The sequence below is a fragment of the Pteropus medius genome, unplaced genomic scaffold, assembly GCF_902729225.1.
Source record: "Pteropus medius unplaced genomic scaffold, Ma_sr-lr_union100, whole genome shotgun sequence".
Classification (NCBI taxonomy): domain Eukaryota; kingdom Metazoa; phylum Chordata; class Mammalia; order Chiroptera; family Pteropodidae; genus Pteropus; species Pteropus medius.
Genome location: NW_024345600.1, coordinates 1,104,173 through 1,170,827, shown reverse-complemented (window position 1 = coordinate 1,170,827; position 66,655 = coordinate 1,104,173). Strand labels below are relative to the sequence as shown.

The 66,655-nt window shown below is 39.9% G+C and overlaps 1 long non-coding RNA gene across 1 annotated transcript; it reads right to left on the bottom strand.

Annotated features, from left to right (window-relative positions):
- Positions 1-7,848: 7,848 nt before the first annotated feature.
- On the bottom strand, positions 7,849-30,031 carry LOC120611604 (uncharacterized). Its single transcript, XR_005655239.1, has 3 exons — positions 29,843-30,031; positions 18,949-18,987; positions 7,849-7,969 (listed from the first exon to the last, which is right to left on the bottom strand). It is a non-coding gene; the product is annotated as an uncharacterized LOC120611604 (long non-coding RNA).
- Positions 30,032-66,655: the final 36,624 nt, after the last annotated feature.

Genomic DNA, 66,655 nt, shown 5'->3' with positions numbered 1-66,655 from the left:
TGAGGTGTACAAGTGACCTACTTTATTAAACCTATTCTCACCTGCTATTGTCATTCAGAAGGTGCTATTTTCTTTTTGCAAGGTCGGTGTCATAGTAGAAAGTGTTTTATATGTCCATGTCATGTCATGTTTATGCTTCATTTGCAAAATTTCTAGCATGATTTAGGTCATTTCACTTTTTGTGTCTAGTTATAGAGAGAGAGAAAGGGACAGAGAGAAAGTTATTGGTAGGATACTAAAATGTTTATGGTTTTCATTTCTGTGTCTTCAATGAAAACTCGATGTTATATATATAACAAAACTTACAAAATCCTTCATGCAAAGCCTACATATTGTGGGTTGTTGGGTTTCCTTTGTCATTGAAGTAATTTTATTTTCATCATTTGAGTCTCACCTAAATCTTTTAGAAACAGAGCTTATAAGTGGTGTTTCTGTAATTGTTTTGCTTGGGACATAAGCATTTGAAGGTTATTTTCACTATGTTGTTAAAATCATGACAGTGGATGAAATTGTATATATGGCGTAGAGAGCATGTACTTGCATGTTGAATATAAGTTTGAAAATGTAAATTCTCTATGGGACTCCTAGTTCAAGATTTTTTTTAACTCGTCAGATTTGTTGATACCAAGAGAGAACAGCCCTGTCACATAGAAAACTGAACTTAGTAAATGATAGCTCTCATCATCATTATTTATTGAGCATCTTCTATGTGTGAAGTGGTGGGAATGCAACAGGGAGCAAAGGAACTAGATACAACAACACTGGTTTAGGTCTGAGAACAACACGGAAATGTCGTTCCCTCAAAAGCACATATACTAGCTTCTTACTCACCTTTAAAATGCTGAATTTCAAATCAGCTAACTGCCCCCAGGACCTAAGGTTGATTCTGCAGTGCTATGTCTAGTCATGATAAAAGTTCCTTAATTTTTAATCACCAAAAGGACTAAGGTACTTGATCCATTTCTTGTTTATCTGAGCTGCCCTTTCCTCTCCCAATTCCTCATGACTGTTGTTGAGCTAAGTAGCAGTTAGTTACCCATTAATATTATTCAATTTAAGGTTTCCTTGTGGTTTCCTTGTGCATCCAATCCCTAGATTTTTAGAACGAATGAAAATGCACCTTAACTTTACATTTTTAAATTTATTTAGTTAAATTCTGTCATCTTATGAGGCTACCTCTATAAAACCTCTAACCTCCCTCACATTCATCCCAGAGGGAGCCAGCCAATCTCTCTGCTATTCTCTGCCTCTATATACTCCTATCACATGAATGGCATTTAATTATTTAGATGTCGAACTCACAGAGCACAGGAGCTATATATTAATCATCTCTGTGTTGCTATCACATAGGACACAGTCTGAATCATAAATATTAGTTGAATTGGACTGAACAGGCACAAAAAATAACACTGCCAGGAATCACAGATAGGAACATATTTCTGGTTAGCCTTTATTTTGTCTCTGAGCCACCATATACCAAGCTGGGAAGGGAACCAGGTAAATGAAAAGTCATTTGGGAAGCGCTGGTGAGCACAGCCATAGCTATTAGAAGAGAGGAGACCCTTTTCTTTTTTTGATAAACACTTACCAGAAAACCTTAACAGGGAGCAGTTTCCAAGGGTTCACACCAAAGTAGGAAATTTCCAATATATTTAGTGGCTTGTAAATATTTATTTTTTAAGCATATGAAGACAGAAGTTGTTGAATCTGAAGTGTATGCTGCGGAGATTCAGAATTTGCCGTGCTGACAACCTGCTATGAATTTTAACAGTATTTGAAATTTTTTTTTTTTTAAATTGCTAATTAGCCAATTTGATATTTGGCTGCTGCCTTGGAGAATTTACAATGACCTATTAACAATTTAACACTAGGCCAATTAGGTAAAACTCAGCTTCCTGGAAATGCCTAGGTATGTGACAGAAGAAAACAGTGATCACACTTGGGTGACTAGATGTTAAATGGCGCTCCCCTCACTCCCACCTAGGAGATCTGGATATGCTTTCCGAGAACCACAATTCTGTGACTCAGTGAGCATTTCTATCCCTGCCCATATGGCTGGTGGTCGTTATGGTGGCAGCGGTGGGGAAGGGAGCAGAGGTGGGGGCTGGAGCGGGTGGGCTTACTTCCTCCTGCCTCCTCTTTCTCTTTTTCTTTCTCTCTCTCTCTCTCTCCTTTCTCCTTCTTTCCCCTTTCATGCCCTTCCCTTTTCCTTCCCTCTGCTGAGCTACCATGCTACTGTGTCAGTGTGCACGAAGCCCCAGCTCCTTCCTTGGCTTCTGAAAAAAATTCACTTGAATCTGAGTTTAGTAACTTTCTTAAAGAGTCAGAGAAGAAGGTAGGGAACAAATACAGGGTTTGGTCATAGAGGATAGGAAGGTTGGCTTTGCTCCCTTCCCCCTGCAACTCATCTTCCTCCATTATATTCTCCAGTATAACCGAGTTTTTTCATTTTCCTCAGACAGAAAAGTTCTATCTACATTGAGATCTACTCACAAGTGGCTTATCAAAGTGTTTTCCCAATAAAGATAAGGCTTTTCTTGAAATGAGTTCTAGAGCCAGCAGCTACATCCCCCGCTCCTCCCCCGTGCCCGCCCCATATTGTTATTCCTGTTATATTTTAAAAACCAGTTTGTGTTAAAGTTATATTAACGTGATTTCTTGGATTTTGCTGTAACTGTGCTTGGTTTGGGGTGAGACAGAGGTATGGAGTGACCTGGACATAAAAGTTCGGCAATCAGAAATGCTTTTAGCTCTATCCTATCCATTTTAGTATCCGCTTATTTTTTTCTCAATACTCTTGACACAACTGTTGTGTCATAAATATGCATTTATTACAAAGAACTGTATTACATGAATGTGGAGGCTGGTTAACAAGTCCAAAACCTAGGATAGGACGTGAAAGTCATGAGCAGGCTGGAACTCACAGGCAAGCGCTGAAGCTGGTTCACAGACAGAATTTCTTCTCTTTTGAGGAGAAGCCTCAGCCCTCAATAAAATAAATTATTGTGGCAAAATACACAGAGCACTTCTACCCATATTATTCAGGCCTAAATCCTAGATATTTTTAGACTTTAAATAAAGTTAGATGGGTAGGCGCTTTACATCTGCAGAATACCTTCACAGAAATATTTAGATTACTGTTTGATGGAATAATGGGGGGACTGTAGCCTACCCAAGTTGAATATCGAAAAACAAGTCTTTGCAGATGGGCAAACTGAAGAATGAAATGTTTACCAAAGGATGAGGTTAGAATGCATTTCAACAAAATTTTTAAGTTAAATAACAAAAGGAAATATACATATCTAAGAACGCTTCTTCTATTATATTAAACTCTTCATCAAAGTGTTTTTCCTAAGGAAGTATTTAAAAGTACTGATGGCAGTGCAAAGATTAAAGAGTTATTCTGATTTGAAGTGAGAGAAATAACACTTATTTGAATTGTGACATTTTTGAAGTTCTACCTAACTTTGTGATTATGGACTGAAAGAAAAAAAATTGAGATTAGTATTTTTAAGTGGTCCACTAAGATTCTCCCATAATATGGGACTCATTAAGCCAATAAATTCATTCAATTCAACAAATATATAATGTGAATGTCATGTAAAGCAGACACTATTCTAAATTCTGTGGATAAAATGGTGAGTAAAACAAATAATGGCCTTGCCTTCAGGAACTCTATAGTCTAGTCAGGGAAAAATATATTAATCAAACACTGACACAAAATATCAGTAAAACATTGACACAAATAATTCTTACAAACTGCGATAGTTTCTATGAGTCTACAGTAAATGGTTCCTGACCTTCTCTGGGATGTTAGAAAGTTTACCTGGTATCTAAAGAATGGGCAGAAGTTATTTGGGTAAAAAAAACCTACTTGAAAAAGCTGTACAAGGCCAGGAAGGCTGCAACCCAGAAAGATGGGGAACATGGCAAAGACAATCCTGGAGAAGCTGGCAGGAGCTGATATCTTGAAACCGTATTAAGAGCTCTATTTGGTCTTTATCCTAATAGCAATGCAAGGCATTAAGGAAGTTTAAGATTTTACACAAGGGAGAGACACAATCAATAGATAACTTCTTGTAGGACTTTGCAAGATAGAGGTTCTACTTTAGCCTCTAAAGAGAGAAAGCAGAAATTCAGCTTCTATATCAGCTAATCCTTGTGCCTTATCCATGGCAGCCATCACTAATCAATCATGGCAATATTTTTTCCTGACTGAGCTGAGACAACAATCTCAGAACATTCCAGACAACCAATATCAATCAGCGGGTTTCAGCAATTAAGACAAACCCTAGTTTACTAAATTCTTTGGTTTTCTTAATAAAAATACAAGATTGTTTGGGATAAGGCTGCCAGATAAAATACAAGACACCTAATTAAACTTGAATTTCAAATAAATAATCTTTTAGTGTAACTATGTCCCATGCACTATTTGGGACATAGTTACACTAAAAAATTATTTCTTGTCTAGGTGAAATTTATATTTAACTGGCTATTTTCTAAATCTGGCAACCCTCGTTTAAGGGAATTAATTGAAATAACATAGGTGGCAAAAGCCCACAACACAGTACCATCCATAATAAATGCTTAATAAGTGTTTATTAATTCAATCAGCTCGTTTGTCCAACTTTAGAACAGTGTAGAAAGTATTGGTTTATGACTTACCTTAATTTTTCTTCATGTGTTAGTTATAAGAGATAGTCAAAAAATGATCTGAAGTTATAGTTAACTGCTTTCCCACTGTTCTTTGCCTAGACGAATGGATCTCCATCATTTTTCACTGTACCCTATAAAACAATGCAAAAAAACCTCACAGTCCATTTACTCTACCCGTTTCTACTCTCTAATGAAAAGAAAGATAACATGTCAGTGCTTAGGAAGTAAGCTATAAGGTTAACCAAACAACCCACAACAAACTACCTTGATAAGGATTAAATTCAAAAGGAATCATTCAAATCATGACCAACTCAAGAAAATTCTTGATGCAATGAAAACAAATCACCCTTTTTGAATTTTGTGGGATTTCCGGTAATCTGCAAGTGATAATACACAATAGGAGTTTTTCATCCCTGTCAAATGCTGTGTGGCAGTCAGGTGTCTTAGAAGAGTATTGAATTATATTCCTCAATAAACTCTGGGAGCTACCTGGTTTTAGTTTATGGATCTCAAGTTTTAGTGACTATTAACTGATAAGGAATGTACTAGAAAATAAACCTTGGTTGTTTATATAAATGAAAGCCTATGGAATTGTGAGTATTTCACCCAAAAGGACTAAAACAGAGACTTGCAATTGTAGATTAGTCTGAGAGTTATTAGGTAGCCCCATGAGGCTCATACTTTGAGAATTACTGATCCAGGTAGAAGTACTGTCTTTTTCTGGCATTTGAGCTCTAAAGTAGATGGTGGATATTAGAGTGTCTCAATCTGTAAATTCAGGTAAACTTTATGAAATGGAAATGATAATTTAAGGCTTCTAATTTTGTCACCAGGAATTGGGGAAAATGCGAGTTAATAAAATATATTAAAGCACTTGGACCTCTTGGGTCCAAAATGTATTATAGAAGCATATTATCTATTGTATCTCTAAGTGATTCTAATATCTCAGTGTCTCTAAGCTCACTGGAATCAGATCACCTTTCTTCTAAAAGAGTTTATATTACAAGCTTAACTGCCATCTTTCCTTATGGAATTTGTCCTTGGTTGACCATATTCGTATTATATTCAAGACTGATGCATTTGGAGCTCCTTTGTGGGCTCGCCCAGATTCTTTTCAATATAAGGGTCCTGTAATTAAGTTTGGGAGGCGTGGTTTTGACTGAGTGCCCTGCAGATTGCTGATTACCCTGCCATCTGAACAATTTAATAACCTTTTTAATTAATCCAAAATTGGCATGTCCCCCTTCAGGGCTACAGTGCAGCTTTTGCAAGAGTGGGTCTCTTGGTAGTTCTCAATTTAGCTTATTATTTGAAACCTAAATCTGCCCAGGCTAATGAGCGTGACCAATTCCTCTTACCAAGACCACATAGGAGTCTCCATCTGTACTTCACTAAAGGGTGAGAGGACCAGATGGCTTGGGGTGATGTTCTGGTTCTTGACTTTTTAAAGAAGTTCCCATCAGTCTAGAGATGAAAGAAAATAATTTATAGAGTAGTCGAAAATCACTTTTTACTTTCACTTTCTTGTTCTTTTATTATTATTTTTTAGCTTTCAGGTTTGACTTTTAGAACCGTTAGTCTCAATCAGTCCTTCATACTTTGGTGTTAAATATGATTTGAAATATTTACCAACGGTTTTTGGTAATTTGATATTCTGAAGCTTTAGTATTCCTGTAGAAACTGGCTATCCTAATGGATTTAAAATATATTTTTGGCAAGGTCGAACTTGTACTTAGATTTTTTTTTTTTTTAACTTGGAAAGATAGGACTGAGAGACATTCACTCTTTAAAGCCTGAAAAAGTTGTTTGTATATATGTGTGTGTATTTTACCTGGCCATAGTCTCTACTGTTTGAGCTTCTTTTCCACAATCAAACAGAAGATTACTGACCTTAAAATGTACCCCAGATGTTTATGGAGGCTCATAAAAGAATGCCTCATGCCGTCCTACTTTCTCTGGCTGTTCGGTTGCATTCACCATGGTCTTTCCTCTATCTTCTCCATTTTCCAACTTACTAGCTTCTGCCTGGGACCAATGCTCCCAGCTGCCCTTGCTGAGAATTTCAGTCATTCATTCTTACAGTAAACGTTTAGTTGGGTTTTTACATGCGCCAAGTGCTATGCTAGAAATTCTTTAAAACAGTGTCATTGCCTAGCTGTTATCTTCACACACTCGCCCAAAGTCTCTTCTGGAGATACAACAGTGGGGCTGCAGTCCGTACGAAGAATAGAACGTCTTCTCCCCATCGACACCTATGGACATCAGCCCTTTAAAGCAGCTTGTGTCACGCCCTTAATTTCATAAACATCTCTTATAAATAGGCCCTCTTACAAAACAAAGGAAGGTTTGAAATGTAGGTTTTCCTGGTTGTACTTGCTCCATCAAAGACGCTAAGATTTGAGGATGAAATTTTCCTGACTTTGAGCTCTGAGCACTCTCCTGGGCAATTACGGATGTGAGAAGAGAACTTGTCTAAGAGCGTTGCCTGGGAATGGAAGTTCAGCCGTGCGATATGGCAGTGGGAGGTCTACTTCCCTGTCCCACATCGATTCGCTTGAAGAAAAAATATTTTGCATCTGGCAGTGTAAAGTCCCATCAGAGATTAGCACAGGCCCAGTACCAGGCACTGTCATCTCCCACTAGACAGGATCAGCGATCAAGAAAGCCTCCCCCGTTGTCCGTAGCAACATCCTCCACCAAAGTGGTGCATTGGTTACAGTTGATGTACAGGTGGGGAGGCTATGCATGTTGGAGGGTGGGTTACATATGGGAAATCTCTATACCTTCTTCACAGTCTTCATTTCATTATCTCCCACAATCCTTGTAAAGCAGGCCAGATGATACCCCAATACAAGTCTCCAGCCTGTGGCTGTTAGTCTCAGCCACAATGATGCCCCGGGTTCCTGCTCCGAAGTACAAATTCAGATGCACTTCACAGAAGAAGGTAGATAAGACAAAGCGTGGCTGTTGGCGAAATGGGCAGTGGTGCTTACCGCTGCTCATAAACAAGAAGGAGCCTGATTCCACCTGAACCTCACTGAAGCTTGCAGGATCCAGTTTTTATTCCGTCGGATTATTTTGTTGGTACTTGAGAACCCTAGAGAACAAACGGCCATTCTTCAAAACATATCAGATGTACTCACACTGCCTGTATTTCACATGCGGCTCCAAGTTAAGAAGCCACACTCCAGAGGCTCGTGCCACTTCCCTGCGCACCTCCTAAATATGGATGAAGTGCTCAGTTCCACCATAGGGCTCCTCTGAAGTCGCTGTGTGGAGTGGTTCTCCTTTCTGGTGAATTCCTCCATTCTGTCTGTGAATGGAGAGTGAGCAATATAACTGACAGGAGAAAGTGCTAGAGCCTGTGTTATATAAAAACAATAAACAAAAGAAGTCCTTTTGGCATATCTTTTGAATTGGAAGAAAATGTATGCTTTTGAGTGACAATATTTGCTACATTTCCCTACATACGGCACCTTGAAAATGCTAGAGGGCCAACAGGTGTAAGGAAAAGCATATGGGTGTTGAATCTCAGGTGTTCACAGGTGAGATTGTTAACCTCTGATGCACACAGCCCAGTCTATAACAGGAGAACTTCGAGATGTTGAAGAATTAACTGAGATAAAGTACACATTTCATAAGATATACATTTATTTCCCTCCTTCTCCCTTTAAAGGCTAGAAAAAAGAGGAAAGAGAACTTGCAACTGAGGTCCTACCACGATTTCTGTGGGGGAGGAAAGGTTTTTCTCAACCCTCTTAAGGTCTAAAGCCTGAGTCTAAAAATTAACCTGACAGATTAACAGGAGAAAAGCATACAAACTTATTTAAGCTTTACATGACCTGGGAGCCTTCATAAGGAAATTAAGACCCAAAGAAACAGTTAGACCTGTGTATTTTTATGCTAGGTTTGATGAATGCACAGTCATGGAGGAATATGATAGCTTTAGGAATATGAGGTAATTGTAGTAAACTGGGGAAAATTTAGCAAGGCCTGTTTGTTTGGGTTCTTCTCAGCATCCCTTTGTCTTCTCTGAGATAAGGATGTTCCTTTTCTCTGGGTACAGGGAGGGCACCTCTCATCTGAGGGTTTTATGACCTGTTTCAGGGAAGAGGGGTGGGGAGAGGTCAGAGTGACCTTCAGCTCACAAGATTCAATACGCCAAGGTGCCATATTCTGGGGTAGTGTGTTCTGAACCCCATCAACTCCAGTGACTCATGTACGAGAATTTATGCACAACAATGTTTACCAAATTATATACAATGAAAAAAAAAAAAACCTGTGCCTTTTCTCCTTTGGTCCCTTCCTCGCTCCCTACTTAGAACCTTATTTATTAAAGCCTACTTTTCGGTCTGTGCGAGGGGCTGGGAGGGGTCGCACTTGGCTAAATGTCAAGTTGACTTCTGAGCTTCTGTTTCTGTGGGCAGAAGCCCCGCTCGGGCAGGCTCCCCTCTGCTGAGTGTTTTTCTGTCATTTTAAAAAGGAGAACAGCAAAGATGCAAATTGCCAAGCCTGCTCCGGGAGAAGGCACACAAAGAGGCAATTCAGGCGACAAGTGCACAGGGAGCGTTGGAGGCTGATGAGGGGGCCAAGGCAGGGTGCATTCTTCAGGTTCTTTCTTCTGCCTTTTGTTAGCGGATTTATTGGGCTTGTTAAGCACTAAGGAAACACTGTGAGTCTTGGTGGCCTCCGGGCCCGGGAGGCCCTTCAGAATTCTAAACTGCAGGCATCTTGGGGCTCTCCGCCTCCTCAGGTCCCCTGAGAACCTTGGGAATGGGCTCCTTAGAAATTGCAGAGATGAATCACATTTTTGTTCAAGGCAGCAGGAATAGGACACAGTACACGACACAGGCAGGTTAAAGTCACAGCCTCTTGGTGTCCGACGCAGCCTCCAGTTCACCCCTACCCACTACTCTGCCCTTCTCCACCCGACCTGGGCTTCTTTTTCAGCTATAGACCTCCTCTTGAACATGACCCGCACTCCCTGAAGCAAACTCCCACCACACGGCTCAGAGCGAACATGCTCTGACAGCCGCGAGCATGTTTCTCCTCCACCAGACCTCGAATGCAGTCCCGCAACAGGTGGGGTTTTGAAGGCCGCAGAGGCGGAGCGTTTGTGGCGTCTGGAGAGACCTGGGTTCCGGTGGCAGCCCTAATTGGCACTGTGACTCTGGGCAAGTCACTCTCCCCCTCTGGGCCTGTTACTTCTTCTGTAAAATGAGGGGGTTGGGCTGGGGTCTTCAGAGCCCTGTCCTGCTCTGACAGTCCGGCTCTAATTGCCTCATTAGAACACCAGGGAATGCCTTTCTAGTAATTGTCTCCCCGGCTCCTGTCTTTACCCACTCCCCACTGGGCTCTGCCTCCCAGGAAACAAAAGCAGCTGCTCTCTCCTCTGGGGCTTCTCAGAATCTGGCGAGCCCTTCTTGACAGCATATGCACACAGGCATTCTCTGTCTGTCTTTCTCTCTATGTCTGAGGCCTCATTCTGAAGGCCGTCTGAGTGTCCCCTTTGAGCCGCTCCTTCTCTTTTCTGCTCCTCTGGCTAGCGTAGCTGGCCTCCATCCCAGGTGAGATTAAAGTTTCCTTTATTACTCTCCATCCTGCACACGGATTTGGCGGCGGGTGCTTCACAAAGAACTACGCGCGTTGTAGCTGCGATCAAATCGTGCTCAGAAGGTGAAATGGCTCAGATGCAAATGGCAGAGAATGGAGAAGGTTAATCTCATAGGGCTGTCCCCGAAGAAATACACATTCAGAGGTTCGACAGCTGCCCTTAAGAGATGGTCTCTTTGCTAAACACAAGATATTTCATTTTCTGTGTTTTAAGAACCAGGTACAAACTGAGCAGATAATGTGGTTTTAAAATTCGCCAGAAGAGCCTGCCCTGTGAGTCTCTTACAAAACTCTTGATATGTTTAGGAGTGTGGGCATATCTGAGAGGTCAGGAGACAATTTCTGTATGTTCATCTGGCACATGCAGGGCAAGAGAGCAGAGACATAGGAGGGGCTGGGGCTGGGTGGGAAACTCGGTCTAATTAGAGCCCGAAGAAACACGCAAGTCTGGTAGAATCCAGAACATCAGAGTCTAGACACAGACAGAGCGAGTCTAGGGACTCAGTTGAGGCAGGAAAGGTCAGGTAAACTGGGAGATCATGGCAGGTGGGGTCTAGCGTCCAGCGAGGCCGCGATTGAGGCCCCAGCGGACATGAGATGCTACAGTGATTTGTGCCCCTAGAGAAAAGCTACTGCTCTCTGCCTTTCGTAAGTCCCTCGGGAGGGTAAGTGCTCATGCATGGCAGGTTTGTGCCCAAAGCCAGAGTTCTGTGGGTAATAGCCATTCCTAATTTATTCAGCAGCTTTCCTTCAGTCCTGTGAGGTTGAAGCATGTGGATTCTGGCATTAGAATGGGTTCAAATACCAGATCAGCCAGTTTATTCGCTGTTACTCTATGCCTCGATATTCTCATCTGCAAATTGGGAGTAATAATAGCAATTGCCTCATGGGGTGATTGGGACGATTAAAAGTGCCTGACGTAGTTCCTAATACATTGGAAGGTTCCATAAACGTCAAGTACCATTCCTTTTTAAAAAATATTTATTTATTGAGAACTTTAATGAGAGCCAGAGGATAGAAAGATTCTGCGGATTCTTTAGCATCCATCAAAATCAGTTGAGGACTCCTTTAAACACAGACTGCTCAGAGACATCTCCATAGTTTCTAACTCACTTGGTGTGGGGTGTGGTCCGTGGAACATACTTTGAGAACCACCACTCTATATCTTACACACAGGACATAACGAGATCATTATTTATTTAACAAACACCTGATTAGCACTTATCATGTACCAGACTTTGTACATATGTACAATACATAGTATTACAAATGTTGACTCATTTACTCCTTATAGAGACCCTACGAGGCAGATTCTGTTACACCTACTTTACAGATGAGAAAACTGAGGCACAGAGAAATTAAGTACCTTGCCCAGGAACTGTCAGCTAGTACGTGACCGGGTCATAAAACCGGATAAACGCCACAAGGATGCAATATCTTCAACAGGAGGCATAAAGATTTTAGGGTTTAGGAAGTGTTTGGCATCTCCTGGGTTTCCGGTTTGGGCAGCATGCTTGGTAGGTCCTAACTGGAACCCCAGGTTAAGGCAGTATAGGTGCAGGAAGGAGCAGAGACTGGAGTCCAGCTGGAAGTAGGATCCCAGCGCTGCCGCGTGTGAGCTGTGTGACCTCAAGCAAGAGAACTCATATCATTGTGCCATTTTCTTCATCTAAAAGAAGAAGGGAAAAGGATGAGAATCATAACATGTCACTAGCAGGGGTTTTGTCAGGAACAAACGGAGGAAGCTTACAGGAAGTCCTTGAAGGAGAACAGATGCTCACTGAAGGACAGTGTCTTTCCTATTTCCTTCAGCTCACTGTCTCCCTCATCCCGTCATGCCATCAGTAATGGCTTTTGCTTGATGGTGATAATTAATCACTTTTCTTCCCCCCCAGATTTTTTCCTCAAACCAATTTCAGTTTCTCTTTATCAATTTGTTGCATCTTAGGATGAAACTAGAAAATATCTTAGATCATTTATTCCTGGCTATATATCCAAGTCACCTGGGGATTGAAAATACACCTTTACACACACACACAGTTTTTTGGCATCCTATGTTAGATTGGATTATTCTTCAAATATATTCATTCCTTTCTCCTAATTCTCATGAGAAGAATATATTTTCCCCTCCGGTGTTAGCCTAAGCATTGTTTTAGTCAATTGAATATTAAACAGATGTGATGTAGCGGAGCCTTGAAATGAGTTTATGAAGTTAAGCTGGCTCATTTGCACCTCTGCCGTTGCTGTGAGGTGTCCCCAACCTAAAAAGCTGGTCCCTTGAGTAGAGTAAGATACAGGTGGATCAAAGAGAAGCTGCCCCAGCGGAGCCCAGCTCTCACCAGGCAACCCCCAGCTGACCCTCAGATGTGACCGAGCCAGCTGGGATCAGCAGAGCCACCCAGTCAAGCCCATCAGCTGATGTCCAGCCAGCCCACAGACCTGTGACCTACATATTTATTGACATATGCCATTGAGATGTTGTGGTTCTTCATTAAGGGTCTGATTTTGGGTTTATTTCCAGAGATTTTGAGTAACATGCTTGGGGGCCCAGGAATCTGTGTTTCTGGAAGCCAGCCCCACCCCCCACCCCCATTCCCATGAGATTATAATATTCACTTAGATTTGGAAACCGCTGATCTCTAATCTTTTCTCTTAGAGAAAGATGCTGGGACCCAGAAAGGTAAAATGACTTGCCCAAAGTCTCAATACTTGCCAAGGTTAGTATGAGAATCCTTGATATTTTATATTAATACTCTTTCTAGTCTAGTGTTCACATAAAAAAAAAATAACATGGAAGAAGAAATTCTTTATGTTCCTATAACTTAGATGCTTTGAGCTAGAGTATTTCAACCCCATACTGACGTCTACCCTTTGATACCCAATGATGAAAGGATATACACAACGGAAAGAGTATATTGACTTTGGTTGTAATTATATTTACTGTGCCAAACGACTCAGCTCAGGGTAAAAATGTGGTCACTGAATCACGTGCTTTAGAGAGAATTTAAAGTACAGTATTCTTTTTCAACTTGGGAAAGCTTATGCAATTTCTAGGCAATTATTTCTTGTAGGAATAAAAATGTGTTACTCTTTCATCCTGTTCCTCTTGCCACAGTTTCTCCTCATTAGTAGCTTCCTTCCTCTTGAGCTACAGTGATGCCCTCAAAGGGCTGAATCCATTACAGCTGAAGCTGGCATTTGCAGACCTGACAGAAATACAGATTGGCAAGCTGAAATGTCTATCTCAATTCTGACTAATGTTTATTGAGTACCTGCTAAGTGCCCAGCTCCATGCCAGCTGCTTTCACAGACACTATTTTTATTAAATGTACAGGAATTTACAAGGAGTGTGTGTAGAAGGTAAAGAAGAGAGACACTCATGGCTTAAGGCTGTTATTAGACTCCTTTCGTGACATTTCTCTATTTGCCAACATTCTCCTATTTAATCTCTCCCATCTGTTAAGTAGTGAAGAATCATCTCTCTCCCACATCAGCCCTCTAGCCCAAATACTACCTTTCTCCACTCCTTTACCTTGCCAAGGTTGACTTAAGTAAATAAAGCCAGACTGGGTGCTAAATACTTCTCAGCTGAACCACGGAGGAACAGGGGCTCCTCTTCGTAGAGGGTTCTTATTGCTTCCCATGTGGATCATTGTAATGTCTTCTCTCATCTTCTTCCCATCCAATTCTCTCCTGTGTAATCTGTCCTGTCCAGCTCAAACTTCAAAATGCTACACCCCCAGGACTGCTGCTCTGAGAGGGATCATTCATATACATCTCCCTGGTGAAATCCTTCACTGTCCTTTCTTTATTACATTGCTCAACTCCCAAAGAATCTCTCTATTCTGATCTAGACACAGCCATCGCTCACTTCTTAGTCCTCTACTTTTTCTAGCTCGGACTATACATACATGTATGTGCACACACACGCCCACACATGGCATTATAATCTCTGCTTTCATGCCTTTCCACATGCTTTCTCCCCAGCCTGAGAATCTCTACCTCTATATTCAGTCTCAGTTTCCCGCTGGGGCCATTCAGTGTGAATGAGAGAAGCAGATGGCTGAGAGACAATAGGGAGTGGTGGGGAGCATAGCAAGCTGGAGAGGACACACCAGGTCTAAAGGGCACATTCACTACTAGGTCCTAGAGAATGGATGCCATGTCACATTGTGACAAATGTTGACATATGTTCTACATTTCTAGAAGCTAGAAATCCAGATTTTGTGTGAAAATCTCTCAATTTTCAACGGTGAGGAAGTACATTAAAATGAAACAAACAAACAAAAAATCTTTGCGTGCCAAACAAGCAGACCTGTTCTGTACCTTTTGTTTGTTCCAGTTTCATCCAATCTTAAAGCCCAGCTTAGGCCCCATCTCTCTCCTGAAGCCTGCTTCGATGATTCTGTTTGCTACATTCTTTCTTCTCTAATGCTTTCTACAAAGAGAGACCTGAATAATTATGTGCATAAGGAAGCAAAACCACCAACTAGACATACAGCCTTGGGCACAGTAATTAACCTCTCAAAGCTCTTTTTCCTTGTCTCCAAAAAGGAGGGGATAGCCATGGTCTTTATTTCATAGTCATGTGATGAAGACTAAGAGAGAATAGGGATATAAAGAACTCAACACAATGTCGGACATACAGTAAGTTCTCAGTGAATGTTAGCTATTGCTTATTGTTCCACAATCACAAGCATCATCACATAGTGGTTAAGAAGAGAGGATTCTAGAGCCTGATTTCCAGGATTAAAATCTCAGCTCCACTACTTTCCAGCTCTGTGGCTTTGTGCAAGTGACTTAACTCTGTGCCTTAGTTTTCTCATCTATAAAATGGGGATAGTAGACCTATTAAATTATTATGAAGGAATGCCTCTTGAAATATTTTCCCTCAGCTCCAGGGGTGATATTTTTCTTTTTAACTGCACTGGTTATCAATGTATAGGCTCTCAGCTCCAAATTTAGCCTTGAATTTCTGGTCAGCAATAGCAAAAGGCTAGGCACTAAGCATTTCCCTTTACGGAGAGCATTCTGTTAACCATTTCCAGTAGAGGGCGCTGGAGGAACACTGGGAGGAGGAGGGGGTCTTCGCTTCCTGGTTGCCTTGTGATCAATGCCTTTAACTTCTTGTTCCTGCAGTGTGTGTGTGAGATCTGGTGCTGCTGTTTCAGTCATGTGCCTGGAGTGTACAGTCTCTATGCCAACTTGCAGCACTGACCAGGGCTTGGGGACACCTTGCTGTGGCCCTCTGGATGCATACACTGCGCATTTTAGGACTCGTGCTTACAGGGGTGCCCAACTCCCTCTCTCTGTGTGCCTGCCCTCAGCACTGACTCACCTGCATCTGGAAGACTGGTCCCTGCTTGCTCTGCAGCTGTGGGCTAGCTCTGGCTCAGGGATCCCAGCAAAATTCTCAGCCATCCTTTTCCTCCAGTAAGATCTGAGCCCTCAGCCTTAGAGCATTCTTTAGTGTTCTTGACATCTTCGTATTTACTTTCCTCTCACAGGTTAATAATTCTTTGTATTAAACTGCCCCTGTTTAAATTGCTGTGTGATTTCTGTCTTCTGATTGACCCCCAACTGATACATACCTTGAGTCTAAACTTGCTCCTCGATAACTCAGACATTCTGGTTATAGTCTTTTCTCTGGATCTACTTACACTGCATTTGCTTCCTTTCCTACCGACATGCTACTTAGTGCTTAACAGATACTCATTGAGATCATATGCAGCCTGAATGTACGTATGTTTGCGAAGCCCTTAAACCTAGAGAGACTAGTATGGGCTATGGACCAGACTGTTGCTTCTCAACACGCTATCTGTGGTAAAGGACTATTTTTTAAAATTTAATTTTCAAATCTGTTATAAACCAATACTTCTATGAAGCATAATAAAAATGAATTACTGCTAACATAAACATTTTTTAAAGACATATAAAATACAAGTCCAATATTTTAGTATTAGATTCAGTAGACATAATTACTCTATGAAACTGCTATTAAAGTTTGTGTACTTGTGTTGCCATGGGTGGTGACAACTTGTAGACCATACCTTAAAAAACTCTGATCTACAATTTGGTGACGGACAGAGGTGAGGAGGTTGGGGGGCTGGGAGAATGGAGTGAAGGTTTAAGGAAGTATGAATTAGTAGTTGAGCATGGCCGAGGGAATGCAGTTAGCATTAGTATGTTGGCTAGGTGGAGGTCCAGGAGAGGGAGGAAGCAATTGGGGGGATTGTTTTATGAACTATATAGATGTTTAACCAATGTACTGAATACTTGAAACTGATTAAAATAAATTAATTAATTTAAAAAAAAGAAAAGAAAAACTCTGATCTTGGCTATTCACCAATAATAGAATCATATCTCATTCTACTCCCTGATTTTGAAATATAATCCTCTCATTGCACCTCACCTGTATTTTGGGGTTTGTCTTACTATTTCAGAGAGACAGTGACAGGTTTCTCTCATCCATCCTCTGATTCTGTCCATGTGCCTTCTCCAGCACGTGCTCCTATCAGCATCACTTCCATGAGACATCTTAGCCTAGTGCAGTAACTTTGATCTCTTTTTCATAGGCACAGTCCCTCTTCCATTTATCAGGAGGCAGTAGCAGTGGCAATAAAGTGTCCCCATATTTCCCTGGGCTCTAGGCCACTGAATTCATAAAGAGACATCCCACCATTCTTCCTCCCGCCCTCCACTGTTTGCAGCTGATAAGAGCCAGAAGCTGAGGGTTATTTGCATATGTGACTTGTCTTAATAGCACGGGTTGCACCTATTATTAGAGCCAAAAAGCCATGTGTCAAAGCTTGGGTTCAGCCAATCAGACAGGAAAATACAAATGAACTAGCCATGATGTCCAGCAAAAGCATCATAATTGCAGCTTTAAATGTTAAAATGGAGGCTAGCTATAGTACCCAGTCTCCCCATTCTTCTATTATAATGTGGGCACAGCATCCTCCTGTTTCTTAATTATTGTCATTATACGAGTCTATCTAAAACGATATTTATAAAATTCTTTATAATTCATGGTAATTCCACTGAGTTTATTTTCTCATCTTTCCTCTGGGTTTATGTCCTGCCTTCCCTGCTCAGGTTGTCAGCCAAAGACTTATTCTGTATTCAGTAGAGCTTCCATCCCATTGTTGGTGCTCAGTAGATTGTAATAGAAATGCCATGCCACCGCGCTGTGAGTTGAAGCTGTATTACAATGATACCGCCCCAATTTTACAGATGCTGCCCAGTGCCAAAGAGCTTTAATAAAATGCTCAAGGTCACAGAGCAAATCCAATGTAGAATCAGGGGTGGGACCAGCCGTTGTGAATTTTCAGCCCAAATCTCTTTTCACTGTATCAGACTGCCTCTCAAAACCACAAGAGAGACTCTTATCAATGTTGTTTGGTAGATGTTTAGTTCACTGCAGTCGATACCGTCAAATGAAATCTTCAAATACCAGAAGTATGCTTTCATACAGTCTTCACCTTTATGAACCCCAGAGTTATAAGCTGCAGCAGCACAGACACAACCAGGAAATCTATAGCCACAGTTAAATCTGGTTGTTAAAAGTATGTCTGCTTGGAAGTTATTCTAGAGTGATAATGATCGATGCTGGTATTCATTAAAACAACAGTGACAAAAAAAAAAATCGAAACCTACAACCTACCTGAAACAAAATCTAAACTACCAGAGGGATGGCCCATGGCTCCTATAGAGGACATAGAAATATATCCCTAATAATCCAAATAATCCAATTCGAAATAATGTAATGTCAAATACGCGTTTTTCAAACACTACCCACTTCTTCCCTCGTCTCTCCTTTCTCTTTCCCAGGATATTCTGAACACTTCTCCTCCCTCCTCCCTGACACCCCATCCCCCCAATCATTGGTATTGGGTCAAGGCCAGCTGAAATAGAAGTAAGGAAACCTGGATTAAAGATAATTTAACATAAATTGCCAACATGCTTTCTAGGTGGTTAACATTTATTGTGTTAACTACTCAGAGCAAATACTATGATGGATGTTTTTTATATATTCACTCTAATTCTTACATCAGTCTCATAAATTTTATAGATGAGAAAACTGAGTCTTTCTCTGTGGTCTAGAATGGTAAGTAACCAGGTTTCAAATTGGGTCGCTCTGGTTCTAAGTCTTATCTTTCTTCTGTTCCATTCTGTACCTTCCCTTTAACACATGGAAAGTTACATTAATTAATGGCAGTGGTTTATTGATTTATCTTTAACTCCCACTATAGTGCATGGTTAGAATTGCAGCAGTAGTCGACACGAACTGTTCAAAATGTAGACAAACTCTGAGTACTGAAAAGCAGAAAACTTAAAAAAATTAAAAGTCGGTGTTCTGACTCTGATTTATAGGTTCTATTTTAGATTACCAACTGGTGGTCATAAAACCAAAGGAAAACGATGAGAAAGGGATCATAATTTTTGCAGCATTCAAAGTTAGTTATTCTTTCTCACTTTCAAGCTTGACTATGAGAAGGCATGAGAAGGAATTTGGACTGAGGAAATGAGGCTTTCTGTGTGAGATTTAGAAGCTTCTTTGTTCTACCAGCATTTCCTACCCTCTCCCCAATTTCATGTGTAGTCCCCACTACTCCAAAACCATTTCACTTTTTCTGACTAAATTAGATTAAGTAAAACAGATGTAGGAATTCACCTTACCTGTGGAGTTGATGGATCTCTGTGATGATGTATCTGCGGCTAATTTCGGGTAAGGTAGAAACAGCAATAATTATAAAAATATCTTGAATATATTTGACTCTTTTTTTTAGCTTTATTGAGGTATAATTGACAAATAAGAATTGTATATATTTAAGGTGTACAACGTGATGTTTTGGTATATGTATACATTGTGAAGTGATCACCACGATCAATCTGATTAATGTATCCATCACTTCACATACTCACCTTGTGTGTGTGTGTGTGTGTGTATTGTGTGTGTGTGTGTGTGTGTGTGTGTGTGTGGTAAAACATACTAAGAGACTATCCTCTTAGTATATTTAAAGTATACAAAACCATATCATTAACAAGTTAACAATTTAGCAGTCACATTGCTGTACCTTAGATCCCAAGAACTTACTCATCTTGTATAACTGAAACTTTGTACCCTTTGATCAACATCTTTCCATTTCCCATTTTCCCCAATGCCAGTAAGCAACATTCTATTTCGTTACTATGAGTTCAACTATTTGATATCCTGCATATAAGTGAGATCATACAGTGTCTATCTTTCTGTATCTGGTTTATTTCCCTTAGTATATTGTCCTCCAGGTTCTATGTTGTCTTCAAATGGCAGAATTTCCTTCTTTTTTCAGGCCGAATAACATTTCTGTGTGTGTGTGTGTATTCATGCACACACACACACACACACACACACACACACATTGTTCCATCAGTAGACATTTAATTTGTTTCTATGTCTTGGCTATTTGAGTAATGCTGCAATGAACATGCGAGTACAGATATCTCTTCAGCATATTGATTTCATTTCTTTTGGATATTTAACAAGAAATGGAGTTACTGGAAAATATGGCAGTTCTATTTTTTATTTTTTGAGGAAATTCCATATTGTTCTTGATGACCGGGTCAATTTACATTCCCTTTAGTAGTGTATAGTGGTTCCCTTTTCTCCACATCCTTGTCAAAACTTGTTAGCTTTATCTTTTTGATAGCCATTCTGACAAGTATGAAGTGATATTTCACTGTGGTTTTGGTTTGCATTTTCCGGGCGATTAGTAATATTGAGCACCTTTTTATATAACTGTTGGCCTTTTGTATATCTTCTTTTTAGAAATATCTGTTCAGGTCCTTTGCCCAATTTTTAATTGAGTTATTTGGTGGGTTTGTTGTTGTTGTTGTTTGTTTGTTTTGTTTTGTTTGGTATTGAATTGTTTGAGTTTGTTATGTATTTTGGACGTTAACTATCAGATATATGTTCGCAAATATTTTCTCCAATTCTGTAGGTTGCCTTTTCACTCTGTTGATCGTTTCCTTTACTATGCAGAAGCTTTTTCAGTTTGATGCTATTGCACTTGTCTATTTTTACTTTTGTTGCCTGTGCTTTTGGTGCCATAATAAAAAAATCTTTGCCCAAAGTTTGACTTTTTTTCTTTATTTCTCCAAGATCATGGCATTTGTAGAATATATTGACACTTGATTCCCTCAGAATTGATAGGCAGCAGTTAATGACTTCATTTTGCACATGTCAAGACTGAGGCATATGGTCACGTTAAAAGATTTGTCTGAGGGAATGCAGTCAACGATGCAAGAATATAAGCCAAAATCTGGAGCTTCTCGTTCCTCGTTTGATGTCGATTTAACAATATATTAGATGTTTAGGTACTGCTTGTATTTTCTTCATTGCAACTATTTTAATTTCATAAAAAATTTCTGGCTAAAATGTATGGAAATACCATCAAAACAGTATTTCTATAATTGAATTCTAATACTGTGCTAGTCATACTCTGCTCAAGAAGCAAAGAATATGTGAGAATGTTCTAAATGACATCAAGCAGAGTGTTAAATCTTGGGAGAACACTAGGAAAATATAAGACATGAGTCTATATTCAACATGTTCCAAGTCTGATATGAGAAACTAAACTCACTCCTGTAACGTCATCACAGCCCAAAATATGTGGTGCTGACCAGAATAACAAGAGGGGTCAGTGGAACAAAGAGATTGACTAGAAGCTGCAGAGTCCATGGGAGATGTGATCATTGAATCTTAAAGGGTGGATAAAGTTCAACAAGGACAGAAAGGAGAGAAAGAGAACATCCTCTGCAACAATTGTGTAGTGCTTTTTAGTTGTACTTTCACATACATCATGGATTTGATCCCTATGATTAGTCAGCAGGAAATGTTACTATTCTCATTTTACTAATGAGGATCCTGAAGCTCATAAAAGTTAAGTAGACTTTCAAAGGTAACACAGCTAGGGCTTAGAGTCAGCTTTATGTCTGAGGCATACTCCTTTGTGCCAGATTCTGGAAGATTATAAAACCAGGCAGAGGGAAATTATTGTTAATCCTAAACCAGCAATATAATATAATAAAAATGGGGTACCAGAGGGTCGGAGAAGTAAGAAACAGGAAGATGAACCAGGGATCTTTCCCAGCCACCAAAGCACCTGTGCTACATCTGTCATGTGCTCATGGAGCTTGGTTGTATTTGTCCACTTCCAGTCTATCTGTCCCCGTGACTTTAAGCTCCTGGAGGGCAGAGCTTCTCCTTTGATATCAGTAGGTCCAGCGTGCTGCTCATCTAATAGGAAATTCTAATAATATTTTGAATGAATGAATGAAGTAGCTGCAGCTTTGATCTCGGCATGGAGTAATGATAATCTGGTGACACCGTGGAATTAGAGCAGTGAAAATGTATCCATGGGAGATGTTGAAGTGATAAGTGTTAGGGTTACCAGAGTGGGGCCCATAAATGACTAATATTCTGTCTGATATACGTTTTATATTTCACTAATAAAATGGGGAAAAAAATTAGAAATAGAAAAAATAGATAACATTGGATGGCAGGCTTGATAGGAAGGAAATAATAAGAACAACTTCAGATTCTTAAAGAATGGTTCCTGCCGGAAGAAATGAGACACTTCGAGGAAGAGATAAGGTTGATTTTGGACATTTTCAGGAAGCCATGAGCCTGCAGGTTAAGTCTTTAGAGATACATGTCTATCCTGGGAAGTCCCTTGTTCCCTTTGCTCCTAAGCTCATGTCCAGGGAGTTGACTTTCTTCTTGATGTTAGGGGTCTGCTCTTTTTCCAAAACAGATTTGGTAGCTGGATGATTCTTCTCAGCCCCTGTCTTTATTGATGTCCCCCAAACTAAACTCATAGATACCCTATTTAGAGATTTTATGCCTACCTCTGTGGGACTATAGATAAAGGTTAGCAAAATTTATAAGCACTTGGGGAGTTATAAAGTTTGCAGAAAATTACATAGTTCTGTAACAATCCAAGTCAGTATTTCTGTGTTGTTGTTGTTGTTGTTGTTGTTGTTGTTTTGTTGTTGTTGTTTTTGGTAGTATTCAGAAGTCTCTCTTATGTGGTCCTAAGAACTCTCCTTAGATAGTTCTAAATGATAGTCAACTTTTCATACATGTAACTAATCCTACTTGCATGCTTACAATGTAACCAGTCAGTACTCTGAACACATGACATATACTATTTTACTTAATCCTCATAAAAAAACAGCCTTAGAGGCGTATACCATTATTCTCCCCATTTTATAGATGAGGATGTTGAGGCACAAAAAGTCTGAACACTGAGCCGTGGGTTACACAGCTAGTAGTTGGAAAAGCTGAGATTTGAACCCAGGCAGCCTGGTTTCAGAGCCTGTCTACCTGTCTTAAATTGTACATCATTGAGACATAGCCCCAGAGGCAGAGGCCAAGAGCTTTCAAGATGTGATGCAATACATGATTCTTTTTTGAGTCTTAATTCCAAAGATGGACCACTTGGGCTCAGGTTGTCATTTCTACCCTTAAACATTCCTCTCCTGGGTTTTAGGGTGTTGTGCAGTAGCAGCAAAGATATTCCCCTGACCTCTCCTCTGATTGGCCCCCAGAAATCCAGTTCTTGTCTCAGACTCTCTCCCTTTCCCTATCTGGTTTCTACAGATTCTTCCCCTGGGCTTTGAAATCATTCCGCATAGACTTGAAATGGCCTCTCCTTCATCCATCATTCACTTATTCATTCAACAAATGTTCAACAATGCTAAGACTCTAGGGGATACCTGGATAAATAATTTATCACTCTCATTCTCTAAGGTACTAATAGTCTTAAGGGATATACAGTTACAGAAATATAGTTCACGGTAGTGAATGCCGTGGAGGAGACATGTACAAGCAGTGAAGGGAGTGCATTTGGTAATTAACCATGTTAGGGAGTCAGGAGGGTTTCACAGTAGAGATGATTTGACTTTGGATGGTTAGAACTTTTCTAAATTTATCAGGAGGGAAGAAGGTCATTCCGAAGGCAGAGAAGAGCTCACATATAATTTGTTATTGCAAGGAATCATGAATGTGAAGATTTAACTCAGTGATTCCTTCACTTGCCTTTTAAATATTTATTGAGAGCCTACTTTGTGCAGAGCCTCATGCTACATGCCAGTGATGCCGTGTAAACATAGTCATTGCCCTGATGGAACTTTTGATCAAGCAGTTATTCTGCACAGGGTTAAAATCAGTGTGTCAGCAGGATTGTATCCCTTCTACAGGCACCAGGAAGATTTGTTTCCTTGACTTTTCTAGCATCTAGAGGCTGCCTGTGGACTTTGGCTTATGGCTCCTTCCTGCCTCTTCAACGCCAGCAGTGTAGCGTCTTCAAATTTCTCTATTATCACATGTCCTTCTCTCCTTTCCTGCCAAGCTGGTTTTTCAATAAATGCCGTTTACAGTCTGGGTGTTCACAAAGGTCTCTTTACCTGACTTTTCTCAAGACCTTTTGTCCCTGATCTTTCAGCCGTTTTTACTTCCAGCCTTCTGATCAACTAGTGTAGCCATTCACAACTGTCCAGGAGTCTGTCTAGTCTTGTAGCACACTCAGCAGATGTCCAGATAAATCTTCCCAAGTTTTGTTCAGTGGGAGGATTTTCAGGACAGTAGAAATCCATTTCAGGTTTGCATTTTCACACTGAACTAACTCATTTGTAAACCAAGCTTGGCCTTTTTTCTTTCTCCATCAGCTGGTTTTAAGGGACCCCATCGTGCGGCTGTAAGTATGAACTGATGAGCAGTGATAATGCAAGAGCAGTGACCTGGGGACCTGGATCACTTGCTAGTGCGGCTCTCTTGTGCTCTATGACCCTGCTGTGCCTGACCTCAGATGTACTATTTCCATCTTATGATAGATTGTTATTGGGCTGTCCAATCTTATGATTTGGGGTATATGCCAGGGTCAGCTCATGATGGACAGTTCCAGCTGCACAGCCACACGATCCCCATGTTCAGACACTCATCCGTAAGTCTCAGTAGCATGCCAGAAACTGTTTTGAGAAGAGTGTATAATTCTCTAATGCAGAAGCCATGGCCTTGCTCCAGAACCCTAAGGGACCTTCATGGTGGTTCTCCTGTTAGGCCTTGCCCCATAGTTCCGTGAGAGGTGTTTAGGTCAAAAACAGTAGCTGCCATGAGACTGCTCTCACTGTTGACACCAACTGCATGTTTGGAGGTTTCTAAATCCTTAATTTCGATAATTTGCTGATAGAACTCACAGAACTTACTGAAAGTTATTAGACTCACAGTTATGCCTTATTTCAGGGAAAAAAATTACTGATCAAAATCAGCCAAGGAAAAAATGTACACAGCACGGAGTCTAGGAAAGTTCCAGATGTGGAGCTTCCATTGTCCTCATTCTGAGAGGTCAGGAAGTGTTACTTTCCCAGTGCTGATGTGTGACCATGCACATGGACGACTGCCAGGTAGGGAAGCTCACCCAAACCTTGGTCTTCAGAGTTTTTATTGGGCTCCACTACACAGGCATGACTGACTGATTGACCACATGCTTGATCTCAGTCTCTAGGTCAACTGATATCATACGACTCCAAACTCTCGCTCTAAATTATATGTGGATCTTCCTGGCATAGCTAGTTTCCACACTAAGGTGTGGCCCGTCCCCACTTGAAATCATATTGTTACTATCTGGCTGGCCCAAGACCCTCAGGCAAATAAAAGTTTCCTTACAGGAGCCAAGAGCAAAGGACCAAACACTTTTGTGCAAGGTTAAACCCTTCACTCCGCATTCCACACTGTTTTTTCTCTGCTACAGATATCTCAGTTACCACAGGGACTGGCAAGTTACATGGCCCAAGCAGCAGGACTGTACCTGCCCAGGCAGCCTTCTATGTCACTCAGTGAATGGGTTGGAGCAGAATAGCCAAGCATAGACCTTATTGCCTCTGGAACTCCAAGCCCTTTGGTTTTCCTCGCCAGCTGGCATGGAGGTGATCCATCTCCAAACTGCTTCCTTTTTAGGGGTGGAGGTATGAAATACCATAATTTGCCCTTTATTTAGGAGAGGTTATTGGGCATGTCTCAGGCCACTGGTCTCCTGACATCTTCAGTAAGGCAGGGAGGGCTCAAATTCTCATAGAGTTACTAATACCTCCCATCGACTTGTCTGATATTGCTCATCATAGCCAATTAGCATAATGTCATCGATGTAGTCAACCAATATGACGTTCTGAGGCATATTCAGATGGTTCAGGTCCCTTCATACCACATGAGTTTACATGGCCCTGAGGTGTTATCAAAAATGTAAACCGTTTTCTGTCCCCATGTGAATTCAAACTGCTTCAGGTCTTCCTGCCTGATGGAATTAGAAAAAAATGTGCGTGAAGCTGTGTTGATCTACTTAAGCAGAGGTACCACTTCTGGGCACTTCCACAGGCTCAGGAGGTTCGGGGAGATCTGGGACTGGGGTTTTCGAGTATATTCATCCAGATGTTCCCATCACAGGTTTTGGGTCCCATTTCTTCCTTATTAGGTGGGTCTCTGGCCTTGGCATAGCAGACTTGCTGGGGTTGAGAATTCAACCTTCACTGGGGCTCTCACCTCCATATAATTAAGTCCTGGCCTGATCCTCCGCTTTTTCTACCCCCGGGTGCTGGAGAAGAGAACCTTTTCATCTGACTTTCACAATTCACCTTGAGCTGGAGATAAACCATCCTCAGACTTTCATTCTTTCTCCATTGTATGGATAGTACCCAAAAAGAGTCACTCACTTCCATAGTCCTTCTAATTGTCATTTCCCCCAATCCTCTCAAACTCCTTAGATATTGCATCTGCCAGTGGATTTTTTTCCACTGGTATCACATTCTGTTTCATCATCAATGAAGGTTTAAAACATTGTGCTGCTGCAGCATGCCAGGGATATTAGTCCTTCTCCTACTAGGAGTGATGGGGTTTTCCTTGCCAGCTGGCACACAGGTGATTCATCCCCCAAATCGCATTTTAGAGTTGACTTCCGAAGATGCCTTCCAGGACCAACTCTCTTCGGTCTAACTCCCCAGGAGACAGACTCCCAGGCAAGGATTTTCCATGCAAGCACTTTATTGGTGGACATTCTCGGGAACAATACTTATAAAGGAGCGAACAAAACAGGACTGGAGAAGGGGACGAAGATGAACTCTGATGACCTCTAATCACAAATCCTGTATTGATGGATTTGACCATATCAACACCAAAAATACCTGTTCAACTCAGGACGTATAGACAAAGTTGACAGTGGAAAAAGAAATATGTGATGTCTAAAAACCAACAAGCACTTATTATCTGGAATTAAGCAAGAAATTATGGTTCATCGGCAATAAAAAATACAATAGAAAAATAAGAAATGGGATAAATAGGTAACTTTCAAAGGGTAAGTCTGGTTGGCTAACAAATAAATGACAACATACTCAACCTCACTGGGAATCAGAGAAATACAAATCAGATTGACAATCAGATGCCACTTTAGACCCAATAGATGAGCAAAAGTTAGATAGTCACATAAAAATAAGTGCTGGCAAAGATGTAGGGATACACCCTTTGGGTACTGCAGAGTGAAGCATAATTGGAATGGCATTCTGAAGAGAATAGGGTTGTATGTAATGCAATTACGTGTGTACATAACTCATAAGCCAGAAATTCAGCTCCTGAGAATAGACTTATGACAAGTTGGCTAAGGACCACGTAGAGGCATTTATGAAGATGTTTATTGCAATGGTGTTTGTGGAATACCACACACTGGCTCAGCCCTGCCGTGTCTGTCATTGGGGAAATCAGTATGTAAAACCAAGGCAAACAACTGAAAAGCTCAGTGGTATTTGTCTTTCTCCCTCTCTCTCTCTCTTTCTCTCTCTCTCTCTCTCTCTCTGTGTGTGTGTGTGCGCGCGCACACACATGTACCCATAGAAGGTGAAATGGAAGAATATACGTGGAATCCTATAGCATGAGGGTGAGGGGAGATGAGTATGCTCAACCAAACGTTATGCATCTGAGGTCTTAAAAGAGAAGGAAGAGGAAAACAAAAGATTGGCTATAAATTTGATTAATATCTGTGGCCTTTGCAAATGCACATTTATTTGTAAATTATGATAAATTATTGAATTATGTAGATTTATTATGAATTATAAATAGTTATTAGTTATTAACCCACGAACCACTAATAATGCATGAACCACTAATAATAAACTATCATTGAGAATTACCTAAAGATATTTTTCTGATCCCCATTCATAATTGCATCCAGCATTTGGGGACTCTTTTTTAACTGAGACTGTAATTAACACTCTCTTGAGGGTTTGGCTGATGTGTCATCCCTCACTGCAGACCTACGAGGAATGAGCCATAGTCTTAATTTTACAGTTGAGGGAAAAGCCTCGGAGAGGTTGAGCAGGGCGTCCATGCTTGTGCACGCTCTCAGCGGATTGGAATTAAGATCAGTCTAGCGCCAGCAGTTACATTCTTTCCTCATCGTCTGATTCAGTTCAAGTCTCTGCAGAATGGTGCACAAAAGAAGGTGCAGTTCACGGAGATGTGGAGTGCTTATGTTGCTGACAGAAAGAAAAGGTTGATTTTTCTCCCCTTGTTTTGAAACAAATCACAACCTTACACTGGAACTGGAGTCTCTTCGAGGCTCAAATATCCAACGAACCATGCCTGGCAGAGTTCAGACTTGATCTGAGGAAAATGACTCTCTCCTTGGAAAGCACTATGTTTGGGCTCTCAGCTTTAGCCAATTTCTCTCCTCAGGAGTTCTCCATTAAGAATTAATTTACTGGCAGAGAGAAATATAATCTTCATAATCTCCCCAGCGTCTGGTGCCGTTGTCTGTCTCCTTTTTATGTCCTTTCTGTACTTTCCTCAAAACACAGATAGAATTGAACATGGCTAGTGATTTATCAAATACTATTATGGGAACAACAGCAACTCACTTCTGTCTAGTGCTTTACAGTTTGCAAAACCCTCTCCACATGTTTTATCACCGCATCCTCAGAACAGTCCCTTGAGGTGTCACTCATTATGCAGAAGAAGAAATGAGGCTTCTAGCGGGTAGGGCATGGATTTGAATCTCACTTTAAATTCCATGCTCTCTTCTGTAAAACCATGCCTTCTCTCATAAAAGCCAAAATTGTTTTCTCATTTCCAAAGCCTTTTCACATACTCACATCCACCATTCCTGTCTTAGAGCTAAGATACAAGTGTTTGTAGAGGTTAGCTGACTTGGCCAACATCAGAGCTTCAGCTGAGGTTGGGGGGCAGGTCTGAAGGTTCTGCCTCCATACCCCTTTACTTTTTTCACAACTACAGAAAAGAGTACTCCTCCACTGTAACATGTGGTTTCTTTAACTTCAGCCATAGACCGTGCCAACAAAATGCTTAAGGGTGACGAATGGTGCTACCCCTTCTGTGAGACTCTGAGTGTGCAGTGAAAATTTCAAGAGAGAAAATAACCTGTTATAAGTTACTCAGTAGAGCTGGAATTGGAGCACAGACCCCCCAGGCCCAGCCCCCTTTTCAGTGACTCTTAGACTATGAAGAACAGCCCACCAGGGAGCAGGAAGTGGGCTCTAGGATGAAGGAGCCTTGATGAAGCTTCCCACAGAGTTTTGTAAAACAATTGAGATGTGAAAGATGGTCCAAGAGATTTGGATGAGTCAAGGGATGATTAGTCAGTAGTGCTTTCTACCAGTCTCCCTTGGTTTTCAGCCTCGCCTTGGGGCCCGTGCCTTCCTTCCCTTCCATGTTTTCACTGCTCATTAGCATGTCCAGCAGGGGATGTCAGAGGAAATGAATGGTGGAGCAGTTGGCTTCATTGCTTGAAGCAGTATACATTTTGAATACCAAGGATTTCTTTCTCAGGCCTCTCAAGTCAACAACCCCATGTCCCCAGAGCAGCTCTCCAGACTGTGGGAAGAATAAGTTGCAAATCAGGCTCTGATCGATAAGCCTGGAACTGGGTGTTCTCAGCGAAGGCCTGGTTTTTAAAGGCAGTGATCAAGAGATGGTCCCTCTCAGACTTGGAATCAAAAGTAAGATGAAATCTTATATAGAAGAGGCATTATCCATCAATGATGCATCTATGGTAGGCTAGTTAGCCTCAGCACAAACACAGGCAATCTGTATTTCTCATCTGTTCACACTCTTTCTAACCTTGGTCTTTTATTTATAAATGCATGTAGTTCATAGGGCAACCTGGTAGATGGAGTTTTGATGACTCAGGGCCTCTGCTGTCACCACTGGTGGATAAACAAAGTTAAGCTCATGTTCTGATTGCAAGTTCGTGGCATTATCATTATAAGTTAAAAGACAGCCCTCCCATATCACTACAATATAAACCAATTAGCAGGTCGGTCTCACAGATGGAACCTCTGCAGTGTCCCTAGAATTTGTCCTTTTCTCCCCATTTTAACAACCCCATTTTAACACATCAACTCAGACCCTTCTATCCAGCTATACTCACAGGCTCTTACATAGTCCCCTGCCCACCCCCCTTTCCCTGGCATCTACCCAACCCAGGGAATTCAGATTCTCTTTCTCATGCGTAGCTTTCTATGTGCCACTTACCATTAATGAATCTTTCAGGAAACCAAATGCCTGCATTCCTGCCTCCTCTGAGCATTCAGAATACTTTGTTTTCACTGTGTTACACACAGACTTTCATCTTGCATTCTTTTCAAGCTGTTTTCTAAAAATGAATGGGCATGTGGGTCTCTTTTCCTGAATAGTGAGCTTCCTCTAGGGAAAGTCCAGCCTTCTTCATCTTGTATGCCCCCAAAAGCTTAGCCTATGCATGACCCATAGTAAGGACCCATCATATGACAGCAAAAATATTTAATGTGAATTAAAGTTTTATATATACCTACACATATGTCCTGTTACCTCTCCTAGAGCAGAGAATATCAAATTACATTCAACCAGCAACCAACTAAACCAAAATCAACCAACTATTTGTTTGTAGAAGTAAAGTTTTATTTGAATACAGCCATGTTCATTTATTTACATATCATCTATGGCTTCTTTTGTACTACAGGGGAGTTGAGAAGTTGCAGCTGAGATCGTCCGCACTGCAAAACTGAAAATATTTAATTTACTATTTAGAACTTTATAGAACTTAGAGTATAAATGCTTCAAAGGCAGGAATTGTGCTTTGCTTATTTTCAAATCTAGTCTACTTAGCCAGAAGCACAATAAATACTCATTGTATAAATTAATCAATGAAACAATATTTGAAGAGGAACCATAATCCAAAAACTTGGTCTCTTTTTTGTTTGTTTATTTTTGAGATGAACCATGCTGGCTAACTTCCTGATGATGGATCTGTTCTGTTCGTTCGTTCGTTCGTTCGTTCGTTCATTCATTCATTTCATGATTATTTATTGAGCATCTACTATGTAATCAGATACTGTTCTTGGCTTTGAGACAAATGGTGAGTAAAACACTACTTTCATGAACCTTAGAGTCTTCTGGGGGAGCCGGACATCACTCAAATGTCAAGTGCATTGTCTTAATTGCAGTAGGAAGAAAGAGGCACACGGGGCGCTAAGACCCTATACCCATGGGATTAGCCCTATTAGGAAGGTCAGGGAAGGCTTCTCTGAGAAAGTGGCTCTGAAACTAAGATCTGCAGGAAGAGTAGGGGAGTAGATGGCGAGCAGTTAAGGGAAAAGTGTCCCATGCTAAAGGAACAGCATGCAGACCGAGTGACAGAGGGAGCTTGGCGAGTATGAGGAACTACAGGGCAACATGGCAAAAAGCTAGGAGAAGGGACATGAGATGGGGCTGCAGGAGACAGGAGGCTGGTAGAGAGACTTCAAGGAGTTTTCACTCTCCTAGGAGCAATGAAAAACCACTGAAGGATAAGCAGAGAAACACTAGGGAGGTGAGTAGGGGTGGATTTTAATACAATTTGCATTTTGCAAAGATCGCTCTTCAGAGAAAGATTTCTTAGTGACAGCTGCTTTCAAATATTGATTGCATATTTCCTAATAAATCAAACTCAGGAAAGTGACAGTCATGTTCTTATTAAATATTTTGATAGTAATACCTTGTTCAGCTTAAAAAAAAAACCCTCCATTTTTACATTTAATGCTGTCTCTTTTAATAAGTATTGCACATATGGTACCATGGTGTAGAAGATTTGAGCAATCTACTGTGTCACTTACTTGCCCCCATGAATTGCACCCAGCAGCACATGAATGGAGGCCTTTGGACATTGGTTTTTGTTCTGGGGCTGATATTTCTGAATCTGTTTAGGCTGAAAGCTCCTGGTCGAGGTTAGCTGCTAAAAGAAAGGATGAGTTCCAGTGCCTATGAGTCTCAGTGATGGCAACTTGCTGTTGCATTTTGTTCTTAGGTTCTTGAGACCTTTGGACTGTCTCTAGTGAGTCACTCATTCCTAATTGTTCTAGCTACGTAATATCTCATGTCTCTTGCCTTTCTTTTTTTCCACCCCGCTTTACCTTCCTTTCCACTTAGTCGTTAAAATGTCTCTCTGCTGCCTTGCCATCCTTTCTGAGAAAATTTTCCATCTCTTCTCAGCTGGAGCAGATGCCTCTCTTGCTTTTCTGCGAAGAGCTGTGAGATGGCTGATCAGGCAGAGGGCGGAGGCACAGCTGCTGGAAGCATAGAGCAACCTTGCCCTGGATAAGCCAGGGCAGAAAAACAGGACACATACCCTAGTCTTTTTGTTTTTTTCTCTAATTAAACGAGGACAGCTATATAGTTGGGGATGTCATATAAAACTCTGAGCAATCGTGTTGGTGTACTAGATGCCCTGACAGTCCACACCAGGAGATCTGGGAGGGCCACTGGAATCCTGAAAATACTTGGCCGACGTCTGCCTTTTTTGAGGAAACTGGATAATTAAGAAGAATGTCATGTTTTGTTTTTTTTTTCCTTGGTGTCACTCTATATCACATCACTTATTTGTTATTTGATTAAGACATTTTAATGAAACCACAGTCATTATTTAGAAAGAGAGGGGTTTACTAATTTTTTAATTCGGTTGTCTTGGCCTTGCCTAACTCTACTCATACTCTGAGTCTAACCTAGTATTTGTTTAGCATTTTGATTGCAGTTAAATGTGAACTTGAAAATTATGTCAGTGAAATGCTGTGAAAACATTTTTCTGTTTGAGATTCCTTTTGGGGTTAAACTATCTCTTTGGAGGTATTTTTTGTTTGTTTTCATTATCCATAAATGTATATGATGCTCAAGTGTGATGACCAGAGCTTATTTTGATTCACTTTTCTTCTTAGTCGTCTTTTTTTCCCCCCTCTCTTGAAATTTTTTCTTTGAAATTTATTTACTCATTTATCATCCTTTGGTTCGCTAGGTTCCTTTTCACTGTAACCATGATTGCATTAATCTCTTGGTCCAAAATGAAATAGTTGGCTGTAGAGAGAGAAGGGAGAGAAAAACAGATTCAATTTGGGAGCAACCCTGATGATCAAAGAAGAGATGAGCTCTGTGAACCATGACAGATAAGAACTCAAAGAAAACTGATACATTCATGACCTTGCTCTATGTTAAGTGTCCAGAGAATCATAGTTAGTAAAATTACAGTGGACACCCTCCTGTTCTGGTCAAAACCAAATAAAAAATAGATTGAAGGAAAATATTATTTTAAAAATTAGATTATAAGATTTTGACTAAGACCAAAACTCTTATATTTTTCCATCTTGCTCTAACCAGAGCTGATTTTGAATTGATGACATTCCCATTATCTCCCAGCATTAGGGAAATAAACACAAATTTTCAGTTTATTTTCATTTTCGATACCATGTGATAAAAGTTCATTTTGGGTTACATAAAAATAAAACTATACCTGTTTGGTTCTTGGATGCCCTGTGGATAGAACAAATGGTTCCCTTTATTTCGGAGATAGTGAGGCTAATTAGCAAGGTACAATTAAATTAGCCACAGACTGAATGCTGCAACCCTATGCAAGCCAATGGGATAGAAAGTAAGACAAAGAGCTCTACCACCCTCAAGATGGTTGGGATCAGCTGTTTGAATTTTCCCACAGAGGAGCTAGAGTGACTGACTGACTCACACATTAAAAAAATAAAAAAAGGTAGTGAATCCTTGGAGGATGCCATATGCTCTGTTCTGTACAGCAAGCTGCTGACAGTACATGACAATTACAGACCTAAGATGCTGCACCACCCCAAAATCCAGTGGACAGGAATTTTCTAGGCTTTTTCATCGCTTGTGGGGGCTTACTTCCTCCATTTCTGATATTTATCTCAAAGTGAATAAGTTAAAATGCAAATTATCTCTGCCTGAAGAAGTCTATATGTAGAGTGAATTAATAAAATATTTTTAAAGTATTGTGTTGAAGTTATGGTTAGAATTCATCTCACCTCTCTATCCTTGCAGCCCTGGACATCCTCACATTTTTAAGTTTTGGCCCTTTAAAGCTAACCTGCTTGATTGTTGCCTGGGTCTAAAATGAAGTTGTTCCAGAACCTTCTTTATAAATATTCATCTCAAAAGGCAAAGGTGACAGTGTTGTAACAGGACAGTTTTGCATACAAAGCAAGTGTATACAGGCCTGTATTGTTAAAGGCACTTTCAGTTCCTTTTTCTCCGTGCCCAGGAAATTCTCGTGCCTGTAATTACTGGCTAGTCTCTCTGCTCCTGCAACGTGAAGCGGTTGGCCTATTGTATAAGCCGTGATGGATGTGTACCGTGTGCCGGCAGAAGGAGCATCTCCTTTAACAGGCATGGTTTGCTGCATATTTATTATGTATTATTATAGTCTTCATTGTAACCTAGCCCAGAGTAAGGACTGCAATGTGATTTCCATTGTAATTTCTTATTTTCATTCACTTACAGCCCTGAGAAATGAGGTGAATTCTTTCATGAGGGCACTAAAAGACCCTTTAGTTGTATTCTGGCTATTCACCTGGCTCCTTCTGACTCAATGAATGTAACGATAAAAGCACTAATATATATTTCTGAGAGATTGAGAGACGAATTTATGAGTCAGTGATATTTTGCTATGGCTTTTGCATAATATTTGCTCTCCGTATTTTTACTGCTGATAGTTCTTTCTATTAGCATGGAAGTTTATGTTGTATTACAGCATCCTACTTAATGTCCACTCAAGATCTGACCTGCCTGCTAATGATTAAGCAAACAACAGGCCAAAGGAGGGAGAACTCCGTTTCATATTTAGAAAATCCAGGTTAATGAGTCCTTTTCTGGCTCTTCTCAACATAACTTTTCTCATTTGATCACCATTTTACTTGCCCTCTTTGTCTCTATGATTTTTGTTCATTGCTCTAAATTTAATGTTTTAGAAAATTTAACTCTGTGATAAAGCTGTTTAACTTGAGATAAAGAATTTAGCACAAACATTGAGGTGCTAGACAGGTTGATAGGAAGCAGTGACATAACCAGTAAAACATTTAATAACATGGAGATAAGGGCAGAAGAAAAATAATGGATGACACGGGACATGATTAAAATATCAACAGAATAACAACGTTATCACGTTGAGTTCCAGCCAATCACAATGTGGCTTGTTGGACCCTAGAATGAAGCTTTTTTTCTATATCTGGCCATGGTGTTGTGTTGGTTGTGGGGGAAAGCAGTGGTTCTCAAAATGTGTTCTCTAAATCACCAGCAGCAGCATCACCTGAGAACCAGTTAGAACCAGTTAGAGCTGAAAGTTATTGGTCTGTACTCCAGAGTTACTGAATCAGAAACTTGGGATGGGACCTGCAATCAGTATTTTAACAAGAACGTCCAGGTGATTTTGATGCAGCTAAAAGCCTGATAACTCACTTGCCTAAGGGCCCAGACACTAACATTTCAATCTTCAGATGTTAAGAGTTACTTTGAATGAAGTACCCTTGACTTGAACTTTTATTTATAATTTAAATGTTTTATTACCAGCAATTGGTCAAACCAAAGGTGGAGAACCTCAAATACCACAGTTCTCTTGGTTATACTATCAGGCTATTGGGTGACTTCTAAATCAACAACTAGGTGGCTGTTCTGTACTAGGATTCTAATTTTGATGACCGATTGTCACTAGGAAAAGATGAAGATTTTTTGTTTTTACAGAAAATGATCTCTTGGTTTCTTATGTATTCTTAACTAGCAACTGGTTGCCACTTCCTATCTTTTTATCTGTAAAATACGAGTGGAATACCAGTAAACACTTATTCTGAGAACTTTTTTCCCAGTGTATGTCTGGTGGGGGGGAGGTGGGAGAGTCTCAAAGAATGCATGATATTATTGATCATTTTGTACAATGACCACAGAGTACACGGTTTAGGAAAAACTGCTTCCTCCTCCAGCTCTTTTGCATTTATTAACATTTGGTAATCCAGTGTCTCTGTTAATAGTGACCTCTGCTGTCTGGAAGCAGTACTACAACCATACAGCTGAGTATGGGAATTAGTGTTCAATAAGAAGAAAGTAATGGATTTACTGAAGTTATATAAAAAGGAAAATACCTTTTTCCAAAAATATTTGGGTATTCTCAAATGAAAGTGCATTGCATTTATCTTGAAAAAAAAAAGTTATAGTGTTTCTCTTCCATCGCCAGTTAGCAAATGTTACCTTGGACGGCATTCCTCCAAGGGGGATGGAATTGCTAGAACGAAAAAAGGAAGTCAACGTGACCTCCTAACTACCAAGACAATTCTTAGGCCTTAGCATGTGATATCATTACTTAACACTAGGTTATTTCTGATAATCTGAAATAAAACATCACAATTCTCAAAATGAAATAAAATATACTTGTATGTGCCGTCAAGTACCTTAACATAAATTGTGGTATTGGTGGGACTAGGGTTCCTATTATCCAGTAGGTTAGATCACATATATTTGTTGGATGATTATTATCCAGTAGGTTAGATCACATATATTTGTTGGATGATTATTTAAAGACAAGTGGTACACAGTTAACGTGCTACACCTGCAGCATCTAAGACACAGTAGTGAGGCAATCAAGATGGTTGTTTGCCTCTTTAAAAGGTAGGATCCCACCCAGAATTGAAGGACCCTCGTTCACATTCTCTTTTTCGGTGTGTAACCTTAGCCGATGAGAAATTTAAGCACTCTGGAACAGGTATCAACTTTTCTAAGTTACTTGGTTAATATTTTTTAAACTAAGCTTTAGGATACTACTCTTGTGTCAATTAATTTAGAAATATGTGTTTAGTACCTTCAATGTGCCTAACTATAGTTTCATAGAGGAAAGTTGGGCTTTGGAAATAGACAAACCTTAGCATTGATAGATGGTTCTACTTATCTGTAGTCATAGGCAAGGGACTTTGCTATTCCGAACTTCAGTTTCCACATCTGTAAAATGAGAAATCAGGCAGAAAGAAGATAGTGGTCTTAATACCATGATAAGAACATTTTCTAAAAAGTCCACCTTAAGGTCATCTAACTATATAGGGAAATATAAATTTGAACAATTGATTCGGGTCTAGATGTTTTCCAATTCTGTCAAATTGATAAGATGTGATAATGTACATTTCTGTCCAATAGAGAAGATAATCCCCAAAGTATAGGTTTATTGCCTGAAGCTAGTAGGGCACAAACTAGTTTTGTAACCCTCTAACACTCCACTGACTATAATTCTTATTGCTCATAACTTTTTTGAACTGAGTTTGCCATCCAGCTTATTTTCTTGATCCTGAGCTAAATAAAATTTGTTGTATGCTCACTATATATTTGTATAAGAATTATGTCTTTAACATTCCAAAAATTATGCTTTGACCTACTATCCTGGAGGGTTTTTGTCAGAAATGGATGAGAGCATGTGTGGGGAACCACCTTCTCTTCCCCAGCAGAGTGGTTGGCACATAATAAGCTTATTTCTTTTCCTCTTTCTTGGGTTAAACATGTTTGTGCGTGGTTCTTGCCCTTGAGGGGAAAAAAAAAAAAATCTCTACTTAGGAAAATAAAACGATCACCTAAGAGAAAATTAGAGAATGCTTATGGACTGGGCTGTGAAGTAAGTACCCACTCACTGATTTGGACTTAACGAGACTGATTTTTTTTAGAAACCAGGAACCTGCATTTTAAATAAATATCTCTGGAGACATGGATTTTTAACAGTTCAGGGGCAAGATAACTTAGCATTGAGAATGGAGAGGTTACTGTGGTTCCAAACAGACATTTCAGAAGTAGCTAAACTTGGTGGCAGACAGGATTTTAAAGTGGAAAGAAGGAAATTCTGTGATCAAACACTCGAGCTCTCACAACAGGGTGGACGATAAGAGGTACAAATATCGGTTCAAAATTTCAGTGTACAAGAAACTTATGCTGATTTATCTCTAACTGAACTTAATTTCTATTTGGAACAGAAGCATAATACCTGACAGTAAGAGATATGCCAGGGTTGTCCTGGGTACCTGTAAAGCCAGAACCTTCCCAACTGTATATAGCGACTCTGGCTCTCTGTTCTAGGTGTACTCGCTGAGGTCCCACGAGCTATGGAAAGCATTGAGGGGGCTGGATTTTTGACTGCTGTCATTGTCTTCTCTAGCTGGCATCTGCTGAGGTATTCACACCAGAAAAATGGTTTCCATTTTGATTTCCTTAACCATTAGGGGTCCACAAACATAATCACAGAGGCTGGTGGGCTGTTTTCAATATTTTCAAAGGTTTCATTGACCAGGTGTTCATTCTTACCGTGGACTTAATTTTCTTGCTCCCAATAACCCAGACTTTATCCTAAAGTTTGTAACTCAGGTCTTCCTACAAATACTCAGGGAGTCTGAGTCTGGTTTTCCTTTGAAATGTAGATGTACCTTCCAACAGTCCTTTGAAAACTCCAATATTTAGAATCGGCATCTTTAGTGGCTGTGTTTCTTTCTTCATTTATAAATGAAGGATCTACCCAGGGCTGGTGCAAATGGCTTAGGTGGCCCTGGAGTGTGTTTTGGAGAATGTAGAACTTTTCTGGTTTTTTCACTTTCACTGTAAAAGATTTTAAAGTCTTTAGAAGCAAGTGGAGTAGAATGGAGAAAGTAATCTGGCTTTCTCTGGGGCTAGGAGAGATCCTTGGGGAAAGATCCTGTTCCAGTAACACTTTGAATAAAAAAGGATCTGGCTACTAGAGTTTCCATGTTCTCTTTATCACTCCATCCCCATCTCCTATCCCCACAAGTATCTACCTTTGCTACACATTCTAACTTCAGAGGTCCTGCTCCTGTCCAGTCGGGAGGGGAGGCTTCTTTATTAATTCAGCACATAGTCATACACATTGAGCACAGGGCACTATGTGGACAGTAGGTTCTGAGAAGTCCTCCTGACTAGAATGAATGAGACAGATGAAAGGCTCCTTGGTTCCCCTCTAATGGGGGGATCTCTGATTCCATTTCGAAGCAGGACTCCGACTCCACTTTAAGTAAAGAGGGATGTTGCAGTCCTCTCGAGTTGGAATTCTGGATACATTTTTCCATGGGAACTTTGAATCTTTGCTGATGCTGTAATTTTCCCCTGAGATGCTCTTTCCCTCTTGATCACCTGGAACATCTGCTGTGCATCAGAGTATCTCTCTCCAGACTGAGAGAGAAAGACCGTCCCTACTGACTTTTCAATGTCTTCATACCTGTGGACACTTCTGCTTCAGCAGTTAGCTCTCTCATTGCAAATATTAGTTTATTTCGAAATATGTTTATTGAGTCTATACCAAAAGATAATGTAGCATAATAATTAAGAGTATGTTAAAAGATAAATCGAGGCATATTAAAAATTTTAAGAGTTTATTTGAACAAAAATTGCCTCTAATAAACCAGAAGTGGTTAGTGGCAGAGCTCAAGACTTTTATAGAGAAAAGACAGAAGCAAAGTAAGGAGATTATTGATTGGCTATAGCTTAAAGCCTAGTTGGCTATTCATGATTGGTGGTCCTTAGCATTCTGATTTTGTAACCTTGAGGTATTTATAGGCTTAGATTTTGGTTCGCTTACCTAGGCTGCCAAGGCATGAGAGCCAACCTAGTCTAATGGCCTCCTTGTTTAATTACTTTGAAAAGTGTCGTTCTGGCTTCACAGTCTAACACTCTGGGTTTGTGTCTCGGTTTTGCCACTTGTTAGCTGTGTGATCTCAAGTAAGATGCAATCTGTCTCAATTTCTTCCTCTGTGAAATGGTAATAATAATAAACCTAATCCAGAGGATTTCTCTGTTAAATGATTTGATATGTGTAAAGTTCTTAGAACAGTGTTATATGTTTAATAAATGTTATCTGTTACCCTGTGTCAGATATTTTCCATTTCAAATCATGTGCTTTTTGAAAGCAGGTATATGTCTTATTCATGTTTATTTTAGCAGTTCCTAACATATATATTAAATAAATGAATAAATGAATCAGTGACACACATCTACACACCATGAATCTCCCAGTCTACCTTAAACAATCATTTTATGATTTACACATTCATTTTATGATCACTGATCCTCAAGCAAATAGGATGACCGATTTATACTATTTTTCACAGAAATGCTTTTCTTCCAGATCATTTAGTATTAAAGCTCATAAGTTAGTAGCTTCTTACAAGTGCATCACAATATTATCATCATCGCGGTCATCATTATCAATGCTCTTGAGAACTTATTATATGCCAGGCATTGTACCCAGCCATTGATGAAAATTATTTAATTCCCATAATGACCCCAGAAAGTACTTACACTTATCAGTTTCACTTTACAGATAAAGAAAAGTAGAGTAATTTACCCCACCTCACACAGCTGGAGTATCCCAGGTCACAGTTTAGATCCACGCATCTGACTCCCAAGATAGTGTTCCTGGTGGCCTCACTCAACTGTCTGCTTGGCCAAGGGAATAAAGATGTTGGCATCAATCACCTGTGACGGCAGGAGAGATAGTGAGGGGAAAAAAGAGCAGAAAGGAGTGAGCTGATTCCCTGAAGAATATTCTAGAATTGCCTTGAGATCTTCATGGAGAAGAATATTAGAATGCATTCCATAGCTAGTGGGTAGGTGGCATAGGATTTGCAGGAACACTGAGTTCAAGTCCTGATTCTGCTGTAACTTTGAGTCAAATCATCTGACATTTGAACCTTGACTTCTTCGAGTGTAAAATGGGTGTAACAGTAACCTACTCCTCAGTGTTATTCTGAAACTCCATTCAAATGAAAATATGATAAAGGGCTGTATGCAAACTTTGTTATTTGTCTTAGCTAGGGAAATCATTAGGTTAATGGAGGCCAGAAGGAAACTAGGTTGGGAACTGGCAACTTTCCTTTTCCAGGTCATTAAGATTCACTATTAGTGGGAATCTTTACGTGAGTGGACTGTTGACTATGTTCTTTGCTAGCTCGTGTAGATACCTGTAGCCAACCCAAATAAGAGAAGGAATTTTTCATATTTGAGGCACTGTAGTCTCCTAATGACCTTTGACTTCTTGGGACCCTCCCCCCCACCCACCCACACACTACTACCACTAAATACCATATAGTTTATTTTTAATTTTAATATTGGAGTGCTGTTACTAAGAAAAAAAGAACACTGAACCAAAAGCCAAGAGATTTGGATTTTTCTCCTGGCCCAAGCATAACCTGGGTGACCTTAGACAAACCATTTAACTACTCTGGTCCTCCATCTTCTAATCATAATCTTACCAAATCTTCATGGTTGCTGGGGTGATTAAATTGAGATGATTCACTTGCCAATATTTTGAAACTGATCCAAGGACTATGGAAATAATGTAAGTTTGGATAAATTCCTTGTTATTAAACCAAGATTGAAATCACATATTCAGTTTTTCCTCTAACAAGTCTTTCAGAGTCTACAACATGGAAAATATTATCCTAGATATTCGAACGATTAAATGACAATTAACATTTACTGAGTGGTAAGTTAAGAAAAAGGGAGATGGTACCCCAAACTACAAATATAGGCATAATGGCAGAGGTCAAGGTATAAGGCACAAGGTAGAGAAGAGAGGGAGAAATCAGGAGGTTCAGATGGCCTTGGAGCTGAATCTGAAAGCTGAGTGAGATTTCCTCATCTGGAGATGAGAGAAGCAGAGGAGAAAGAAATGGAGCTGTAGAAGGACTTCCATGGCCAGTTCACAGACGCGGCAGGAGTGAGTTCCCTTGCCTGGACACAACTGGCAGTGGAAGAGAGGGTGGTTAGGAACTTTATGACCTGAATAATTTCTTTTTCTAGTCCAGGGATTTGGAAAAGTATTTTTGAAATATACTTAGCCTTTCTGCTCCCTATCAGCGGACAGATACGTGCTATTGTAGGAGTAATCAGCCATACCTTTTTTACTTTGGAGGTCCTTATGTGCCATATGTACGCCATGGCCTTAAAGGAATCTTGTGATCAATTTTGTCTAGAAATGGTATCAGTTTTTATTAAATGTCAGAATTTAGAAGCAGTATTAAAATGAGTGGAGTCAGTAGAGATGATTATGAAAGAAAAGATTTTCTGTTATGAGGGAAAAGGAAAAAGATACATTGAAAGGATAGATTCCTTAATATATTGGGAATAATTTATTAGCTAACTTCTTTCACTTCTATTGCCTTAAAAAATTAAGAGCATAATAGGTCACAAGCAGGAAATATACCTGTGTCAGTTTGGCTGGTTGTAGCAAGAGAGAGACGATAAAGAGTGCCAGGAACCTTGGTGGGCATAGTCACCTAGAAGGTACAGTCATAACTTGAATCCAGGTGATTGTTGCTACTCAGGAATGAAGGCTTAGTTACCAGATGTGGGAAAGTATGTGTAAAAATGGCTACAATTATCCATGTCTTTCAGTATCCACTCCCCAGTGCAATGGGACTTTGCACCTTCTCCCATCAAGAAGTGAAATCTATTTCTCCACTCTTTAAACCCAGTTTGGTCTTGTGAATAATGCTGGGAATAGAATGAAGTAGAAGTGACAAGGTGCCAGTTCTTGTGTGCTCTTCTTACTTTCTTGGAATTCTGCCTAACTGCCATATGAGCAAGCCCAGGACAATCACTGAAGGCTGAAAGACCACATGGGCCAGAGTTGAGTCAGCCCAGTTGTCCTAATCTAGAGCAGTGACAGTGCCCAGCCAAGATCAGCAAAGCCACCTACCCAACTTTGAGATGACTGCTGATATAGAAGGAAGCCCAGCCAAGACTACTAGAACCACCCAGCTGAGCCCAGCCTAAATCACTTGCCAAACTGTAAAAATTTTAAGCTAAATAAATTGTGCAAGCCAAATGAAATGGGTCTGCAAACTGAATCCAGCTCTCAGGCTACCAATTTGTCTGTGGTTTGCCCTTGCATACTCTCCCTGCATATATCTACAGATATGGCTAGAATCTAGTTAGACTAACAGTTTGTCATTTTTCTTTCTCTTAGGAAATTATCATGTTATAGCTATTCTGTGGTCACCGTTCTTATTTCCCACTCGCATTGCAACTGGCCTTTTACTCTTCGTTTCCTAATCTGAGACTGTCTCTAGTTACTGAATCCCTAATGCTTATTCCAAGGCAGGACTTATCTTCCAAATTTGGACCTCTGCTGTCCATCTCCCCATCTACCTCTGAGACTAAGTATAGATATCATTATATAAGTAACAGCTGGAATGGAAAGGTACATGGATGGAGAGAGTTATCATCGTTGGAATGCTTCTCTCAATAAAACTTGAATCTCTTTACAGTGTGAGAGGACACCAATAAAATTTGTGTCAGTTACGAAATTGTTCCTGCTAACACTTTAGATAAAATGGCTGTTATCATTCAGGCAATTCAGTCATTTCATACCTTATCCTCTGCCTCCTTTCTTTCTTATGCTTTCTCCCTGGTTCTCTTGGCTATCAAGCCCTTATTAGGTGGGTGTGAGTTGTGTATATTTGTGTCCCTTTTCCTGGTTTAGTATTTGATCATTTTTATGTGTTTGGCTCAGTAAATCCTTTCTCTATATTCTTTGTTTGGTTTGGTTATATATAAATTATCCCAGCACCTGTGATATAATAGTTTGTAAATAAAGGTGATGTACATGTGTGTACGTATGTGGGCGTGCGTGTGGAAAATAAAGTCTTATACGTCCCCTTATTAGCTTTCTGGACAGTGTCCCTGTGGAGAATTACATTTTATATTGAATCTAAGAATGAGTGTACTTGTGTTCCAAGGAGCATTTCACTCTTCAAGTGACACCTCCTGTTGATTTGTAGGACAAACCATGCAAAATTCGAATTTTGTTTTAAAGGCACATTACCTTCACATTAGATCATTATCTCTTCTTTGATCGCTGGTTAAAATAAAATTCAGATTGTGGTTGAAGAAATATTATGATTATGTTAGATGATTAGTTACATATTTAGACATGACTTAAATTAGAAATTGTATGACAACAAGCCCGGTTCTCATTCATGTGGGAAACCTGTTCCTAGCATGCATTCGAAAGGCCATCATGGTGGCTGATAACTGCTCACTCTGTGTTACTCTTATTTTAATCTTTATCAACAAAGAGTAGGTTGCATGTGCTCATGCTAAAATAATTGGCTTATTCACCACCCCCTCACCCTAACAACTCAAATCTTTGTATTTGAGTTTTACTCTTTAAAAAAATACAAAACAAAACAGGTTTTCATTTTAGTTCTCTGAGACTGAAGAAATAAGATCGCTTGCAGTGTGATGTTCCCCACAGTGCCTGCCAAAGCCGGTATGTCTGTTGTCTGTGTTTAACCTGTTCATCCTGAGCTAAGAGGCTCCTCTTCTCTCACAACAAAGGAAAACCACCGCCTTCTTGGTCTAGGTCAGAAAGGGAAGGTACAAACATGAGACCCTCGCAAAGCTCCAGTGAGCATTTGCAATGTAATTTAAAAGAGAGCAGCGCTCTTCTTTTAAGTTAGGTCTTAGAGGGAAAAAATATATTGTGCTGCGTAGAGATATGGGTGTGAAGGGTCCCAGAAGCAGGTGAATATAGGAGGCTTGAGGACTGTGAAATGTGGTCTACAATTGTGCTAAAACTAATGCTGTGTAGGGGGAGCGTGATGATGGCAGGTTGACTTGAGTATGAGCCAGAACATGAGTCCTCATATATTATTTCCCAAACCTTTCCTATTAGCGGGACAAGCCCTGTTTCCAACAGTTCTGGGGAAATGAGAGAGTTATCTGGGCTGTGTACTTTATTGCCTAGAGACCAAATGGGGCCACAGATGTCCTACGTTCCCTGTTATCACTTTGCCGAGCACTTCCTGGCCTCCCTTCATTATCCTGCTTCCCATTAGCAGTTATAAGTAGCTTCTTTATAGAATCCGAATGCTGTTGACTCCCTTTGGCAATGCTTCTGCTGGTGGGGACCCGGTGGGAGAACATGCAGGAGCACAGCCTCTGCGCTTCCAAAGTGGTTGACATGGAATGCTCTGCTCATCTCTCTTCCCAGCTTGAGGGACATTTCCTTCCCCATCATAGAAGGACAACTATCTCAGTCCCACTTCTTTTTTTCTCAGGCAAGAAGAGAAAGACATAAACACTGGGAAGTGGAAAGCACAGATAAGGGCTGTGTGTGTCTTAATAGGAAATGCTATTACAGGGCATGTGCAGCCATTCGGGGGGCACATGCCACCCAGGGTGGCTTCCCACGGGTGGGTACATGAGAGGGCCGGGTGGCCCAGATGACTACATCAGGCAATCAATTTTGCATTCATACTCTGAGCCCGGGTCATTATTTTAAGGCTTCTCCTTAAAAGTTATTCTTTTATGAAGGAGGCTATACCTGGCACATAATGCAGAGAATTCAAAACAGAGATTTCTGAGAAAGCCTTGATATCCATCATCCATATTCGTCTTCACACCATTGTACGTATGGGCCTTTTGGACACTGACGAGGGTGATCTTAGTTTTCTTTCCCTTGTCATTACTAGTGACGCCTAGGTCCCATGGGCTTCATGGCCTAGAATACGGACTGGCTAACAGCCAAGCCTCAAAATAAATAGCCGTTGACTGGATCAGTGAACTTGACACAACCTTGTACCAGCTGAATAAGCCCCAATTTTCTCATCTTTATGAGCATGAGTCATCATAGCCACTCTATATGGCTGTCTTTAAGAGTTAAATGAAACTATGTATAAAAAAAAATCCCCAAGGGTGATTACTTATAGTAGTCATTTAAAGTTGCTTTTTTTCCCCTTCTCTTCTTTCCTCTGGGGCTTGTTATAAGCTGCTAAGGGAATTATGGGTACAAATATTTCAAAAAGTCTACACAACTCTGTGGTTTTATTGTTGTCTGGTGGGTCCTGGTGGACAAATGTAGAAACACAATAGCTACATGTACAGCCCATTTGAAAGACTTCCCATTCTCCCACAGGCAAATGAGCAAGATAAACACAGTGAAGTCTGCCTAAACGGTACTTTTGTTGGAGCAGTGGGAGAAAATGGAGGAAAATTCAGCATTTACAAATGAGTTTAACTGGAGAGGCTTAGATGCTTGTGCCCTCTGTGTTGCTAGTGTAATTTACTTTTAAAAATTACTCATTGGTCACCCTGAGTGCCCAGGTCTGGGTAGGTGTGACTTGCATCCTCTCTAGAAATCCATGTTCTGCTAGTGATGGACCAGCAAGCACATAAAGAACGAGCATGTTTGAACAGAGTTGCATTTTCACCAGCTCTTGGAAGAAGAACACCTATTCATATTGGTCTATTTTCCACTAGGATGTTTACAGAATATCTCGGGTGAGTAGGTATTTGGCTGCATGCGTTTGTGCATGATTATGGGGAATAAAGAGAAAGGAGAAGAAAACTTCATTCCAAGGAGGACTGGAAAGGGAAGAGTATGCAATGAGACTGTGAAAAGTGAAAACGATCTAGTTTATACAAAAGGAGCCAAGCTGAGGGCTCAGACAACCAGAGAGTGATGGTGGATACACAAACAGCAGGAGAGGAGAGAGAAAGTCTTGGTGGATGCACACAGCGGGGGGGACACTGGCAGTCTTGAGGGGAGAGGGAGCCGGTGTCAGTAACAGAGAACCTCCTCTGGTGTCAGTAACGGAGAACCTCCTCTGTAGGGGGAGGAGGCGTGTGAGACAGGCAGCAGATGCGCACAGCAGGGAGCAGAGAGGCATCACAAAGCAGGGGAAGTACAGAAATTAGGAATGGAAAAGACCTGTTGGGTCATTCCCTGCTCCACACTGCTGCTAGCCCCTTATGTCTATCATATATTTTTAAATGTCTTCTGGATTACTGTATCCACTCCTTCCCCTCCAAATGCTTTGCTTGAAAATGAGATTTCTTTCCACCACTTCTAGTTCCTGAATATACATTCATAAGACATAAAGAAATATAGAGAGAAAAACTAAAAGAAGTCCTAAAGGCCAAAGCAATACCCGTTTGGCACTTATTAAGCCAGCATAGTGTATTAGGAGGTGTCTCCTGCCTTTGCAAGATGCTGCCACCTCTTTCACAGGGCCTTGTCTCCAAAGAAAATGACCACAGATTTCCAAGATGTTATTTAGAGAGTTGGTTTGGTCTTGATTTGGGGAGGAAAGCCGGTAAGCGAGAAGGGATAAGAGGTAGAGAACATGAAATGGGAGGAGGAGACAGTGGATGAGATGGAAAGAGAGGAAGGGTGGGAAGTGGAGGAAGCCTTCTTTCTTCTGGAGTTAAGAAACTAGAAGGTTACCGAGGGAGGAAAGGGCGGAGAAGGGGATGAGAGAATATAAAAATCCATTCTGTAGTTGGAGAATTTAGAGACCATGATTCATTTTCAGAAACATTTTACAGCTAGTACAGTGGTTCTCAACTGGGGAAGATTTTGTTCACCAGGAGATATTTGGCAACATCCGGAGACATTTGTGGTTGTCCCAACTGAGTGTGTGTGGAGATACGAGGAGCATTTGGTAGAGGCTAGGATGCTGCCAAACATCTTACGATACACAGGACAATCCCTCAAAACAAAGAATCACCAGCCTCAGAATGTCAATAGTGCTGAGGTTGAGAAACCCTAAACTGCTAAGTATGTACACATGCATGCACACAAAAGCGAAATGAAGATTGTACAAATAATACTTATCCATCCTTACTGTGTACAGTGCACTCTGATATTTTGTATTCTAGTTTATTCTGTCATTAAACAATGTTGATCCAATCCAATAAATTGTTTTCTTGACCCACTGTTTGGAAAATACTATGGAAAGTGATAGAAACAGCATCAAATTCTCTGGTCCTTGCAAAGTGCCTTATATAATAGTAGCTACTCAGTAAAGTCCAAAAGCCTTTATGATCTAGGCCCTACCTACCATTTTTTTCTCCTCCTACTCCAACCTCCTTCTCCCTCCCTCTGCTCCAGGCACACTGCCTTCTTCCTGTTTTTTTCCTGCCTCTAGCTTTGGCTTTCTGTCTGGGATGTGCCTCTCCTGGCTATGGGCATGGCCAGCTTCTTTTCAGCATTCAGACCTTACTTGTAGATTTTATAACTCTCCCCACCAGAATGACATTTTTTGGAGAATAGGAATCATGTCTGTCTTGTTTATCATTTTATCACAAGTGTTCAGCACAGTGCCTGGAACATAGCAGTCACTCAACAAATAACTTCCGGAAGCTTCTGAATGAATGAATGACCGAGTATCTCTTGGACAGTGTAGAATGAAACTCTGCCATGCACTATTCTTTGGGAGATTTTTGAGATCACAGTATTTCTACCTAAACGTACTATGACTAAAATGGATCCAAGTGGCATGGTCAATATCTCTGACCGTTGTCTTTCCCCAACATCATCTCTTTCTAAAGCACGCACACTGTTTCAGCACCGCTCTTTTAAAGGAAATGTTGGTTCTTTCTGGTTTAGAAGCACCCAAGGGGAGCTGGCATTTGCAGTGGTTTTCACCTTACATAGTATCGTTATGATGTTCATAGGTCTGTCTTACTTTTCCCAATCAATAAGATGGGAAATCCTTTCCTTCTCTGAAATGGATTTAGACTTATTTTGGATATTTGCCATGGCTGGTACCTCTTTTTGAGTGGACATTGGCAAGTGATCCCTTGAATAATATAAGGAGGGCATTGTCGCAAGTCTTTATTTATTCACTCTACTTCTATCATTGTGTCATTGAGTTTAAAGTGGAGGAAGATCCAGGCAGATGATATGGACAGACCTCCTGAGAAAGGACTAAGTGTACTAATTCTGATAAGCCTTAAAACCACCTTACAACCGAGGTCTTGATATATCTAGTCTTTAGGTGAGAAGATGGAGGCACTAACAGTTTGTAATATGCCCAAACTGGACAGCTAATAAATGGCAATGTCTGGAGACATTTGTGGTTGTCCCGACGGAGTGTGTGTTGGGGTACGAGGAACATACCCTTGGCAGGTCAGGAAGACTTCTAATTTTTCCCTTTTGAAAGGAGCTTTCCGTTTCATAGATCATATACTGATTCTTGAAACCAAGTAAGGTGAACCAAGATTCAACTTCAGGTCTTCTTCTGATGCAAAATGCAAGACCAAGAGTTGCAAGTTGGGGAGACATCAACATTTATGGAGTGCCTGAAGCTGTGGGAGTGGAAGTTTGTTAGATAAATCCTATAGCATGAGAGGAGAAGGGCTCCTGGGAAAGAATCTAGTAAACAGTAGTATTTAAGATCCATGAAGAGGAAAATGGCCCTGAGAAGAGTAACCGAGGAGAAGGAGTAGAGACAGGTTGAGAATGGGGAAGGGAAGGAGTATGATGTATCACAGAAACCCAGGAAGAGAGTTTCAAAAGGACAAGAGTGATCCAGAGGTCTAATGCTACAAGAAATAGAATAAAAACTCTCTGGGTGGACAATATCCTAAGGATTTGGCAACATGGGAGTAAGGAGGTGTTTGATGACCTCGAAAGGGAATTATTTGAGTAGTCAGACTTCAGTGAGGTTGAGATGTGAATAGTAGGTGAAAAATGAGACAGATTGAACACAGTTTGGTATTTGGTTGGAGAGGAAAAACAGGAAAGAACTCAAGATCAACATAAGTTGTGTTTATTTGCTCACTTGTTTTTAAGAGAGAATGATATAAATGTAAGTGCTGTCAACAAGGCCCCAGTAGAGAAGAGAGGTTAAGGATACAAGAAAGAGAAGATCATCGAGAGCTCAAGGCCCCTGGAGAGGGCAAGTTTACATTCTCAAAACTAAACAGGAAATGAGAGCGAGATTTAAGACACAACAAATTGAAAATTCGAGCCTGACATGAAATATCAACCACTCATTTTCCATAAAGTCAAATAATTCATATATAGACAAATCTCACCTCTTTTAGAGAGATCACCTCTTCATCTTTTTTTTTCTTTCATAGCATTTAAAATTTTCATTTACTTATTTTGATTCTCTTTCAGTAGAATGTGGAATCCATGGGTCTGAGTCCATGTCAGAGAAATGGCCTGAATATTTGGGAAATTTTCCTCTTGAAACGATCTTACTTGGAAACTAGAGTGCTACTAAGACTCACATAAGAAAGTTTTTAAATTTATGGCGAAAAGAGAAAAAATAGGCAAGTCATTAAAAAAGTGTGAGTGTGTTGGCTTGGACTGCATTGAATAAGTAATAAACCTGAGGGCACATAAACAACAGAAAAATTGCCTCTTAAGCATGCAGGCGCTCTTGAAGTAAGCATCCAACACAGTTTCCTTTTGACCCTGTCCTCTCAGCTTGATAATTTTCAAATTAGAAAGTGAAACTCTTAATACTAATTTTAAAAGGGTAGAAGGTGCTAGAAGGGATTCTTTAAAGGAAACTTTGAATGTTCTTCTCATTCTCTTGTCTCAATTCTCTCATCTGTCTCTCACTTCCTTGCTAGCTTGCCCTCACAGAATAAACTTGGTATTGCCTGGAAGAAAAATGTTGCACACATTACCTCTAGCCCTATTTGTTGATGTGATTCAGACCACTGAAACTGTCCTTTGGCAGGTCAGGAAGACTTGTAATCTTTTCCTTTTGAAAGGAGCTTTCCGTTTTACAGATCATACATTGATTCTTGAAACCAAGTAAGATGAAAATGCTGCATCTCTTCTAAACTCACAAAGAGACGGGTGCCTTGGGATGATGTGAAAAGCATAGTGAAGGAGAGGGCATTGAGCACCATGCAACAGCAGAGCACAAGGTTTTAGTTTATAATTTGGTGACAGTAGCATAGAATAGGATGCTCAAGGGCATTTAAGGAAGAAGGGACTAGATTTAGATTCTGTTCTGCCACTTAATGGCTGGTGACCTTGGCCTGTACTGTCACTTCTCTGAGTATCAGTTTACTCATACATAAAATAGAAGCAATTATGCATTCATAGACCTGGGCTGATTAAATAGGTCATCCATGAACCTTACCTATACAGTGCCTCAACAAATACTAGGATTTTCCATGTTTGCATTCAGTTTTGCATCCTAGATTACTCTTTTCTCCCAGTTGTGTTTTGAGTGAACAATACCAGTAAATAGGTATATTATTTCAAGTATGTGATATGGTTACAAGGACCTGAGCAGAGGAAAATCAAAGGAGAAGTCATAGGTGGGGGACCAAAGGTGAGTTCAGTTCGGGGCATGTAGATTTTGAAATGCCTCCGAGACTCTCAAGAGAGAAACTAGCAATCCACACTTCTGGAGAGATATTGATTTAAAAATTATTAACATGTAGGTAGTAGTAGCTGCAGAGAGTGAAAGTAAATCCTTGAATGCCAAGGACTACCATTTATAATAGGGCCAGTCTGAGAATGAGGCACTGTAGAAGACTGAGGTAAGTGGTACAGGGGAACCAAGAGAGACTGTAGCCACAAGTACTAAAGGAAGAAAGAATTTCAAAATTGCACAGTCATCAGCATAGCCAGATGCAGCAGAGTAGTTCAGTAAGATGGGGAAAAGTGCCTCTTCAAGTTTTCCAAATATGGAGCTTGTTGGTGAACTCGATGGAAGCAGTTCCAATGAAACCATAGAGCAGAAGCCAGAATGTTGGGAAGAATGGAAGATGAGGAAGTAGAGATGATGAATGTCAACTACTCCTTCAACAAGAAGGTCATGACTGGAAAAGGAGTCAGGGTCAAGGGCGAATTTTATATTTTGGAAAAAAGAAGCTTGAATATGTTCATTGTCAAAGGAAGAGATTGAAGACGTAAGAAAATGAGAGAGATTTGGGGAGAAGTTGAGGGAGATGAGAGGGAATTGCATTAGGAGAACAGGAGATGGGGTTGGCCTCAAACAAGGGGTGAGGGCAGCTTGTCCTCTGGGACTGGAAGAAAAAGGTGATAAGGATGTGTGTGCAGGCAGAGGGATTTGAGATAGAGAAGGCTGGTGGGTTGGTAGAGCTTACTCCCAATCATTTATCTTTACTCATCAAGAAGTGGTGAAGTTTTGGCACGGTTACTGAAGGGTTTTAAGATTTTGTAGGATTTTGAGGTTCTTCAAATGTTTTCTTAGTTCAAGTCCCCTTGCTCATATTGCATTTGCCCTGAAAGTGCCTGGGAGGCCCCCAGAATTGCTAGGTCCTACCCATGCTATGGCCCAGGCTTTCAAGCTATGGCTTGTGCACCCTTTACAGATTTTTCTTTGTTTGTTTGCTTGTTTGTTTTTTGAGTGTGGCCGACCTTAAACATTTAGGGTTGTAAGCTCCACTGGTTTTTAAAGAACAACATTCATTTAACAGCAACTTAGCGAGTCCCTTCTTAGGGCCAAGTTGGTGATTGAAACCACGTTGTCTCAGTCCTCATGGAGCTTTCAGTCTGCTGAAAGTGATAACAACACTAAATGTAAATTACGAATGATGGTGAGACCTGTGCAAGTGAAGCATAGGACATGATGATGCTGGTAATGGGAGTCCCAGATCAGTCTGCAAAGACAGGAAAGATTTTCTTCTTGAGAAAATCCAGTTCTTCTTGGCCGGAGAACTGGAAGAGGGCTAGAACATTGATTGATGGGGGTGCTATGTGACGGAGCTAAGGAGAAAGCATCCCAGGCAGAGGGAACACGTTGGTTGAATAATTGTCCAAAGGCAACATAGAGCATAATGCTTTTTTTCAAAGGTGGCCAGTCATTTGTGTAAAAGATGGGGGAGACAAGGGCATAAAACTGATTGAGAAAGGGAAATACAGGACAGAACATGCTGAACCTTATTAGCCATACTAACACTTGCGGACCTCATGGCGAGCACAATGGCAGTCCATCAAAGAGTTTTAAGCTGTATGTGAGGCTAAGGAAAACTGTAATATAATCGTATTTGCTATTTAGAAAAGACTTTTCTTGTAGCTTTGTGGAATCCGTTGAAGGAAACCAAGTGTGGAAGGAGACACAGGGCAACCTGCTAGAGACACTGTAATTGTCCCAGTGAGAAAGGATGGAAGTTTGGATGAGGGTGGTAATAGGGGCTATGGGAAAAAGAGGACTGAATTCAGATTTGTTTTTGGAGGAAATATCAACTAGGCTTGGACTTGGGCACAAGAGAGAGAGTGCTGTCATGGATGATTCTCGAAGTTATGGCTCCTCTGAGTTCAACTTACCTAAATAGTATCTCAATATACCATCATGCTATAGAAGTGTGAAGTTATAAATCTATTGTTTATGAATCTATTTAGTAAATTCAATCATATTTTCTATCTAAATTATGTCTTAATAAAAGAACAGGGATCTCTATTTCTTCCAAAATGTTCTCTCTCAAGATTCAGGAAAGTACCCGTTTTAAATATATGACTATTTAAGACAAACTTTGAGTCATTATCGAGTTATTCAGATTCTTTGTGATCTAAATTGTTTTATAGTTGTGTGATGTTAGGCAAGTCATTCAGTCACCAAGCCTTAGTATCTTTATCTGTAAAGAGAGAAATTCCTGGGTAGATATTTCAGGGTCCTATTGAGGATGAATTAATATAGTTGCATATTATGAGATTAAATTCCAAAGTCAATACTTAGAGTCACCTATGAAGTATTCTTGCATCTGATCAAGCATATAGATCTAATCTCCTGGTTACAAGAAAGTCAAGGCCAACAGAAAAAATTTATTCATGTTAAGGAACAATTAGATAAATTAGGCATATCTAAATTTTATAAGATAGTGAGCATGCTCTCTTAAATAGTCAAAATCAAAGGGGAGAAAAAAAGAATAATGAGATATCAATTAAATGCAGTGTATGAAACTTGATTAGCTCTTGATTTGAAAGAAAGTAACTCTAAAAGTTATGCTAGGGACAATTGAGATAATTTGAATATGGATCATGTGGATCATATTAGGGAGTTACTGTTAAGGTTTCTAAGGCATGATAATGGTGTCACAGTTATGTAGGAGTGTGTCCTTATTTCAAGAGCTGCATTTTGAAGTGTCAAGGATGAAGTGACATAAGGTCTGTAACTTTGTAATAGTCATATAAAAATAAGGATGTAGAGATGGATAGAGAGATCGAGAGATGAAGAAAATATGGCAAAATGTGAACATTTGCTGTAGATACTAGATGATTGTGTTTTTATAGTCCCATTCTTTCAACTTTTTTATATACTTGAAAATTTCAAGTTTAAAAGTCAGCAGAAAAGGCAAAAATTGAGTATCATCAGCATTGCCAGGTGATGTCAGTGTCTGTTTAGACTCCACATTGTATGAGAACATACTTACCTTCAAACATCAGACTCGTACACAGCCTAGGAAGTTGCGGACACTATAGGATGCCCCTGAGGACCTGAGGACCAAGCTCCAGCACCTACGGGTGTCCCACGTCATGATAACATGGAAGCCGATGCTCATGGATTGGAATGAAAGGCTGGGGACTTGTACAATGCAAATTCTAATTTCCCTCTTTGTAATTTGTTTTGCCTAGTTGTTATAGTTGACTTTACTATGGATTTGATACATGCATGATGCAACTACAGTATGATTTATTTCTAAAAACTACTCACCACTAGACCTAGATGGTATGATAAGCACTATTTTAATAATGTGGCTTCTCATTATATCAGACCAGAGTCCCTGTCTTTGTATCATGTTTCCATTGACCTGTCTACCCTCTGCCATCAGCATCTACTTCTCACTCTTTGTCTTCTTTTCCTTAGCAACCAAATGCTTTAATTTTGGAAGAGGTTGAAATCTTAACCATATGGCTGGTTTCTAGAAGTCTTTATGGGCTAACGCTATGAGTTTACTAAGGCCAAGTTGGATCTAGGTGGGGGCTGAAGTTTTGAGGAGCTTTTAAAAACAATCAAAATTACAAACACAAAAACATATATGAAAGTAAATATTTATTTATAATGAGATAAAAAATCATAAAGTTTTTTTAAGAACCTACTAAAGTTCATAAATATCATATAATCCAAAAATAAATAAATAACTTATTTTTTTAAAGAAAAAAACACTAACTTTATGACACATACCTGTAACACTTTTCCACACACACTTTTTGGTTGAATTTTTAAACTTTTAATCTGACAACAATTTTGCAAAATTATTTTCTACAGAGAAAAAAAAAGATATTCCCATTTTACCTCCAGCTCTCATTATTCAAAGGTTTAAAAAGTTTTACTCATCTTAGAAGTTTATTATTGTTAATGTCAGATACATTATTGGAATTATTGTTGAATTTGTGAAAGCTTCTACTAAAAAGTTTCTTCAGAGATGAGCTATACGACTTTAGGTCATTTCAGGTTTTTCATGTGCAGTGACTAATAACAAATTCTCCTGGATTTGACAACATTCATTAACCAATTTTTCATCAATGTCATGATGGGTTTTTTGTCAGCCTTGAAATTTCTTGTCTCTAGTCTGGGTGAATGAGTGCATGGGCAATAGGAATTTTTCCGCAAACCATTCCTATATTAGAACAGCTAGCAAAAAATTAATTTTACACATAATTGACAATAAAGCATATAAATATATTCTACTAATCGAAAACTAAATATATCCTCAACTCAACTTCCCCTTTGCTGCAAAAGTATTCCTAATACCACCAGGCACAGGGAGAAGAATGATGGGAAAGTTTGAAGGGAAAGAAATAACAATGGTAAAACTATATGATCTTGGCCAATTTTACGAAACTATACGATCATGTCAACACGTTGCTAAACCCCTCCCATGGTCTGTGTGAATTTAACTCATTAGCTTTATGGCAAATCCCACTGTGCTTGAGATAAGCTTTTCTCTATTTCTTATAAACTTATAGCATCTAGTGGAGAGTCATGCTTACAGTGGGCTCCTAACAGTTGTTAAGTTCAAGTTAATTTGGGGGGGGGGTGATATTTTACATAGTATTGAACATGACATTTAAGAGCCTCAAATAAAATAAGCCATGAAGAAAATATTTTTTTAAATATTATTATTTAAACTTCTCCCTATATAACTTAAGTATCTCCAAAGAATTTTCTGGTGCTGTGGTTTTCAAGCCTGGCTGCACCCTAGAATCTCCTGGAATACTTTTAGAAAAATCCCAACAGTTGCCACATGGCCAGTGGCATTTTTAAAAATACTCTCTAGGTGATTCTAATGTTCTAGAAATTTATATCCACTGTTCTAATGGATGAAATTCCTTTTTAAAAATTTTTAAATTTTTTTTTTTTTGCTTAAATGTCAAAATGTTAGTCTAGTTCTCTCTACTCTCTTGAATGAAATATAAGGATATGATATTCAGAAAATATGTTACACATGCATGGCACAATAGGCATTAAATAAAATATATCTTTGTTAGAAAGGAATACTTCCTGGTAAAAATTCCGGTTTATGTAGAATGCGGTACATGGTTTGCTGACAGGATGAGATAGGAACCAGACGATGTGAACAGCTCCTAATTAAAAATAAAATTAATTTTCTACCAAGTGTCCTCTGCTACACTTGAAGGGAAATGCAATTTTTTTTCGTATAATAGAAAGTACCTTGAAGGGGTCAGCTACAAGAGTTTTTCAAACAGAAAAGTGTCCAGCATGATAAATCTATTCCGGTTCATCAAACACCCACTTTCTCACTGTGGCTCAGGTAACCCATGGAGTCAGGCAGAGCTGCCAACTGGCTGCTGCTCTGTCATCTCCCATCGATGTAGATTGTGCATTACACATGATTAATATCTGCTCCTTCAATCTGTCCACACTGAACATATTGGTCTGATTTCTCCTAAAATGGCCAGTTTGAAGAATAAATATAATCACTTTTATGGTGATGAAAGAACAGTAGAATTAAGAACTTTTTCATAAGTGAGATATTTAATGCTTATTCCAAGGTTACTTGATGCTGCTTGAATATAGGCTTAATCTCCATTTTTTTTAGAGCTGGTTTTTTTTTTTAATAAACAGAAAATTCTACATGCCGCCTGTCACAGTTATTTCACTCAAGCCCATATTTATAAGCATTTTTATATGTACATTTAAAACTATATATAATAATAAGTACACAGTCCTCTCTATTCCTGGAGCGTAATCTTGCTCTAATGTAAAGAATTTACCTCAGATGTGAAACTGAAGTAATGGCCCGATTTTGGGCCCATAATGGCCCGATTTCATAGGCTTACTGTTGAGTGGCTTAGCTACTGAAGGGTTTGGAAGTGGTTTCCAACCCAAAAAGGATTTATAATGTGGTAGAAGGAAACAGCAACATAAAGAATGTCAAACTGAAATAAGTTTTCTAGTAAAAAAAAAAAAAGCAAGTATTTGCACCTGCAGTATGCCGGAGCTGAAGCATTTTTTTCTGTTGATCTCTCAGAACTCGTTGGACAGGGAGGTCTTAAAACTGTAATGAGAGCATCTCCCATCAGAGGTATATTTCTTAGAGTAGGAAAAATAGGGCCGCAGAGGACAACTTTTCAATCCAGGGGGAAAAAGAGAAGCCAGAAATACAATTTAACATATCCACAGCAAGTGTTCTATGAATCCAACAAGGAAAAATGGGTTTGAGCAAGGGGAATTTTAGTTAGTTGCAAGAAAGGATTTCTGAATAATTGATAAACTACTTTTAACTTCCCCTTTACTTAGAGTGAGAAGTGTCCTGGTCATTCAGGCTCTCAACTTTTCCATGATGGCCCAGAGAAATCGCCCTAAAACATAGAAACTCTGTTGACAACCCTATGATCAAGAACATGGAATGCAAGATGGTTTTTAAAAACATAAGCCCTCTGCCTCCTCTCCACCTTTATTTTTTCCCACTCCTTCCTTAACACATTAAACTATTTGCACTATACACACACACACAGATGTGCGTGGACACACACGTGCAGACATAGGTCATGGTTCTTCTGGCTCTTCTGTCTTTGCTGCCTATTCTATTTGCCATGCCTGGTCCGCTCGTCAAACATCCTTCTCCACGAAAATCTTGTTAGGCGTTGTTTTTCCACCAAGTTTCTTCTGAACTGCAATTGTCAATCACATTCATATTAGTAAGTCTTCTGAATTTCTAAGACCCCATAAATTCCCTTGAGTGTATACAATTCTGTTCTCTCACCGCAGTGTAAGCTCCCAGGGGCAGGAACCATTTTCCTTTCTGGAAGCCTCTAGCACATCCTGTGGACCAGCACAAAGAGGCCCTCGATAATTGTTCCATTGCACAGAAAGGGCTGAAGTGTTATTTCCATTCACTCTCACTTGCTCTCCTCTCTCACACTGAGTGAGCCCCCAAGATTACAGATGAACAAATGTTTTCCCCGAGTCCATTAGCTTATTCATAATTAGATACAAACATGGCCATAGCAGTTATTTAACTCTAAGTCCTAATTGGGTATATTTATCCTCGCTTTTATCAAATTATTTTTCATAAAGCTTGCCTAGAAAGATTAGTATAGACTATAAGAATAGTCTAATATAAAGCAGGATTACAGAAAGCTACAAATTCTTTGCCACCCCTCCCACTGAGATGGGAGTCTGATTCTTCTCCCCTTGAATCTAGCCTGACCATCATGGCATTTTTGACCAACAGAACATAAAGGAACATAGAAGAACATTCTGGAGTTTCTGAGGCTCAACCATACCTTGAAGCTTCCTCCTGAACCACTTAGACAGGAACCCTGAGCTGTCGTGTAAGAAACCCAATTACCCTGAGACCACTATGCCGAAAGGCCTACATATAGGTGTTCCAACTGACAGATCCAGCAGATTCACCCTTCCAGCCACCCCTGCCACGGGGCTAACATGTGCACATCTACTCCCTCTGTGGACACCACACAGAACAGAAGAATCACCCAGGAAAGCCCTGCCTAAATTCCTGGCCTACAAATTTATTCAATAATAATAAGATGATTGTTGTTTAAGCCGCTCAGTTTTGGGGTGGTTTGTTACATAACAATAGACAAGTTGAACATAGCCCCTCTTTACCCCATTTTGGCTCTCTCAGGACACTTATCATCTGAGTGAGTCCAATATAGAAAGATTCCTGCTCTGAGTTCTTAAATTATGGGACAGATTTATATCTACAGATCCCTTTTCTTTATTTCTAGGAGGCATATTTTCTATTCCTTTCTCAGATAAGGAACTCTCCATGTGACTTACTGTTTAAACTCTCCAACCTTTTCTAGCCGTATCATCCTCTTCATTGTTTTCTATCCCACCACACTCGTACTCCTGTTGTGTCACTGTGATGAGCATCAGTAATCCTGAATCTCCTTGCCTTTCTCCTCAAGACAGCTCCATTGAGTTATGCAGCAACCAAAGTGGTAGTAAGTATTTGAATAGGCAATTCAAAAAAGTGTTGGAGACTCTACATCCCTGCAAGACTTCAAAAAAGGTTAAGTAATAGGTAACCTATTAGATAGGTGGTTTAAATATTCCTCGTATCAGAATCAGAGGGCCTTGATTAGGCAAATTCCTTTCTGCCAGAAGATTCTATAATAGATTCAGATGCATAGAACCAGTCACAGCTCCAAAACATGTGAGCTATTCATTTCTTGATATCATAATTTGATTACAATTGAATAACTGCTTGAAACATGTTTTTGATATATATTTGAAAAATTTCATCTTTTGGGAACATGTTTTATTTTTTGAAAACAATGGTAAATCTGAGTTGTTTCCAACTGTAATCAATGTTTATTACTATATCAATCTGATATTCTGTAATTTTGCAATTTTCCACCTCTGGTGTATTTAATTGCTGCTCAAATATGTTTTTCATCTACTTGTGTTTGAGAGAGAGAGATCTACAGTACATGTTTGCTTTTCTGACTAATCTATGCCCCTCTGAAATGAGCAAGATTCACTTTCCCAGTTGATGGCAAGATGGTCCTCTTTGGATGTGGAGAAGATATAAAATTCTACTTGTCTTTCCTCTGAAGGTTTTCTCCTCAAACCGAATGGGAAAGAGAAGCAGCTCTGCTAAGCATATAGTTTAATAGCTTGTTATGTTGACCTTCAAATGTGTCGTTATCCCAGTAAACAATTTTTGGCCAAACCGATCAAGATTGCCAGCCGTCTGTATCCTTCACCCAAAACAGTGGAAGTTCACACCCTGTAATGTGTTGAATAGCCAGAGGAGAGCTGTGGGTGAATCCATATCCTAAAGCACCAAAATTAGAACTAGAGCACGGATGGAGGTGGGGAGGCATGCCATAGAAGGCCACATACTTGCATCACCTGCCAGTTCTCACCACCATGGCAAAATTTGGTTGTTGTAACCAAGACACCCAGTAGCTCTAAAGGTTTTACTTTCAAGTCGAATTCAAGGTGAGGTTAGAATCAGGTTGGAATAGTCTCAGAGCGATTTCTCACTCTATCAGCTTTATCAGGGAGGAAAGGCAATGTCACATAGAGTCTAAGAACCAGAAACAATCATGTAAGGAGAGCAGCCACGCTATGCACTGTAGAGCACAGAACAGCAGAAAAGTCCCAAGACTCATGAATATGAAATATGCCCACAGGTGAAGAAGCCAAGTTAGACAGAAGAGGACCCTGAGGGACTATTTCTATTCATTCTTTCATCCAACAATTTTTTGCTTAGTCTTACTAGCTGTCATATACTGTTCTAGGCACTGGGAATGTCACAGTGACCAAAGCAATCAAAAAGCTTGGCCCTTATAGAACTTACATTGTATCTGGGGAGATAGCCAATAAGTAAATATGTTTATCTTTTTAGTAATTGCAAAGTGACATGTCAAGTGGGAATCAAAGCTCTGGAGAAAAATAAAGCAGAGATAGGGAGCAGGTAGCAGGTGGATAAGGGCTTTTGATTTTAAATAGGGTGGTCAAGAAAGGCATCCTTGATAAAGTAACATTTGAGTGAAGACCTGAAAAAGGAAAGGAGGTAAGTCGCATCAAAATTTGGGGCAATAGCAAGGATGGGTTTAATTGGTGCAAGGCTCTGATCAATTTAGAGCCTTCTGGCCTCAGTGGTTCCAGGATTATCTGCAAAGGACTAGTGTGTACTGGGCATGTCCCTCATGCATGCAGGGACACCTCGTTCTGACAGTGATGATCTCTTTCTTCTAGGGAGAGACCCACAACTCTGGTTAGCAGTAAAGTCCTATGGGTTGGGAGTAAACCCCTAGGGGATGTTTGATGTGTGGGGGTGGAGCCACTTATTCTCTACCTCTTCGCTCAAATTGGTAAGTGACTTGCTCAATTGGTGGATTTGGGAGTAAGAAACTAGACATGCATAGCTCTGCCATTTCTTTCTTGTTTTGTCTTAGAATCTGGTCCATGAGTTTGTGCTCTGGATTGCTCTTGGCCACTTGGTAAGCCTCACAGCGCACAGCAGAGGGCCGTGGTTATTAGGAGCGCCTTGTGGCTTGGTGACAAATCTCCCTATGTCTGGCATTTGGCATTAAGAAGTCCCCTTGATTGCATATAAAGCACAGTCTCTTCTGGCAGCCTTATCAGAGAAAAAGATGATAATTTGATCTTCATTTATTACTCCTTTTTCTTATTTCTCAGTTAGGTCAGAATTGGGTAGAGAAGAAGTGTGCTATGTACTGGGAATCCTCAAACCGCAAGATAGTATGTGTGTGTGTGTGTGTGTGTGTGTGTGTGCGCGCGCGTGCGTGCGTGCGTGCAGGCATAATGTATTATTCATGTAGTAAATAGTCAGTATTAATGGATGAATGGATGACAGTTGAGTTTGTGCTCTTCTAATGGACCTTAAGATGTTTTGGAACTTTAACATCTATGAAAAGAGTAACGTAATTTAGATGAGTGGGCAAAGCTCGAATGGATAGATATGTAAAGAAACACAGACCAAAGGAGAGATGGTTGTATACAAACAGAATTTTCTGTTTTAATGGATAAAAGTTTATATTCACCAATACTCTCACCCTATGACATTTAAGTTCGAAAGGGTGGCTCCTTTCAGTGAAGTTGCTATAGATTTTTACATACTTACCCAGGTTCCCCCAGTGGGGAAATCACACCCTTGGTCTTCGATGTCTTTGAAAGCTTACTCACTGTCAGGCCCGTGTTCTTAAAAATCTCCGAACAAGTGAAATAAATACGGTCACTGTCACTGTTCCTTTCTGACACCGTCACCTAGAATTTGGTCTGTCCTGAAACCGGAGATGAGTCTTTGCTTTGTCCTTGGGAAGCAGAAAGGAATGAAGGAGCTCAATGTTATGAAAAGTAGTGAACCTTATGATAAAGAAGAGGGCATTTTCTCAACTAGATAATGACAGAAACCTTTGAGACCTACAGATTTTTGAGAGACTGCTGAATGACCTGAATATCTGAAAACGTGTTCTGCTAAAAAGGCAGTTGAGATGCCATATCCACACATTACTTTAACACCACCTCTGTGCTTTCTTGGCTTTGGGTCATATCATGACCATGTTTAAAAAATTCTTTTCTTTCTACATAGTTACCAGTAAGCCTAAGGGCTTAGACAATAATGAGAGCGTCAAAACAGGAATCGTGAGAAAAACAGTTTGCTTTCCTTTTGTATTTTCTGAGCATTAGAGTTATGTTTCTGTTTTTAAGTAGAAATTGCAGTGTAAAGAGATACCATAATCCACATTTGGGTTCATTTGGATGGCTGAATTCGGATGTAATGGGATTTGCTTATATTCTACTGGCTGATAAATGCAACACCATAAACCAGCCTGGAGCTTTCCTGTGTAAACAAAAAACTAGAGAAATTAGCATTAGGACAAACTGCATTTATAAAACACTATTATCTTTTGAGGTGGATTTAGATTGTTTTCTCTAGATTATAAAAATCCTCTGCTTCTGTCTCTTTTCTGTTCTTTTATCTGCTGAATTCAATGCTGTAAACACAAAAGTGCTTAATAAATATAACCCAATGATTACAGACTTGGATATAAAAGCAAAACAGTACTCAAAATTGCTAAAGTTATTTGGTTATAGTTAGATTTTCTTAAAGGCCATGGTAGTATAATTTGGTAGAACTCTCAGCCTTCTTTAAATGATGACAAAAGGCAGCCGGCGCTGTCTCTATAAAGTCCCGGGGTATCTAGAATAAAGATAGATTCAGAGAAAAGGTCCAAGAGACTTAGTAAAGAGCTTTGTCATCATAAGATGTAGGGTGGCATAATTCTTAAGATTCTCCATGAGAAATCATATCCATTGATAAGCTTTCCTACACTTCTCAGAAAGGGCACAGGTAGAATTGTATTAACGTGCTGTATGAAATGATACATTACCTTGTCACATCTGGCATGTTATAACTGACTTGGTAGGTTTTACCAGTGTCCCTTCTCTGAGAGTTTATCTTGACTGCTTTATGAATGATGGCTGACCTCTGAGACTATTCACAGCCTTTTTTATATAGCTTTGGTAATCCATAAAACTATCATTCCTTTAAAAAATGACCAATTTTGAACAGATTTGTGAGAAAGGGGACCTTTACTTTTAAGCTGTGAAGTCATATTAATGTGAGTAAGGAGAGAGTTGGAAGAGGATCATTCTAAAATATTTCTATCTCAATTCTTTTTGAAGACGAAAGCTACCACAATTATACATAATCCATTCTTTAAGGATTCTCTGTTTTCCAAGGAATTTGGTTTAAACTAAGGAAGAACCCAGGAAGAATTTTTTAAGGTTGTGCTTAGGGGTTGATTGTTCCTTCAAAAGACATGAGGTTGGTTTATAGGCTGTTTATGTTTATAACGAGGATAAAATAGTTGAAGCAGCAAATGATTTGTGAGTTCATATGATGAATAGGGACTGAGAGGCATATATTGTTCTCTTTAGCAATCTGTAAATTCACTACCAATACAACACCACCTCTCTGTATAAGGGATGACCATATCTCCCTCCCTCCCTTCCTTCCTTCCTTCCCTCCTTCCTTCCTTCCTTCCTTTCTCTTTCTTTTTCTTTCTTTCCTTCCTTCCCTTCCTTCCTTCCTTCCTTCCTTCCTTCCTTCCTTCCTTCCCTTCCTTCCTTCCTTCCTTTCCTTCTTTCTTTCTTTCTTTCTTTCTTTTCTCTTTCTTTTCTTTCTTTTCTTTCTTTTCTTTCTTTCTTTTCTTTCTTTCTTTCTTTTCTTTCTTTTCTTTCTTTCTTTTCTTTCTTTCTCTTCCTTCCTTCTTTTCTTCCTTCCTCCCTCCCTCCCTCCTTCCTTTCCTTCCTTCCTTCTTTCCTCCTTTCCTTTATTTTTCTCTTCTCTTCTCTTCTCTTCTCTTCTCTTCTCTTCTCTTCTCTTCTCTTCTTTTTTCTTTCTTTCTTGTAGATTCTGGCCTTTAATTATTTACAATTACCTCCAATCAGAGTGTTTCTTGCAATTCCTCTGTCCTTAGATATGTTTTGTAGACCAATTGAGAGTAAAGCAAAGGAAGTAGATGCTTCAGTTGCAAACTGTTTATCAGCTTTTTAAAAAAACATTTTTTTGATTTCACTTAAATTCTCTTCATGTTATCTAGAGACCTCTTACTCAACATTTGGAGACTAGGCCTGAGTCTTCACTATGCTTTAGTAGCTCCTATTACTTTTCACAATAATGCCTCTTTGTTCTACAAACCCCATCAGGTTCATGCAGATTTATGCTAATGATTATTTACTATGCAAATACTTCAATTTAGTATTTATAATAGAGGAAGCACTGATCAGCAGAGCAGAAATTGAAACATAGCTCATGCAGTTCTTAATTGTGAGACTTCATATATTTTAGTTAATCTCTCTGAGACATAGTTTTGCTTATGTAGAAGGGAAATCTTAGTAACTATCTTACAGAGCTGTGGTGAAAATTTAGTAGATGAAAGCTTTATAGACTTTGAAGTATTGTACAGATATTAGGCATATAGTGGTGACTGCTACCTGTACACCCAAATCTATTCTCTTCTTTTTCTGAGTAATGGAGTTCTATCTGGATCCAGCCTGGGACTGCACTTTCCAGCCTCTCTTGCAGCTAGATGTGGCCATGTGTTTAAGTTTTTGCCAGAGGAATGAAAGAGGGAAAGATGCGTATCGTCTTTGCTTCATTTACCTTGCAGGATATCTCTGGCCCTGGACTTATTGGCGGAGTGAACTTGAAGACCAGGTATCATTACATCAGTTCCCTGAATCAAAGAAGGGGCAGAGCTGTCAGCTGATCTAAAACACTTGCCCTGGACCATTGCATGAGAGAAAAAGTAATTCTGTCGTTTTTTTGGAGCCTTCATACTTGTGGGTCTATCTGTAACAGCACTTTAGCCTACTGTAACTAATATTGGCATTACTTTTGAGTCCATTTTGATATAGATTCATAGAGTTATAGAGCTGAAAGGAGCCATAGAGGTCATGTCATCTTACATATAAAAACAACACTTGGAGAGGAAATGAATTTTACTTGGTCACAAATTAGTTACAGAAGTGAAATAACATCCAGTTTTTATTACCCAACTTTGCCTCTTTGTAAAGTAATAAATATATGGAATTGAATAGTACCTGAAAGATGATACATGGAACATATGGATGGAACATATAAAGAGATTCAGAAAGTACCTGTGTAAACTTTTTATAGCCCCTTTAGAAATGGCAAGTTCTGGTAGTGGCATTTTACCTAACATTTTACACTGTGATCAGGGTGGATAGCCAGGCCCTTACAGAACACTAACCCTGGGGGTTCTTTTTCAATAGTCCTCGAACTGGATGGTCCATGCATCAGATAAAAGATTGCATACCCTGTTGGTTCTGTGTGAGAAAAAGGGTCAACCTAGCTGTGGTGCTGGGTATATTTTAGCCACAGCTGCTGAGAGTTTCTATGCTCAAAAAGATTGATCTAAAATTACTTCCAGAAACATAACCCAATGAGAGAAAGATGAGATTATGCTTTTAGCATTTGAACCAGAACACACTCTCATTCTGCTTTAAAAGGTCTTATGGGACCGAAAAAGCCCAGGGAAATAGAAGTTGCTGTTCTCATTAAAGGAAAGAGGTATTTTTATTCATTGTTTTTATTCACATCAGTTAATTTAACATGCCTTGAAGGGGCCTCTTCCAGGGTAGCAGTATTAATGTAGCAACTTACTCACTGATTATAAACAAACATTAGTCAAGTTGACTTATAAAAGTTGGTGTGTGGTTAAAAAAAAAAAGAATTACATATCTTCTACCTGACAGATGGGATGAATCCCAAAGGTCTCTTTGGGCTGTGTGACAGTGTGCCATGTAAAAAACTTAGAATGGAATCCAGACTCTTTAACCGTGACTTGTAAATCTCTCCATGATTTGGCCCATACCTTCCTCTTGCCCTCATCTCAAGACCCTCCAACCTTGGCTCACTACTGAGAAGCCCCACTTGGCCTTTCTATTCTACAATCATAACCTCTTCCATGTGCCACAAGGTTCTGCACATGCTGTTAATATGTCCAGTTAATTCTATTCTTGGGTCTCAACTTAAAAATCACTTCCTTAGAGATGTCTTTCCTGACCACCCTCCAAAAGGAGGTTCATGCCACTCCTTTGTTCCTTTGGTTTATTTCTTTCAAAACACTTATAGAAATCACTATTTATTTTACTTATGTGTCTGCTTATATATATTTTTGCTGGGCATTAGTCTCCCCGACAAGATAGTGACCTAACTGGCTAATGACCCATTTTGATCATAAAAAAGGAGAAAGTTTAATCCAGGGAGTGTCTGAAAACTCCAAGCTGAGGCCAAGCTAGAGCTCTAGAAGGAGAAACAAAAACCAAGAGACTAGGATGGAAAGTGGGATTAGTGACCTGATAGTGTTTCCTTGGGCATGACAGACAGGCTGCGATAGACTCCCAGTGCAGATCAATCTCATATGAGAAGTTAAACAAGAAAACCAATAAGGTCAAGGACCTGAGAAGAAGTCAATTGAGCAGAAGCTAAGGCAGGGAAAGAGGCAAAGTCTCAGACAGACCGATTTCCACGTCCAGCTTTTCAGCAGAGTATGTTGGCACTTCTAGGATAGCCAGCCCAAGACTATTCTCAATATTTCTAAGGATCTGGATGACTGGATCTTAGGGTCTTAGACCCCTGAGCCAGTGACTTCACCTCCCTCTGAAGGCAGTGCTATTTGTCCTTTGGTCAGGCAACTGGACAGTGATTCTTTCTTCTGTCTTGTGTCACCCCTGGACAGTTCTTAACTCTAGGCACACATCAGAGCAATAGGACTTTTTCCTACAG